General features: G+C 37.1%; 1 protein-coding gene across 2 annotated transcripts; it reads left to right on the top strand.

Annotated features, from left to right (window-relative positions):
• Positions 1-23,733: 23,733 nt before the first annotated feature.
• On the top strand, positions 23,734-55,096 carry arhgap35a (Rho GTPase activating protein 35a). 2 transcript variants are annotated; one of them, XM_042770936.1, is made up of 6 exons: positions 23,734-27,601; positions 31,144-31,285; positions 39,701-39,778; positions 47,856-47,987; positions 51,810-51,915; positions 52,004-55,096. In XM_042770936.1, the coding sequence occupies exons 1-6, from the start codon at positions 23,855-23,857 to the stop codon at positions 52,437-52,439; spliced, it is 4,641 nt and encodes a 1,546-aa protein (XP_042626870.1). In that variant the 5' UTR covers positions 23,734-23,854; the 3' UTR covers positions 52,440-55,096. The 2 variants fall into 2 exon arrangements, with proteins under 2 accessions (XP_042626870.1, XP_042626869.1); XM_042770935.1 differs by having other exon boundaries at positions 31,141-31,285.
• The last annotated feature ends 16,993 nt before the right edge of the window (positions 55,097-72,089 follow it).

The raw sequence follows: 72,089 nt of genomic DNA, 5'->3' as shown, positions 1-72,089 counted from the left end.
TCCATTACCAAAACTGAAATGGTCAGATATACATTTTTCCCTTTTTTTTGTGCTCTTGCAGCCTTAAGCTAACAGTCTATGAGCTAAGTCTACTAGATAAAGTAAGCGTTAAATGTCTGCTTCAGAAAATCTCCTTTGATTAGCTAGAAAATTACATATTACGCATCACATTATATTGTATATCACATTATATTGTCTTAATTATTTCTGTTTGTGTTTGATTAGCCTTTGGTTAGCAAGTTAACAGTACTAGTTTAGCATAATGGTAACTGGTTAAGAAAATCTTTTTTTGGATTTTCTGCAAAATTACATATCAGATTACATTACCAAAGCTATATGGTACCATTCAAAGCCTGATGGTTTAGCTTGCTGTTAGCTGCTTTAGAAAAGCTATTTTGATTAGCTAGAAAATTACACATCACTTTATATTACAAAAGCTAAATGGTCAATTTAAATATTTACCTTTGTGTTTTCATTCGTCCATTGGTTAGCTAGTTAACAGCTTTGCCTACTAGCTTAGCATAGCATTAACTGCTTTAGAAAGCCCTTTTGATTGGCTAGAAAATGACACATCACTTTAAATTACCAAAGCTAAATGGTGAATTTAAATATTTTCCCTTTGTGTTTTTAGCTGGTCTTCGAGCAACAAGCTAACAGCCGAGTCTATTGGTTTGGTGTTTCTGGTAAATTTATTTTAGTTTGTTTTAGTTAGGTTTTAGATTTTTTTTTTAAATTACATTACAAATGCAAAAATCATCAAACAGTTTACTTTTATGTTGTCTTATGGTATTTTGTTTTCGATTAATTAAACAAGTCTTTCTATTTTCTTATAGTGGTGTTAGGTTGAATTAAAGGTGATTTTTTTTGATTTTCTAGAGCAAGAGACCACAATATTGTGACATAGGATCTTGGCATGATGCATCGTGGCTACGCACTTTAATTTTTTACTTGCTAGTCAGCTGGAGGTGGAATTTGCTGGAGGAATTTTTTTTACTCTAGAGAGCATTTGATTGGACAAGAATCTGTCCAGTGCAGGATGAGTCATGAATATTTTTGGTCTGTTTTCCTGAAAGAGAAAGGCAGTAAACGTCAGCGTCTAACTTATGCTAATTTCTAAATGCAAATTTTGTCAGCCTTTAGATGTATACTTGCATATAGATGATTAAATAGCTATCAGCCAAGGACTGAAAGTCACAGAACTCCAGTTTTTAAATGCAAGTTGTGCACAACTGCGACAAGAGCTGCTGCACTTCAAGAAATGTTTGCTCTGCATTTGCTTTGGTCAGTTAGCCACAGCTTTGATATTTGTGCTGCTTAGCTTTTGTTCACGTCAGTCGCAGTCACTTTGTGCATTCTTGGTCCAAAGACACACACACACCCTTCCAATCATTGCCTACAGCGAAGTGTTCTGTGCTAGGCCTGAAACGCATCTCTCTTCTCTCATTCTGTCTCTTTCTCTGTCACTCACATACACATAGTTGAAAGAAAGAAGCCCTTATCTTCCTCACCAGAGACTGTTAGTTCATGTGCCTGCATGCAAATGAATAAAAATTCAATGTCCGCTCACTTCCTCTCACGCGCACACACTCAGCCTGATAGAAAAGCAATAATGTGTGTGAGGAGGGAGGTGCTGTCAGGCAGACATGCCATGGCTGATAAATGCCGCGGCTGTGTTGTCACTGCAGTCAGGTTTGAGTTCTTTTGTGCTCTGCGTGTAGCGCCTGCACCTCACATAATGCAGCAGCCAGACGCCCAGAACTCCATGTGTGTTAGTGTTTTCCTTGGCATGTCTTTGTTTGTTTATGCCTGGGCAAGACCGTTTAGATAGAGCAGTCATTCCGCCCTCCACCGCTAACGCCTGTAGCCACATTCGTTCGATCTGATAAGACGTAATGTTCATTTCCCTGTGAAATTCTTTCCTTCCTCCACTTCCCTCGCTTTTCTTTCTTCACACAACATTGACATGCGAGGGCTCAGTTGTTCTCAAAGCATGACCTATATATTGTTCGCTACGTGATTTTTTGGATGAGTTTATGGATCTGTAGTTAGTTTGGGTTTTGTCTCATATACAGTATCTAAGTGCATGCACACAAGTACTTGCTGAATGCTTATTTTACTTTAAGGAGAGAATAGTGGGTCAAAAATTATTTCACTTTTTTTCTGATGCAATTATAGTATTTAAGAGTTTCTGACTAGTGTTTTATGTACTGTAGCAAGATGTTGCTACTGTATAAAAGTATATTAATGTAAAAAATGATGTATTTTGCTGTGGTCAACAACAAAGCTGCAGATGGATCTATTTGGTGTTATGAGCGTTGCCATAGAAACAAATCATTTCTGAGTCTGAGGACAAGATCAGCTCAGAGTAGAATCTTATGATATAAGATAAATAAATGTATATACACAGCAAACATTCAAAGTTCAAAAGCTTGGGGCAAGATTATTTTTTTTTTAATACATTTTTTATTTCTTTAAAAATTAATTGATACTTTATTCAATTTTCAGTCATATTCAATTGATCAAAAGTGGCAGTAAAGTGACAGTGTTACAGATATATGCTGTTATTTTGAAGTATTTCTATTCATCAAAGAATCTTGCAAAAAAAATTCAGGGTTTCCACAAAAATATTAAGCAGCACAGCTGTTTTTAACACTGGTAATAATAAGAAATGTTTCTTGAGTATCAAATCAGCATATAACAACGATTTCTGAAGGATCATGTGACACTGAAGACTGGTTTAAATTGTAATATTTTAACTTGTATTTCTTATTTTATAAGTTTACTGTATTTTTGATGAAAAACTTACCTTCCCCAAACTTTTGAAATATTTTATTTTATTTTATAATTAGGCTAAGGGGTTAAAAAAAAAGCAATAGTATTACAACAGTGATGCTTTTCACAGTAAACATCGTTTAAATGTGTTATTAATGGTTATTGGTACAAATTTACATTTTGGTGTAATTCACTCGGGAAAGATTGTAATATTTAGCCAGTTGTGTTTTCACCTTAATACTGTAATTGATACAGTGCCCCAAAAAAATCTATATTGGTCGGAATTGTTTGCATGTGTAGTTTAAGATTGACGCATGCCAACAACGGCCATGATGGCGAAATAACAGCAGGTATGTACACGCACATTTGAGTTTGAGCGGTTGAACAGGATCAGCTGTATGAAATCGGAGAGGCCCCTGAGGTATTCCTTACATCTCTCAGGAACACAGCAATGCTTGTGCTTTAGCCACACAAACAGATAGACTGAGCCTCTGTCCTCACCGAATCATCTACTTCAGCTTCAATAAACCACAAGCACTGCATAACACTAATAATGATAAATGACTGGCAGACGTTTTAGAGGACTATTTCGGCGGGTGCTGTTGTCTGTCTCACACAATTAGCTGAGTAATAGGGTGTGTTCTTGGGGCACGAGAGGGTCAACTGAGTCAGTTTAGCTTGCATAGCAACAGCAGAATCTGTAATGTAAATTTACTGATTCCTAATGACAAATAACTGGCCTTCTTTTAAACAAAAGAAGAAAAAAAAAACGAACATATCAGTTCCCGTTTCTTTAGAGATGTTCTTGGTGATGGATTTATGGATTGTGAGTCATGGCATTGACTCTGGGCTACATTTCACAATTTTTCGGCCATCATCTCACTCCGTGCTGCCTACTAAATTGTCAGTACATATTTTCAGAACTGTTTAATTAGTTATCATTAGTATTATATTAGACATTTTAAAATAAAATGTATAAAACAATTTAAGGAAAAACAATAAATATACATAGCACAAAATTTGAGTTATCTTATTTTAATCAGTAATTTTGAGTATTATATGAGTTATGCATATATTTATAATCACTTCTTTTGCATCATCCATCATCTTTTTTTTCATAACTCATAATAGGGTATAGGATATGTGCTATACTATTTTGTATAAATATGGCCGAGTTATCTTAAAAGGTAGCATATAAAGGTTGCCTACTTTCTAGAATAGCACATCAAAAGCACACCAGGCCAAAATGCTGCTTGTGAAGGTGGCTTTATTTTTGGAACAGGGTTAATGTCACCTCTCTGTATCCTTTTATTTAACCTTTTATCACAGAAATGTAAAAAGTCGTATAAATCAAGACTTTAACCACAAAGCAGAAATCTAAATGACAGATAAGGGAATTATGATTGTAAAACCTGTGTAAAACTTTATGTCCTTGTACCCAATGTTACAGTAAGCTAAAGTTGATGGAAAACCCAGTGGTCAAGTCTCCTTCCTCTTTTTACTGTAACTTCATATCATGAGTCTATGCTAGTTTTTTCAGGCCACCAGAGGTTTTTTAAGTAAAGTGATGTTGAATAGAGTAATTACAGTTTGCCTGACAAGCAAAAAGAAGCTAATTAGAGTATCTGGAGGAGTAGAATTGTTAATCAAGATCGGCTGCTATATTCGTAGAGCGTTTGAGTGGATAAATTGGACAAGCTCATAGGGATATGGGCATTTAGCTCAAAGAGATGTCTAGATATCAAGTGCAGCCTATTTAGTGGTGCTTTCTAAATGCAGACATCATTCATTTCCTCAAAGCCCTTAATCTTCAGTATTAAACTTCAGAGTTTAAAACGTCCCACACAGTTTGCTCTATGGACGTGAGTGATACGGCGAATAGTCCAGCTTGTTTAGAAGAGGTGTGCTGGTATTTTTATAAGCTATGAGATGATAAAACCCATATACTTTTATTGAAGCAGAGAACCGAATCCTATCTAGGGTTCAGAATAGTAACAGTATTAAAACATGGTTTTAATTAAACGTGAAATTTTGATGTAGAAAGACCGAAATAGTATTTATCTTGTAAAACGTATTCTAATAATTCTTTTAGAAGTTCATATAGTCATTTAAAGCATAAAAACATTTAGTATGGTTGTTTCTCTCTAATCATCATTAGGGTTTTTCCACATACTTATTTTAAGGGTCTAAGAAAACGCCATTCATTCACTTCTTCTTGCAGTCATTTTCATTTCAGTTTTTTTTTTTCATTCATTGTTGCTTATTGATGCTGAAACCTTGAGCTTCAAGTATTTGCCTGACTCAAGCCTATGATTTTTCTGTATTTGAGGCAATACAGGCCTAGCAAACGCTCCAGGATCGAACCTCTGAGATCTGACTCAGCATGTAGTGAACTGTACATTATTAAGGCCTTTGTTGTTTTAAAAGATTGGATTCTGAGAAATCCCTCTCTGTGCAAGCTTATATTTTGTCCATTTCCTTTAACCTTCACATTATTGTCGTGCCGTTTCTCTAAAGTTCTTCATTTGTGCTGCTGGATGCAGTAATGGATGAAAGTGCACTTAGGGCTCTGCTGCTTTCTGCCATAGCGTTTGCTCACAAAGTGCAGTCAGAGCACTGGGTTATCTGGCCTAATTCGTTTATTCCTTTCTCTCCAGCCCTTACTTCTCCCTTGTCTGAAAGTAGATTTTTATCAAAGTCCACTCCATTCCTCTCTTGTGTACTGGGCATTATGAATTAACCCCGCTGAAGGTCGTTTGATCAGCATGCCTGCCGGAGTCTCAAGAGCTTGACCGTAATTTACGCTGTTTTTCAGGAAAATCTAGGACCTGTCAAGTCGCCCTCCCCCTTTTGCCTCTATTGTCAAAGCTTGTGTTAAATGCTTATATAACACTCAAATATATCTCCACTATGAAAAAACTCATAATCAGTCAACAGATCACATGTGGCTGGTAATCAATGGATGTCAGGTGGGCTGAGGGAGAGGAAGACGAGCCAATGCAGGTTAACAAATGAAACCAGATTGATGGGTAGAGATGAGGATTATATGGCAATGTCCAATAACAATGCTGGGCTGACACGACACTAAAATATCAATGGCTGGTACCAGTGCCCATGATATTTTTCTTAATTCTCAAAGTCTATTTTGATGCCACATGCAAAATGTGTTATTGAACATACTTTAACAAATTATTACATTAGATATATTATATTATATTTTAGATTTTATTGTATTATATTATATTATATTATATTATATTATATTATATTATATTATATTATATTATATTCATTTATTATTACATTTTAACAGTATTTTACATTTAAAACAGAAGCTTGTAGCTTTCAGGCAGTCATAAAGAACAGTGAAATATAAGGAATAAATAAAAAAGACAATATAAAAGGAAATATCTAGGTCTGGCGGTGGCGGTAGCGCTTTTAGCTTAGCTTAGCATAAATCATTCAATCTGATTAGACCGTTAGCATCTCGCTCAAAAATGACCAAAGAGTTTCTATATTTTTCCTATTCAAAACTTGACTCTTCTGTAGTTAAATCGTAAATACCTAAACCGATGAAAAATGAAAAGTTGCGATTTTCTAGGTCGATATGGCTAGGAACTATACTCTCATTCCGGCGTACTAATCAAGGAATGCAATGATATTACGCAGCGCCTGAAAATAGGCTTATTAGAAATGTTACCTAGCTGGGGCTATTTTCAGGTGCTGCATAATATCATCGTGCCTGCTTCACCCATGGTACGGCAGCAAAGTTCCTTGATTATTACGCTGGAATGAGAGTATAGTTCCTAGCCATATCGGCCTTGAAAATCACAACTTTTAATTTTCCGTCAGTCTTATTACATGATGTAACTACTGAAGAGTCAAGTTTTAAATAGGAAAAATATTGAAACTCTTTGGTCATTTTTGAGTGAGATGCTAAAGGTCTAATCAGATTCAATGATTTATGCTAAGCTAAGCTAAAAGTGCTACCACCAGTCCCGGAGATCGGCTGAATGGATTCGAATACGGTAAAATTCAACTCTAGGGGAGTTGGAAAATGAGCCTATTTTCAAAAAAGTGGAGTGTTCCTTCAAGGATATTTTTTGATGTGATTGAGATATAAAATAAACAGTGCTTAAAGTTTTAAATTTTTTAAGCAGTAATGGGGTGTTCAAGTAAACATTCAAAAAGTAAATAAATAAATAAAAAAGCAGTGCTGTTCTATATTTCCTTATAAATACTGTGATTTTTGCAGTAGACAAAGCCTAATATTTTTCTGTTGCAGCTAGCTTGACCCAGGTGACCACATTCGGGTACCAACCTAATTCAGTTCTTCCATTAATGTGATGATACACAGGGCAACTTTCAAAAAGTTGCCCCATGTATCATAGGCTTTACTTTCAGATGATTGTTATTGTGTGTCTGTCTATCTCTATGTATTTACATTTTGCATTTTATTATTGACTTTTCAACAATACTATTAAATATTTTTAAGTGAGTTCAGTATTTTTGCATAATTCATCACAAAACACTAAAATATTTTGTTATTAAAATTAGTAGTTTTGCTAGTCCTTAAATCTAATGTAGACTCTTATTCCATTTTCACAGACCACAAAGTACTCTTGGTAATGATCCTTTGCTCACTTTGTAGTGCAGTGAGTATAGTGAGTGTTTTTCTGTGCAGAGAGTGGAAAAAATGTAAGTGACATAACTGCATGTTAAATTAAGATTTGGTTGTAAGGTTGCAGGAGGTGTGTTGTCGAACTCGAGCCTGAGAGGGCCTGGGAAAAGTGGAGAAGCTGTGAGAAGCTGTGCCAGTCATGAGGTTGTGAAAACGCAGTTTGGGTGAGGGTGGAGATGAAAGCGGAAGAGATCAGGAGAATGCTAAAGCAGAATGAAACAGGAGGGCTGCTAAAAACACTCCAATTAACACAATCTAAATGTTTTCATTCGCCTTTTTCGAACACAGATGTATGCATGAATGTTTGACTTTTTCTTGTAGAACTACTCTGGCAGACGCTTCTGAGGTCCCTTCACAATCTGGCCAGCGGAGCCCATGCTAACACTTTCAGTTTCCGTAGCCCTTCAAGCTGCTGTTTATTCTTCTGCTTGGCCGCACTGTTGGCGGAGGGTACCGCTGCGCTGTGAATGTGTGAGGCCTCCTTCCATACTGCTAGCTGCCTTCAACTGCTTTCATGCTGTTTGGGACTGGAACAGAACATTGCATTGCTTCAGATGGTGATAGTCCACTACCTTTAGAAAGTTGATGAGGGATCGTGGGGTGCTTTAGATTCTGCAACACAGTGGATTTTGACACCTGATGGCCATGTACACACTTCAGCGGTTGCCACTCATTTACTGAAAATCTTGACATCCATATTAGCTTTCTTCAGCGAGATAAGTTGCAGTGAGTCGGATCTTTTAAATTAATTAGACTGTTCCGGTTCTTGACTCAAAGGTCAGGTCGCAACGAGATAGTTGACCAAAATATGAAAATCCTGTCATTATTTACTGTTATCATTCACCTCTACAGTATGCTGATCCAAACCTCTTAGACTTTTATCTTTGAAACACAAATGAAGATATTTATGAAACTGAGAGATTTCTCTTCCTCTATTGAAAGTCCATTACTACAAAACTTCAAGAAGTTCATAATAACGAAATCATAAATGACATCTATATAAAGTTTTTTTTTTTTTTTTTTTTTTCTATTGCACACAAGTGCATTTGAGCTTCCGCAAGAACCAGTCAGGTTTATTTGTGTGCCTAATAGAACTAACCCTATAAGAGCTCAGTGTAGATTTTCAGTGGAAAAGGGTGAAAAGTTTGGTCTATTCAAGTTGTTTTATGGTGCTTTTACATCCTAAACAATAATTTCCGTAGTAATAGTTAATAGTTCATTCTACAGTTCTGTGGTCTTTTACACAAAGATGATGGGTTTCAGAGGAACTGCCACTGAGATTTCTGGGAATGCAAACAAATAGCTTTCTCCAGGTGTTCTGGACATCCTTGGTTTGGTGCATCTAATGTTACACACTGAACAGAAATTACACACTGCCACTTTAAATGTGTTGGTGTAATAGTTGATTGTTTCCTTGTGTATAACTGAGAGGCGCTGTGCATTAAGAGCAATGTTGACGGCTGCTGGTCTGCTGTTCTGAGGAGTCTGAGGTTATTGCCACCCATGGCTGAGTCAGTGCAGGCTAGATGAGGCTAATGGCATTCCCCATCTGAATGCCCATTTAAAATGGACGAGCAAGCACAAAACCCTCCAACCTCTGGCTGCCTCAGGGCTGTTTTCACAACTGCCAAAGCCAGAGGCGAGTCTGATCGAGCAAGAAAAACACACACATACTCTCTCTCTCTTGTTTGTGTGACCCCTCTCTTTTTTGGTTTTCTTGGGTATCTGGTTTTGACAAAACAGAAAATGATGACATGTTGTAGAAATTGTTAACTGAAAAAGACGATCTGTGTTGGTCACACTTTTCCAGCAATTAGAATGACTGCAGACCAGAGCTTTCTTACATCTTTAAAACAACAAAAACAAAACAATAAAATCTGCTCAACTCAATAGGTCTTTCTGATTAATAGACTGAATTTTAAGTCATTATTCACTGATAATCATCCTCTACAATGAACTGAACAAGTCTGTGAGTTTAACACTCTTACTTAAATTGCATTTCAAACTGGTTTTAATAACCAGATTAACCAATACATTTTGAATGAACTTACTCGTAAGAATGATTTGATCGGGATTTGCACATCAAGGACTCCATCTAGGGCGGATATTAGAATCTGTAGTGCATGACATTGAAGTCCACCTGAAATGAAAATTATCCTATCTATTTTTTTTAAATTTGTTATTGATTTTATTTTTAATTAATCATCTATGCCTTTTTTAGCCTTGTTATATTTAATTAAAACTTGATTTTCCAGTTAAACAACTGACATATGCCAGATTCTCTATTAATTTATTCTGCTTAAACTCTACTGATCGATAGAAACAATTCCTTGGGCTACTTTTTTTTTCTTTTTCTATAATTCTTTAGACTCTGAAGCTACTGTTGCTACTTCCGTTTCATAGTGACTTTTTATTTCTGTTATATAGCTTCAGAAGACCTTGAATGTAGCACATAAGTTGTATAGACCACATTGGTGATAGTTTAATTGTGCATTTGTGTCATTTTTGGAGTTTGGAAACCTCTGTAACCTTGTAATTGTATGAAAAGAATGAACAGTACATTCTTCAATATTTTTCCTTCTGTGTTCCACAAAAGTAAGTCATATAGAATTTGAAAACAACATGACAATTTGTACAAAAAAGGGACAGAAAAGTCATTTTTGAGTGAACTAATCCTTTAAAAAGGCAGAACACATTTTATTTTTTTGGTCTTTTGAGTTGCCCGCTCTGAAGAAAACAAGTAGGAAAAATGTCCACAGCCATCTGCCAGTGCTGCAAGAGCTAGTTACTGTGGCAACAAGTAAAAAGTCATTATCTCTAATTGACACCATGGCAGGTTCAGGTGTTTTCATAGTTTTCTTTCACTCTCTAGAGAGTGAGTCAGATGTCTTGTGCTCGCTTAGCATTTGTGTTTTTTCTTACACTCTCATCCTCTGCCTTAAGTTGTTTGTTAGTTTTGAATGATTTGTTCCGTTTCTCTCTTGCACACTGAGAACTTCCGCCCCCTGTTTTTTCACAGTATAATTAACCAGAAGGGGAAAGTGCACCGTCATCTCCTGCTTCAGGTGCTAGCAGCATGTCGGGGCATATATGAGAATTTTACAACACTCTGTTAAGTGAATGTGCCCCATTAGTGAACTGCTGCTGCTACCAAGCCCTGGTAACTCCCTGTCAGATCATTGTATTCTTCTTCTGTATAGTCCTTTATCTTTCTCGCTCACTTTGTCTTGTTGGTTCACGTCAGTTGTATCAGCACTGGAATTTATAGGTTTATTACAATGCCATTAAAATGTAGATTACCATATTGAAGGCTTCTCTCTCTGGTTATCAGCAGAACTGCCAGCTGACAGGAAGTACTAAAACTGTGGCATGGAAATATGGCTCAAAGTGTGCTCTAATAGGGCCATTTAAGTCAGGGAAAGGACAAGAGAACTTGAAAAAAAAAAAAAATGAAATTCTGTCTGAATTTATGCTCCTGGTCTTTTCAAACCAATATGATAATTCATAGCCACAGTGATATCAACTGTTTCATCGAAAGGCTTTTGATCCAGTTACTGTCACCAGAGCTGCACAGTGATATCAGATGTGTTTTTTGTATGAATGGTTGAACCTTTAACATCTGAAGAACCTTCCTGTTTCACAAAAGGTTCTTTGTGGCGAAAGAAGGTTCTTAAAAGTACCTTTGACTGAATGGTTCTTTGTCGAACCAAAAATGGTTCTATGGCATCACTTGAAGAACCTTTTGAAGCAGATTTATTGTTAAGAGTGTGTGTGTGATCCCATTGCCTTAAAAAAATTGTAATTAAGGTGTTTGATATGTGTCTTGATTGGAGTTGCTTTATTAAATAACTTCATAATCAATTGTGATGAGACTACCCCCACACACCACAATTAGGTTATTTGGTCACTGTCATTATGATAACAGGCTTCATTCATGGCTATCCTAAGAGCAGAAGAGAGGCTTGACATTGGTTAATCATTCATACATATTATATTCAAGCTGCTCCTATACGCTGCTATATGAGAATCACACCTTTTATTAAATACAGTTTTAAACCCCAAACCCTGACTTTGTGAATATAGCCATTGAAATGTAGGATTTCACACTTGAAGCTCTCACACAGCGATCTTGTCATTTGTTTTAATTGGTGTCATAATCCTGAAGTGCAAGAAAATATTTCTTGCCTGCATCAAAGAAGAAAGTGTTTAATGTTATAGACTCATTTGAAGAGACCAAACTTGTTAATGAGTGTGTGCGTTTGTGTATCAGAGACTTTGACGCTCTCTCTTATTGCAAGAGCAGATGGTACATTACAAGTGTAGCATATGTGTGGAAGAACCATCTGTTTGAAAGAGAGTAACCCTTCTGTGCTGGTGTCCCATAGGTTATGGTGTTTACATATAGCACATGGCTTGCTTAACTCACATACTATATATCATTCTACATAAACCAACAGGGTTCCTACGATTATGGAAAACATTATATTGGAACATTGATATGGAGTTTCAAGGCCTCAAAAAGTCATGGATTAATTAACTTTGAGTTAGAAGTCATGAAACAGCTAAACTATAACTAAACTAAGATGTTCTTTCGAATCGGCTCTTTTCATTTAATCAATCAAACCAGTTCACAAATCGTCTGAACGATTCATTAGCAAATCACTCTCAATTGGAATGATTCCTAAAAACCTTACCCAATGTTTATAAATAACTAAAAAGGTCATGGAGAAGTCGTGAAAATGCATTAGTCAAAAAGTATGGAAACTCTGATCCATGCTCCTACATTATGAAGTCAGGTTCAGCAGAGATTGTATAGTCTTTAGTTTTTTTTTTTTTTTTTTTTTTTTTAACAAAGCTAGTTTCCCTCAAGCAAAGTGTCTGTTTTTGGTTCATGGTTTGAGATTGACCTAGGGACTTTCAAGTCTTGGATGACCCTCTTTGTACCTCCAGCCCCCAACGCCTGTGCCTTAGTACAGTTAACCAGCCAATTAGGCTGTAAATCTCTGCTGTTAGTGGAATAGATTGGCAGCTGGGAAGGGAGTGTTCGGCCCTGAAGGAAGGAGGGATTGTGTAATTATAATTGCCTCTTTGTGTGGTAGCGCTGTGTACATTTGCACCTGACAGTTTATGCGAGGGTGTGTCTGTACACATTTTATTAAATCTCTCAGTTAAATTTAGCCCCTATAAGGTCTCTTCTTCAACTGTTTGTTGACCGTAGTCCAGGGATATCCAATGCTGTTCTTAGAGGATCACCTTCCTTAACACTGGCAACCTGCTTCAACACACTGCTTCAGCTTTTTAGTAAGCCTGAAGACCTTGATTAGCTGGTTCAGGTATGCTTAATAAAACCGGAAGTCATTAATTTTCATTTGAGAGCTGGTGATTTGAGGTAACATTAGCTGTTTGCTTATGTTTACATACTTACATAATTGACAATGTATACATAAATTACATGTTTAGCAGATAATAAAGGGGTCATGAACTGAGAAATCAAAATTCTTTTGACATATAAGAGCGGTCATTGTACTATAAAAACATCCTGTAAGTTTCAGAACTCAAAACTTTCATTAGTCTAAAAAAAGCTTCTATTGAAGCCAATCTGCCAAAATGACAGGTTGTGTAATGTGCCACTTTATGACGTAATAGTGTGGTTAAACCCCACCTCCGCATATGAAGATCAAAGCCTGTTTCTACATCACTGCCTGCTTAGCCCCTCCCACTGATTCGCGCATGTAGTTTAATTAACGAGAGAGGCAAACACAGGTCTACACAGAAACCAAACGATAAAGACAGATGCTGTGCGGTGCCATGTTGTGGATAAACTGAGCCTTCCTTCTGATTCTAACATTAAGAAAGAGTGGGTGAACTTTATTTTTAATGTAGTTCAAGACCGCATCAGTAAGAACTTGGTATTTTGTTAACTTCATTTTACAGCGGATTCATTTACAAACAAATCACAAATTGACGTTGGATTTTCAGAAAGATTGAAAATAAAAGATGATGCTATGCCGACTATATTAGTTCTGACAGTAATGTCACACCACACAAGTGTAAATAACTGTTTTTATTACGTAGTCACTATTTCTTTGTCTGTTATTGCAGATTGATTGATATGTGAGTATACGCATATGAGTATTTATGCGTTTTTAACCTAAATCACAGCAGCATCCATCTATGAAAGATGTAGGCTGTCAAACATGCACAACTTTTAGCCAATCAAAGCAGTGTGCGTTTACTTCCGAGTCTACAATCCTATTCTCACACCTATTTAAACCGAGGATTTCAATGAGGGGGATCAAAACAGGACAGAAAGTAGCCTATTACTTCTAAATATTTTTTTTATTTTTTTTTATTTTTTTAATTCTTTTTTTTATTTTATATATTTTAGTGGACCTCAGAGAACAGTACAAATGATGACATTCATTGACATTCAGTGTAGGTGGAGATGAAGCTTTTGTGTACCATTGCCTGATAAAGTTGGATATATCGGTTGAGTAGCAACCAACGGTACAGTCACTTGGCAACCTTGAACAATTGAATTGTTTTAAGAGCGCTTAAACTCTGCCAATGTTGTAATGGATTTTAAATATCCAGTTTCAAATTGGTGGATCTTAAGGTAGGGCCCTATGAAATCCGTTTTATTTTTTCCTAAATTCCGATTTATTTATTTTCCAAATTCCATTTTAATTTTTTCTGGATTCTGTTTTTTTTCTTTTTTTTTTCTTTTCTCGACTCAACTCCTTTTTAATGGTTAAATTAAATTTTATTAATCAAAAAGCCTAATTAATTAAAATCATGAAACTTATACATTTTCACATCAATTCATTAAAAGTTTAACAAAAATTAAGTTTAGGGCCCTTGAAATGTTTTATTTTTTCTTACCATATTTTGTTTATTGTCACCAAATTCTGTTTTAGCATGTCTAATTATTTGAATGCATAAAACAACTTAATTTATTAGATTTTTGCTTAAAGTAGCCTTATGAATTCCCCCCCCCCTCGGAAATTCTGTGTTGTGTATTTAAATTTTTCTGGTTATCAACTGAAGGCATAACACATTAATTTCATTTATCCTTTAATTATTGAAATAAAGCATACTTATTTTTTTTTGGCAATCAAAGGGGATTAACTTAAAATCAAAACCTGCAGAAGAAATGTTGTGTGATTATTCACTAAAAATTTATTTAGTAGTAGAAGCAGGGCTTGCAAAATCGCTAGCCCGTCCTGGGGCTATTGTGTTTTTTATTTGGGATACCAAAATGTATCACCGCCCTGCTCGATGGGCCATTTTAAACAGTGATATACAATTCCTTCCTTGATTTGCGTTGTTCACTAGCTTGTCATAGCTGATCATTTGCACGTGTTTCTAAGTCTTGCCGATTTAAACATTCAAGTGTTTTAAACCATTCACGCCCATTCGGAGCTGTATGCACTAATTCAAAGCTCGCAAAGAGCCTCATTTGGTTTCATACAATGTGTGTACACAGAATTAATTCCTCTTTCGCATATCCTTGCATATGAATGATCACATACATACAAATTTATCTAAAAATAACTATCTCGGCACGTATTCTCATAAATACAGTCGGTTATGTCTTTAGTGAATGTAAACGGTGGTGAAAGAAATCACAAGTGCATCATTGTATTGGATCTGTGCATTCGGTCTTAAAGGGGCAGCAGCCTATAAATACCTGCTGCTCAATTAGTGGCATTTTTTTTGGTTGTTGTAGGTGGTGGTGGAAATTCACAAAGCTAAAATCAGACCATTCAATTTTGCTTCCAGTTTTGAAATTATACAATCTAATTGCAATCTAAATAAAATGTATTTAGCATCTTTGTTTGCATCATGGTTAAAATACAGTGGTTGGCTCTGATTTTAAATGGAAAAAGCACAGCCAAAGCCTTAGTTTGTTTATATGAAGAGTTTTTATTTTATTAGTAATATTTAATTTGATTTGGTATTTGTTTAAAAAATTCAAGTTAGTTTTATTATTTGACACATTTAAATATCACAAAGAAATGTGCAGCATTTTGTTGGAGAAATAATAAAAGGACACCTTTTTCATTTATAATTTGACTTAAATCTCATTTTGTTGAAAATAAAAATTGTGAGGAAATTGTATTGTGAAATCAGCATTGTGAATAGTATCGCATCACATCGTAAGTTGAGTGAATCATTACATCCCTATATGCTACAAGTTTTTGCTGTGGTATCAAAGAAGTATTCTGTTATTTAAATAATAAAGAACTATATATATATATATACTATATATATATATATATATATATATATATATATATATATATATATATATATATATATATATATATATATATATATATATATATATATAATTTTTATTTTTTTTATTTTTTTTTTGCTCTTTGAAAAATGATCCGATCTGTTACTCAAAATCTGATATTATAATGCAATATTAGCTGTGGGTTTTGTGATCCGTTGAACCCCTACCCTCTTGACTTGTTATTTGAAGAAAAAAAAGCAATCACTGATGTTTTTAATCATGCTGATTTCAGCCGATGTCTTTTTTTTTTTTTGTATTTTATTCGGGCTACTTAAATTCATTTTAGGCTACCAAAATCTGAAGAATGTCTGGCCGAATAGCTACCAGAAATTGTGAGGAGGAGGAGGAGGAGGAGGAGGAGGAGGAGGAGGAGGAGGAGGAGGAGGAGGAGGAGGAGGAGTAGTAGTAGTAGTAGAAGTAGCAGCAGTAGTAGCAGTAGCAGCAGCAGCAGCAGAGCAGTTCTGGAGATTTTATTCATGTGTTTACATCCTGATTTAGAGAGACAGCAGACGCTGAAAACACTGTGAGCGTCCCGCGTGCCTTAGTGTGTGTGTGTAGTACATGAAACCACGTGTCTGCGCCATTCATTAACCGAAAAATTATCTTAGTGCCTTAGTGTGTGTGTAGACACACGCAGAACATGCAGGATTCATATTTAAATCGACTTTTGCGGCTTAATATTTTATTAATTCAGTTAAAATTTGACAAATTCCGTGACATTCCACGTTAAACTGTGAATTCCGACTGGATTCCGCGATTCTGTCTGCGTTTTCCGGATTGCAGAAATCATAGGGCCCTATTAAGGTCATTGAAGATTTATTTGGTTATGTTAGTGGTTTAATTGCAATGTAGAGGGTTGTAAACCCAGTTGTAGCCAGAAGCTCAAAACCTTCACTCATACCTACAAAACAGAGCAGGAAAAACTGAAATATGCATAACAGAGCAGGAAAAACTGAAATATGCATATTTAAAACATGTATGCCTCCTTTATCCAACAAATTTAGAGAAAGGTTTCTTGTTCCTGTCAATGCTCTCAAGTGAGGGAAGCCACAGAAATATAGTCAACACGAGAACCAATCCCCAAACACACCTGCCTTTTCTCAAACCTTCACTCATACCTACAAAACAGAGCAGGAAAAACTGAAATATGCATACACACACTGTTAGGAAGAGTAGGCATATGTTGAAAAGAGTAACTCCTGAAGAGTAGAGTCGAATGAAGGTCATCTATCTTTGCAAAGTCTGTTCGGTAGGTTGGATTGTGAAGTTTGGTGTGGGCCGCTGTGTTGGTGTGTGGCTGAAAAGAGGGAGCCCCTATCGCTGTCAAACCTTCCACCATGCCTGCTGGTGTGAGGAATTAATAGCTGTCATCACACACAGCTCCCTGATGAGAAATGTTTAGAGTCTTTAATGTAAGAGAGCCATGGTGTTAGAAATGAGTAACAAGAGCAAACCTCAACTACTTCTCGTCGCTCTTCACTTTTTCCTCTAAGCAGATAATGTTTTTCTGTTTTGTTGTTTTCATTTTCTCTTCAGCCTTCCCTTTCTGACACACACACTCTCTTTTCCTTCTCCCTACTTATTAATCAAGATCTCCGTTCCAAGTTTCAGGATGAGAAAAGTGTGTGCGTATGTGTCGAGAGCAAGAGAGGAAGCCATCCTGCAGATTGGTCATGATCACAATCTGGCTTCAATGAGAACCCCTGCTCACCCTGCCACTACAAGCTTCTAACACAAGGAAGCAAACCTCTGCAACGAAAGGTTGTTTTTAAAATGAGGCAGAGGAGGATGATATTTGCAGTGGTTAAACAAGTCAATAATGGATTCTGACAGCGAAATCGGGCAGCGTTAAGATCTAGGTCAGGGGCTTTATGGTCGCAATGCTTTCTTTTTTTGTGCGTATGCATGTGTGTGGTTAACTGCATTATATCATGCCTGAAGAGCCAGCCATCCTGGAAATATGAAGATTCAGAGAGTGCTGTGTTAATCCAGCATAATCTGGTGTGCTTTGCATGCAAACCATTGCTGGTCTCGTTGAGATTATAATTATGATGTATGAGCTTTGAGTCATGGGTTTGTCAGCATTTATGCTGCTACAGTAGTGGTCAACATGACAAGTACAGATGCAAGGCTGAACAGCCCCCTTTGTTAATCAACCAAGCTGGTACAGTTCAGCCAGGGGGTTTTCAAACCAGGTGTGTCTACTGCAGGAAACATCCAAAATGTGCAGTGCTGGGAAGCCACTAGGTTTGGAATTCCTTGGTTTAGACCAGAAGTAGCCAACCCTGCTCCTTGGAGGACCACCTTCCTGCAGACTTCATTTACATCCCTTCTCCAACACACTTGGCTGTTCTTTTAAAGTAATCATGAAGACCTTGATTAGTTGGTTCAGGTGTGTTTTGGTTAGGGTTGTAGCTAAAAGCCCTGGTTTAGACGTTCTTACAGTGGTCAAAGATTAAATTGTCCAGTGGGTGTATTGGTGTAATTAATGCACTGTGGATGCATGTGGTTGAAGCTAGTACATTTACTTTTGAGGTGAATTATATGTATGATATGTCTTTGTTTTTTGACATCCCGGTCGGTGTGCATTATGCCTATTGGATCACCCATTTTACAGCAGCAGAACAACACATTTACTTCAACCTCTCAGTTCTGGATATAGAGAATATGGTCTCTCCCCTCCCTGGCCATTCTAGCTGAATATTTTATACATCTTTATTCCCCTTTGTTCATCTTCCCATCCCTGTACAACTCTCTCTTGCTCTCTCCACTGCAGCATTAGACTCTCTCTCCAAGCAGGAAGTGTTGTCTGTGCAAAGGCTCTGTTCCTCAGTGCCTCAGGCAGTGCCCTAATGGAGTCCAGGTCTCGAGAGAGACTGAGAGAGGGATTAGGGGTGGAGGAAATGGATGAGTAGACTATCTGCTCTTATGACCGTATTAGTGCTGATTCGGTTGGAGGAACGGGTTTGCGAGTAGCATCAGTCAAACTAAACTGTGTTTGCGCTACTCTTGTCTTGCTTTGTCATCATCGCCATCTCTGTCAGCTATAATTCTTTTATGAAATGTAGCATTGATGAGGACAGACCGGAAATGGAAAGGGCCTAGGCACCAGCCCTGTGGGACACCATATGAATGGCCTCTCATTTTCTATGCCGCATGGACTTCGGCTCCAGTAAAGATAACACACTAGAGGAGTGGAATTCTTTCTTTATATAAATGCTGATGGCTGGACAAATATCTCTTCTCATAATTTGTGCACCAGCACATTATTGTCACATGATAATACTCTCTCAACAATAACAATGTTTTTAGTTCCCAAACAATACACATCTGTTATTTACTGATGTTCAGCGACGTTTTCAATCTTTGCTTCTTTTGAAGAGAATATAAAAGACTGATTGATCTGCGAGAGTGTGTGTAAGTGGATGTTTACAGCTTGTCAGCCTGATTATGTGTGTGAATATCTGTTTAGACAGTCTTCACAGTAGTTTGACAGGAAACAAATTGTAGTTTTCATTTCTGTTGGTATTAATTATAGTCTTTGAAATTGCTTTTGTCTGCTGCGTTTTACTCTTAAGACTCTTTCAGAGGGGGTTGTATTGTTCTCTAGTTTGATTGTGTCGGCTATGGAGTTGTTCAATACTGGAGGCTGATGGAACTTAAACAGTCAGCCAACAATGGGAATTTTTCAGATCATCTTGTATATGATGTCTTAGAAAAGTAAACATCAACTTTTTTAACTCTTGATGAGAAATTCAGTGTGTACCTTGAGAGTTTCTGGTTTCATCCAACACATCTGTATTTTCATTGTCTTTCTAGTCTTGCCTACATATCAAAGTTCAGGTCAGGGGGACTTGGTAGCACTCAAAAAACAAAAAGGCATTCTGTACAAATGCCTTCTCCTTATGTGTCCTTATGTGATACAGCCATAACCTTTGAGAAAAAAATGCACATCAATAAATATCAAAGAGTGTATCTTAGATTTCCAAGGACGAGGGAATTTGACCCTCTGATCTAAAGGCTTGGCTCCTACCATTTTCGTGACTAAACAGTATGTTCACGCGTAAAAGCGTCATTTTTTAGCCTATGTGCAGGTCATGGTCTTTTGCAAGGACGAGTTACAGGAATTTGACACAACTGTCTTTTAAGAGTAGCGCCTCGAAAGCAAGGCAGAATGGCTTGTGGAGAACTATTTAAACCTTGACAGCGATTACCCTTAAAAAAAGTATTTCTGTTTTACATAAGCGCCATCTAAACATCGTGAGACTAAACTGCCCTTTGATGAAGCTTTGGAATGCTCTGTTCCCTAATGATTGCCCCCCTCTCACTGAGTTAAATGCAACCCGCTGTTACAAGCAAGTGCAAACTTCACACCACACCACACACTTTCGGCCACTACTTGCTGTTTTTGGTTTAGCTGGCGTCCATCTCCCAGATTGTCTTTCTTACACCCACCAGCCAAGACCCCCTGTGCCCTCTTTCACTCTTCCTTTTTTATGTAGGCAAGTGGGCCATGTATGAGGGCAAGTCCAGGCATATCCTCATCTATTAGTGACTGTGTCCTGACACGAAGGGTAGGATGAAGTTCTTAAGTCTGCAGGCTACATGCTAGCTTAGCTTTGGCTTGATGGACTGTATCACATATTATCTAAACATGGTCATGGGTGTGATTGTATCTTACTTCTGATTGGTGGATGCTGGAACATCTGCTTTTGCCATGTTTTGGGTTGCCATACATAGTGTTCCCAATTATTTTGCAGATGTGCAAAATTGTAAGTTGTCTCATTTAATATTTTTTGTTTCGGAAAGCCCCCTCATCTACTATGCACCCTAAATGCACACTTTTTTTTTAAATTCATGCAAATACAGACTTTATAGCAGACAAATGAGTATCGCAAGGTTTTAAGTTGCCATTAGAGATAGGGCCTTGTCTAACCTAAACATGCAAGTACCCATTAGTGTAATCACGTTTTTATTTCCTTGATGGACAAATGCAACTTGCATGTGAACATTTTCACTTTGTTTACCAGAAAATGGTTCAATTTCTATTATAAATTATGGTTGTTGTCAAATTTGAATCTTAGAGCATATGTTGGACAAGAAGTGTTTAGAATTCCAGAAAGACACAAACAGTTATTTGTGACTTGAACGTGTGCTTGAAGTGCTTGAATTTTATTAGTTGATTTTATATTTTAACTATACTAGCCATCTGTTTGCATGTTTGTGATATCTATCATTTGTTTGCTGCTGCATTAGCTCATCAGGGGAAAAATCACAGGCTGATTTGGCTCTCATCTTTATAGCTTTTGTAAGTTTAATTTTGTTCATAGCACTAATAGGATGTTAAACATGGAAAGACAAAGCAATACAGGGAATTACACAGCTGGGACAGATCAAGCAGATGTGGCTCTTGCGCTCAATGTGTGAGGTTCAGAGATCCAGGTCATGAAGAGCTAAAGAATAAGGAGGAGCACTACCTTAATTAGGCTAATGACCTTCACAGTTGGTCATGAACCAGCAAGCATGGCATCGGTTGTCATGTTGGTGACCCAACAAAACAGACACACTGATTATTTTTTTTTGGTCCCAGAAGCTGGAGTCACCACCTGGTTGTGTGTGTATCTGCGTGACACGTGGGTCATTGCTGATCTGTAGCCAGGCAGCTGTCATGGTTGTTTGTTAAAGATTTCTTTTTCCTTGAGGGCTCTCAAGTGTTTCTCTGCTAAAATTAATTTTCAAGCCACAAAATGCATCTCACATCTTTTCTTTCTCATTGTAACATCTTGGAATTTAATATGGAAAGCGTTACCTTGGGTGGCACTTACAGCAACCAGTTCTTGAACATAATTACATAATTACCTGCCCTCTATCAGTATGAATGATATAATTACTCCCTCATAGCTTACTAACTGATAACCACATCTGATGGGCTTAAAGATGTCCTCATGATTCTAACAGGCAACCAGAGAAAAAAAAAAAGTTAATTTGAAGTAGGGCCCGGCAAAAAAATCGAATGTGATTTTCATGCGCATCTCTTCAGTAAAGCCGCTCCTGTGATTAGTAGTTAATCTCCAGCACATGCATTCAGATCAGAGTAGGTGAGCGGAGTGGAGCAGCAACAATTCCCCTCTGCGCTCTGAGCATTTAATAATCACTCCGCTCCCAGTAAATGTAAATGCTGGTCCGGGCATACCTCACTTTTGTGTTTGCTATATATCAAGTCTCCAGTGATTAGTGGCTAATCATTCTGTAGCAAAAGCTGTTTTTGAGAGTTATGCATGCATGATTCCATTGTTCTTATCACTGATCCAACATTGACCGGCATGCCAAGGCTCAAACTTTGATACCTTTTTCCACTCAGATATTAAGTGTCATAAATTCAAATGAAATGTTAAAACTCTTACATGTTTTGTGATTTCAAGAATGTTGGCTGAACATAGAATTTATTTCACAAAGCAAAATTGCCACATCAGAATCATTACATTTAATCATTGACATCTGCAACTGCAAACATGTGTCACTTGTGATTGCTAGATGTAGTGCCTTGAGAGCTGTTGTCAGCACATTTACCTGGTCTTGCCTCCAAGGTGCTGCTGACTGTAGTTTCTGTAGTGCTTTTCCTTGAATCCTTGGCATAGGCCCAAATCATTATTTCTGTTTAGATGACTCCCATTATGACAGTCTGGGTTTGTCCCAACTTCAGTGCCTATGTATAAAAAGACAACAAATAGCCTATAAAGTAGAAATGTATAAATAATGATTGTAATGCATTTAAAAATAGCAGAATAGATATCAAAAGGGTAAGGATACTCTTTACACTTTTCACTCTATTCTGTAATTATACCTACATCTTTTTTGGTTTGTCTCTGCATTTGGGAGGCTATTGGAGCTCAGGATTTCAAGAACAGTGTAAGGGCTCCTGTGAGCTCTTGTCATATATTGTCTAGAGGGTTCTGTTCTTTTTGTAGATTTCCAAAGGCCTTGACTTAATTTGTTTTGGTATCCACATGCTATCACCACTCAATTTTTACATCATACATTTCCTGTTTTGAATCCGTCTTTGAATTTGATTCACTGTATCACTCTGTTTGAAATGTTAATGGAGTTGTTAATTTTTTTTATAGCACAAACCTTTTGAAAATAATTTTTGAGACTGGAAAGCAGCCAATGTGCATTGCTTCCTATTAAGGGCCATTTTGGGTTTCCCTGGTTGCCTAATTAAAACTGTATCTCTGAAGCACTTATCACAGCTTTCATCTGTGTGTATATGTTTGTCTGAGTTTGGGGATTAGAATGTGATGCCTTGTAGGGTTGAATCAATTTAAAATTTTTGTCTTTGGTATTATACCAGCCTCTTATACCTTGGTATTGATACCTTTAGGTTATGCATAAACAACCCTAGGCAATTGATTAAATGAATCAGAGACTGGTGGTGGTGCTAAAATAATCGAATTCCTTGTGACTTTGCACTTGCATAGCCCGTACTGTACTGTAGTAAATTTTAACAGCCATATAAAGTCATTAATCTTGATGTGAAAGCGTATAGCTCTATAGTCATATTTGATCAAATTTGAACAAAATTATTTGTCCTCTAGGTAGTCCTGGATGTTTAATAGATAAAATGTGATGGATAAGTTATTTAAAATTGTTCTTTGTGTCTTTTTGTAGTTTATTTTCTAATTGTAATGTCTGTTTTATTTCTTGCAGGGTCAGATCCAGGTTGGGCGAACCTGAAACCTACAGTATTTCTGTGTCAGAGCACCCCTGAAGACAGGAGATGGGCTGGAATAATAGCACCTGCAGCACACCTGCCTAAGTCCACAAGGACTCCTCTCCCCCACCCTCAAACCCATTCCCCTCTTCCCCTTCTAAACCTCAAACCTTCAAAATTGTGTATAGCCAAATGACTTGCAGATTTAAAATTTGATCATTAAAGGCACTGGACATTTGTGTATAGCCAAATGACTGCAGACTAAAGTAACTTTCAGGATCTTTATAAATAAATTATTTGTCAATCCTGAAAGCATTTGAATGGAACATCAGCCCAGCAGCTTTCAAACTAGAGCTTCTGGGAATGGCAAAATGAGTGCTGTCATACGATGATGATGGCAAAAAAACAAGATTCCCGGGCACCAACCTACAACCTTGTTGTGGTAGGTTTGTCCGGGACTGAAAAGGAAAAGGGGCAATGTGGAGTAGGCAAGTCCTGCCTTTGTAATCGCTTTGTTCGCCCCAGTGCTGATGATTTTTATTTGGACCATACATCTGTTTTAAGCACAAGTGACTTTGGTGGTAGAGTGGTAAACAATGACCACTTCCTGTTTTGGGGTGAGGCGGTACGAATGTTGGAGGAGGGTGCTGAGTGCCGAATGCATGTGGTGGAACAGACAGAGTTTATTGATGACCAAACGTTTCAGCCACATCGAAGTACTGCCTTACAGCCCTATATCAAGCGGGCAGCTTCCAATAAACTGGCCTCTGCTGAGAAGCTTATGTATTTCTGCACAGATCAACTAGGACTAGAGCAAGACTTCGAGCAGAAGCAAATGCCTGAAGGCAAGCTTTTAGTGGATGGATTTTTACTCTGTGTAGACGTGAGCAGGGGAATGAACCGAAATTTTGATGACCAGATGAAGTTTGTCACCAATCTCTATAATCAGCTAGCTAAGACCAAGAAGCCAGTTGTACTTGTGTTGACCAAGTGTGATGAAGGAGTTGAGCGGTACATTAAAGACTCTCACACCTTTGCCTTGGCCAAGAAGAATCTGCAAGTTGTTGAAACCTCAGCACGATCTAATGTTAATGTTGACCTTGCCTTTCTTACCTTGGTGCAGTTGATAGATAAGAGTAGAGGGAAGCCCAAGATCATTCCATACTTTGAAGCCCTCAAGCAGCAGAGTCAGCAGATAGCATCCGCTAAGGACCGCTATGAGTGGCTGGTAAATCGCATTGTGAAGAACCATAATGAAACATGGCCCAACATCAACCGCAGAATGCAGACATCCCCTGAATACAAAGAGTATGTCTTCCTTGAGGGTACTTCCAAGGCCAAGAAACTATTCCAGCAACATGTGCACAGGCTCAAGCAAGAGCATATAGAAAAGCGGCGTAAAATCTATCTCAGCACACTCCCACAGGCTCTCAATTCCTTGGTTCCAGGCCTGGATGAGATTGATCACCTGAGCTGGTCAGGAGTGCAGAAAGTTCTCGAGACTAAGCGGGAATTCTCCCACTGGTTTGTTGTGCTGGACGACACACCTTGGGAAACTACACCACACATTGACAACATGGAGGATGAACGCATTCCACAGGACCTTTTGGAAACCCCTGCAGCAGAGCAAATCTATGAGTTTCACTTAGAACACCTGCGCAATGAGCGAAAGCGGGCAGAAATGCGATGGGAATTCAAAGAGAAACTTCAATCTTCGCCATTTGTTACACCTGGCAAACCCTGGGAGGAAGCTCGTAGCTTCATTATGAATGAGGAGTTTTATCAGTGGCTAGAGGAGCCTGAGTACCTTGATATCTATAACAAATACCAGAAGATTATTATTGACCAAGCCAAAGAGGACTTCCAAGAACTTTTACTGGAGTACTCAGAGTTGTTCTATGAGCTTGAAGTTGATGCTAAGCCCAGTAAAGAAAAAATGGGTGCCATCCAAGAGGTTCTTGGAGAGGAGCAGAGGTTCAAGGCCCTGCAAAAGCTTCAAGCTGAGAGGGATGCCCTAGTGCTCAAGCATATCCATTTTGTCTACCACCCTACTAAGGAAACCTGTCCAAGCAGTCCTCATTGTGTGGATGGCAAAATTGAGCAACTCTTAGCCCTTCGTTTTCCCACTCGATATTCCTTTGATGGGAGCTCAAAATCACAGTTTGGTGAAGGAAAGGTAGACAGAATTAATCTTGTGATCCTTGGCAAAGATGGACTTGCAAGAGAGTTAGCTAATGAGATCAGAGCACTGTGCACCAATGATGAACGGTACATTCTAGATGGAAGGACTTATGAACTGGCTCTTCGACCTATAGAGGGAAATGTACGCCTTCCAGTGAATTCCTTTCATACCCCCACTTTTGCCCCACATGGTTGCCTCTGCCTCTACAACTCAAAGGAATCCTTATCCTATGTTGCTGATAGTATTGAGAAATTACGAGAATCAACCATAGGTCGAAGGGATACTAATCTAGTTCAGCTTCCCTTGTCTCTTCTGTTGGTCACCAAAAGAGGTGTTGGTTCAATTTCTGACATTGGAGGTGAAACGGCACAAAGCCTGATCCAACAAGGTCAACAAGTGGCTGGCAAATTTCAGTGCCATTATTTAGAGCCTGCTTCTCCAGGTGTGGGCTATGGTCGCAATATAAATGAAAAACATTTAAACCAGATACTCAAAGGTCTATTAGACATACGAAGACCCTCAATTAGTCTTGGCAGTAGCTCCCCACCTTTGCTACCTGCACTTGCAAGTTTCAGAGACTCCCAGCAGAGCACAGAGGGTGACTTACGAATTGTAATGTGTCTGATGTGTGGGGATACATATGATGTTGACCAGCTTCTTTCACCATTCTTGCTGCCCCAGCACTGTCGGCCCTCTTCCAGTCTATCCAGTGGAACATCAGTTTTCTTGGATTTATCTATTGGTGGCCAAAGGCAAAGCATTGATCTGTCTGTTCTATCCTACCACTCATCCTTTTCCTTACGTAAAAGCAGATTAGTGCATGGTTACATAGCAGTGTACTCCGCCAAACGGAAGGCTTCCATGGAAACCCTTTGTGCCTTCCTTTGTGAAGTCCAGGACATTATTCCAGTGCAGTTGCTTGCTGTTGCAGAGACTCAGTCAGAACTTGCAGACTCCGAGGCAGTCCGAGAGCAGCTTGCCCAAGGGGAGGAACTGGCCCATGAAATTGATGCCCGTTTCAGCTCTGTAATCTGTGGACCTGGTGGGGTGGTGGGAGGCTTGCATCGGATAGACCACTTCCAGCCATTCTTTAAGGAGGTAGTGGAGAAGAAAACCATTGTAGAGGCAACATACATGTATGACAATGTTGCCGACAATGTCACCAATGAGAATATTTCTTCACCTCGATGTGGCTCCCCAAGCATCACATTGCTGGACTCGGAGGATGACATCGAGCCCTCCCCACCTTATCCCACCCTAAAAGAAGATGGCACTTTGGCCCATGGTGGAGGTTTCAAGCTCCCAGATATGGAGGGTGATGCTTTCTCACTCATCTCTGACATCACCTCTTTTGAAAACAAACTTAACAACAAAGTCCCACCTCAGGTGCGACCAAAGCCCAATGTCACCTTTGACATTCCCAAACCCTCAAACATCAGTTCATACATGGACCTGGGCCTACACGGATCTAACAGACGCTCATTACCGTCAGTCACCTGGCCACCAGCAACTGAAGGTGGTTATGATCCATCTGACTATGCTGAGCCCATGGATGCTGTTGCAAAGCCCCGTCCAACAGAGGAGGAAAATATTTATTCTGTACCACATGACAGCACACAGGGCAAGATCATTACTATTCGCAATGCAAACAAAAGTCATCCTAATGGCGCAAGAAATGGATCAGACAGTGAGGCTGATAGCAGTTCATTAGAACGTAGACGGAAATTCTCTGCTCTCGGAGTTAAACCTGGGCTGTATCGTGATCGCTCCAAACGCCTTGGAAAGTTTAGCAGCTTCCGCACAAGCTTCATTGGCAGTGATGATGAGCTTGGAGGTCTCCCCAAGATGAAAGAAGATGAGCTTGGTGTGCAGAAAGGGGACAGTTCCTTGAATGAAGAAGGCGAGGACCCAAAGAGGAGGAATATCTTGAGAAGTCTGCGAAGAAATACCAAGGTAAATTTTGTGGTATTCTTTTGTTAAATACATTCATTATACTTCAGAGCACATTTATACAGGCTAACTTTCTTTATTAAGGTGGCCATAATTGATTTATATGATATATGACTGAATTTTGCCATCAGTGGTGTTTTTTTTAAATAATAGACTACACTTGTGTAAGTGTATTTGTTTTAAACGCATTTATATTCACATCTGTGTATTGTCAGTGTTGTCCCAGTGTTATGATAGGCCTTGCTGTGTGCATGTTTAAGTGCATCTTTATACATTAAATATTTTAAATATATTAAAATAAAATAATATACATTATAATATACATTAATGTAAAATGATATAGACTGTTGACATATGTAAATCTTAAAATATGAAATATGTAAATCTAATATCTGTCACATTTATGAATTTAAAAACCCAGAGGAAAACCAACCAAAAATATGCAGAAATTTATTTTGCAATGCACACAAATACTAAACTACTATGAAATACTAAATGAGCACATATTTTAACTGTTAAAATCTTGAGAAATGCATTTCCGTATTCACAACCCTTTAAAACGATTGTTCAGGTATAAAATAGTCAGTTTGACAGATTATTTTAAAGAAAATGTGTCTAGGGATATGTCGGTATCAAATTTTTATGTTTATGTTGGTTTCTAATTTTTTTTTTTGAGGTTATTTGATATTGTTATTTTTTTGAAGTTTTATGATATTTTAATGGTCATAATAGAGTATTACAGGTTAAATAACTTTTTTCTTATAACAACAATAACTGAACATTTAAATACATTATATATTGTTTTCTGTATTCCTTTAAAGTTAAAAGTTTTACACAGATTATAGTGCAAAAGAGCTATAAAGACCCAAATCACTTTACAATAAGACCTCATTAGTTAACCATTAACATTAACAATGAGCAATAGCTACATTTGCTACAGAAGTTATTAATCTTTTTTTCTTTTTTTTTCTTTTTCTTAAGTCTTAGTTCATGTTAGCTCAATTGCAACTTTAGATTTTAACAACGTTATTAAATACTGGAATACCTAAGATTAATGAATGTTCAGAAAAAATTTTCATTGGCAGTTTATGTTAACTAATGAATTAACTAATTTTAACTAATGAAGCCCTAATGTAAAGTGTGAATTAACAAAGAATCTAAACACTTTCAAACAATATCTTGGGCATGTTGTAGTCCGGATTAAAATGAAAAAAAAAAAGTTAGAAAATAAATAGCCTATTAAGTCTAAATACTTAGGTATTTGCACTGTGATAATCATCATAGTGAATACACAAATCTGAATGGCTATTTAAAATTATTTAAATATGTTTTAGAAAGTAGTGCAGCTGCTTTATTTATGGGGGTTCCAGGGTAAGGGCTGCATTTTCTGCAGTTTAGCGACATCTGCTGTCAGAGAGTGAATTTGCTTTCATTCAGCGTGTCTCTCATGCGTTCCCCCATGTGCTTCTCATGCGTGCTTGTTTACATCAGAGCGCACATGAGTCTTTCAAGCAGCATACAGTGGTGTTGTGCATTTTGACGAGTTGATGGGAATAGTATTCTTTACGCATTCGAAATTCTGAATAATTTGTAATATATAATTATTCACGGTATTTAGAAGTGCCCATGATACCAATATTGTGCATATTCATTACCGTGATATATTGCATTACCGAAAACCAGCACATGTCTACTTCTGTCTAACAAATGCATGGGAATGGTGGTATGCCTTGTTTCTTTTCTTGCACTTAGCTTCATCCAGGATTAGGGAAAGTATTTGACCCATGCTCAAAACTTAAATTACAGCTTTGGAGCAGTAGCCCGATAGGCTGTGTTTTACTTAATTTCCAGAAAGTAGATCCACAGAGAAAATACGTCATTAAAAGAAGTGTTTAAATGAGACAAAACCGATTAATATATAAGTCTTACTTTTTTGCAAGGTGGTTGGGTGCTGTTCACTTGAAGTTGTCTGCTCTTTGCTTAATAGCTCCTGTACTTGAACTTCTACATCATGTTGCTAACAATGCCTAGTAGGGTTGGTCTGGATAAAAGTGTCTGACAAATGATTTTTTGCTGGGAATACTATTATAGCCGTCACTCCCATATGCTGTATTCACATGAGCAGAAATTTCAGTGACTACTGTTCTCATAGAGCATGTGACAGCCTAAGGGTATATGAAAGAATTGAGCCACCAGTCCTTCTCATTGCACAGCAGTGTCTTTATTACTTCAGTGGGGTTAGAATGAGACCATCGGGTTAAATCACCTTGCTTGCATCAATTGCCTTATGGGACTGATCCATAAAGCAACACATAAAAAAAGCACACCAGCCCAGTAGCCTCAGGGGTCTGTACTGGTTTAGGTTCTGTTCAACAAATACTGTCCCTTTCTGATGTTAAAGGAGTTTGAAAAGGCCTTTCCTGTTTCTGTATACTATCCCATCTGCACTCTCCCTCTTTCTCAGTATGTTGGACGGCAAGTCCGGAAATGTTCACTCAGCCTTTTAAAATCTCCTCACACAACAAGTGGAATGTTTTAAATTCCACCGTCACCTAGTTCCTTTCTAATGCCCCTTTAACTTTGCACCAACAACTGGCAAGTGAAGAGTTGCATGGTGGTGATACCAGGGGACTGGTTGTAATGTAAAGTTTTCCAATGCTTACAAATACTTTGTGCATAGATTGTGAGGTTACTGAAGCATAACATAACCAGGCATCGAATTCATTCACACTGTAACACTATCAGTATCCTGTCGTGTCTGAAGTTGTAAATGGGTGGAGTAGCAGTTATAAACATGATGTAGCTGGTTTTCTTTGTGTGCCTTAGTCTGGGTTGCTGTGTGTCCTGCATTGCTGGGTGAAAGCATTACTTTTTGCATAACATTGGATTCCCTGTGAACTGTAATTGGAGCACAGATTCTTTACCGAGAGGTTGGAGAGGGGAGGGTGGTAATTATGTAAACGTCTATTGAGAGGAGCCAGTGGAAATAATAAAAGGAGTAGAGCAGTGGGAAATGTAAGGAGAAGAAGAGAGATAGTAAAGGGGAGGTAAATGTGGCATTTTTCTGATTGTGTGAAGAGCAGAACTTTGACCTGCAGATGTACCAGGAAGCTAGGTCACCTTCTAGCTATAGAGCAGACAGACTCTGGCTTAATAAGCGTCTTAGCTTTTTCTCTTGTTTGACAGTACTGCAGACACACTAGCCAATGAGCCGTGCTGCCCTGCTGCAGAGCATTATGGGAAAGCAGGAGGTGGAGAGGGAGGTCTGAGCAGTGTGTCCTTCTGCAGAACTCTAAACTCAAAAGTCAAACCCAATATACCTCAGTAAAAGCTGTCAAATTGCTGGAATAACATGAATGATTTACATTTAACTATAGTCCACTTACATTTGACAACATTGACAAGATATTAAAATACATTTAATCTTAACATTATAATTGTTTTTTCAAAACCTATTGATATATTTGTGTATGTGCTTAATTGTGGCTCAAGCTTAGCTATTGTAATTGTACCAGCAAATAATATGTTTGTCTCCTGTCTAGCAGAAACGGCCAAAGGCTCGTCATTCATCATTGTCCAAACCTCTTGAGAGTAACTACTTCGGTGTTCCCTTGGCCAACGTTGTCACGCCGGAGCGACCAATTCCACTGTTCATCGAAAAGTGTATCCGCTACATTGAGGCTACAGGTAAGCAGCACATAGCCAAAATTCTGACACTAAATTTTTCCTTCAGAATGATGTACTGAAATTAGCTAAATGCTAACACTTGCATACAAATTCAAACAGTATGTGACCAGAAGTCTTTTTATGAAATGGCAGTCTTTTCCAAAGCTGGTGAACTGTCTTCAAACTCAAAAGAATGTAGAGTACATATATTTTGTGTACAGTATATGGTGGATAGATGAGATTAATTTAAATGGATACAGTTCAATATTAAAATATTGGCTACCTGCTAGTAGTAATGGTTACAGCTTGTCCTTGTTAGTGCGCCCACCTCACATGCCAGTTGATGCTGGTTTGAATCCCGCAGTGTATCCAGGTCACGGTTCGTGTCCTACTAGCACAGCTGAAGTGATGCCATGAACCCGGATACGAGTGAGGTTTAGGAGAGTTAGTGTAATAGAGTTCAGCTAGTAAGACCTGTGCTGCTAAACCTCACTCCTCTCCTCTGGTCTCAAGAGGTGTGCTGGCGACTGACTAAAGCCTGTAGTACGAATCCTGCTCAGAGCGGTGCAAGCAGAACCAGTTACATTGGTGCCATGACCCTAAACTCCTTCACTCATCTGCCCTTAAAGGAGTAGTTCACCCGAAAATGAAAATGTGCTGAAAATTTACTAACCCTCAGGACATCCAAAATGTAGTTGGCTTCTTCATCAGAACAGATTTGGAGCATTGCAGAAATGTAGCATTACATCACTTGCTCACCAATGGATCCTCTGCAGTGAATCCAAGTGAGTCCAAACAGCTGATAAAACATCACAATAATCCACAAGTAATCCACACCACTCCAGTCCATTAATTAATGTCTTGTGAATTGAAAAGCTGCGTGTTTATGACAGATTCATCATTAAGATATTTTTGATTCATTCACAATAAGATTCCTCTATCCATATTATTGCTTTCCCAAGTTAAATCTGAATGAGAAGAGAAATATGCAAAGATCAAACACAGCTGACAAGCAAAACAGTCCGAGACAATTCTAAACAAATGTGTTGGTGGATTTGGATGTGAATGGACAACAGGGATGGATTTTTACCGGAAGAAGTCTCTGTTTGGATTCTGACAGCACCCATTCACGGCAGAGGATTCATTGGTGGGCAAGTGATTTAATGGCAAATTTATCAAAGTCTGTTCTGATGAAGAAACAAACGCATCTACATCTTGGATGGCCTGAGGGTGAAACTGAGGGTAAATTGTAAGCAGATTCTCCTTTTTGGGTAAACTGTTCCTTATAAGAGGCACACCAGCAACTGAAACTTGAGGCTGAAGTCTAACCTAAGGTGGTTTGGTTTTTGTATCTGATTTAAGTTAGTCTGAAACCTCAAAATCTAGCAAACCAAACCAGCCTGGTCAGGCTGGGAGATCAGCTAGCTACCTTAGGCTGGTTGAAGATGTTTTTGTCAACAGGGTATATACTGTACGTAACCTATATGATCATTTTAACATTTCAAATGATCCCACAGAGCCCAGCATCTCATTTTTAGAAGTATGATAATGCATTGCATGTATGCAAGTATATGCACTTGTTAAGTGTGTATCTGTGTAGCTGTGATTTGATTTGGCTTGGTAGCATTAGCTCCATTAGCTTCCAGGGATTAAACTCATCAACTGAGAGCAAGTGCATTTGCTCTGGCTGGGGTTTTCTGTAATGCTGAGTTTTGGAGGACACACCAGTATTCCCTCTGGGATGCATCTGTCCATCTGTAGTTCAGATACAGTTCAGATGCAGTCAAGCTTGCACAACCTACTGTGTAATGAGCCCCTGTTGATCAAATGCTGGCGTGTTCACGGATGCAGATCTCATAATTATGTTGCTTCGTGCGTTTCTGGATTATCACTCAAGTGATTTGACTGAATCCTCACTACAGGATTATGATTACACACATATAAGAATAAAAGAACGCATGAAAATGTTACAATACATAGATAAAGAATCAACTACATGCTTGTGAATTCATTTCAAATCTCTGCAGAGAGCATTCACCCCACCTTTAGGATTATGTGTGTGAACCACTAGGGGACAGAGTGGAGTCAATGGCGGTGTCATTAATAGTTTTCTTAATTCAGCTCCTGATCTTTGTCCCTCATTTCCATTTCCTCTTCACTCCGCCCTTCTCCCTCCTTTTTCATGTTTCGTTGTGTATGTGTGTAAGCTGCCAAGCCCCTTGCGATAATTTTCTGCCTGAAAACTCTCTCATTGAGATCAATATCACATAGCAGAAATCGTAAACAATCTTTTGGGCTCAGCTCTTTTTTTGTGCTTTGTGGGTGGAACTGGATTCTACAACAGCCTACAGCATGATTTGCTGATAGCACCCTCAGCGTGAACACTGGAGAATGCTCGCGCGTTCGCTCGCTCACTCACTCAAAGTGCCTTACCCATCAAAACAATACAACCTTATCAGAATTACACCGAATTATTTTTACAAAGGCTTTTGTAGAAAAATGGCAGTTTGACAAGCAAGTCCTGCTAACAGCTATATTTAAGATGTGCTTAGTCATGGCATCTTAGTATTTTACATATTTCAACACTTTCTACCTCACTACCCCATAAAAGGTAAATTTACCTCTAGCTGTATAAATTAGGTACTGGTCAGTGTGCTCATATGGAAACCAACTAGTGGGTTTAAGAGGTCAGCTATTTAGACTTTTATAAATGAAAGCAAAATCACATAAGTAAAATATTAATTAAGTAAGTGGCGAGGTATATGTGGTTTGTGTCTGCAAGTGCAGATTCCTTGTGAGTCTGGACTTGTCTAATACAACAAGCCTAATTATACAAGGTTTACTGAAGACCAACTAGTTGTTCAAACCAATTTTGACTAACCGATTTTTTAAAGTACTCAACCGTTCTAAAGTTTCGGGTCAGTTTGCTTTTTTTCATGTTTTTGAAAGAAGTGTCTTATGCTCAGCAAGGCTGCACTTATTTTTTTGTTTACAAATAAAGTAAAAACAATATTATTGTGAATTATTATTACAATTTGAAATAACTGTTTTTTATTTTAATATATCTAACTATGTAATTTATACCTGTGAATGCAAAGTTGAATTTTCAGAGTCTTCAGTGTCAAATGATCCTTCTGAAATTATTCTAATATGTTTCTTGAACAACAAATAAGCAATTCTTTTTATTATCCATGATTGAAATAGAACCTTTTTTTGATAACATTAAAAATGTCTTTACTGCCACTTCCTTTCAATTTAATGTGTCCGTGCTGAATAGAAAATGTATTGGTCCAAAACATTTGAACAATAGAATATGCATGCCTACTCTAAACCACTTCAAATTTATTTACATTGTTCATCCAAAAACCATCCAACAATTCTTCATTTACCTAGATATCCTAGATTTGTACTAGTATGAAACTTTTGTGGTATTTTGTGAACGTTTTGGGCCCAATTCATTGTTGAGTGACCATCACATTAATCAAAATTAATTTATGTTGCTGCTGGGTGAAAAAAATCATTTTATGAGCAAACTAGTCAAGTTCAGTTTATTTATATAGTTCCGTAGAAGGGTTCATATAATCTTCTCCTATTTCTTTGTGTTTGATGGGGCAGAAATGAAAACACATTCACCGCCTGTTAACGTAACCTCAGTTTTATATAGTTTCTCTAGGGATGCCCTCTGTACCAAAAATACATGGGCTCCCCTATTGTTCCTCTCATTTCCTGTTTATTCTTCTAGGTAAACATGTCTCCCATTTAACTTCTCTTTCCTTTTTATGCCTTCTCTCACTCTCTTACTGTATCTGTCAGTTCTTTTTTCACTGTAGCAATGGGATGGTATGATAAATGAGTGTTGGGAGTTTTAGGGCCATTGGGGTCACCATCTTCATATTATTCACTACTTCACCTGAGCAGTGGCAGGACATCTTCCAGAATCAGTCCATGCTACACAGTATGGGAACAGGAAATACAGTATATAGTCTCAGCCCACAGGCCACTAACTGTAACCAGTCACTCAGACCCTATTTTTTAATATAAATCAGATTTTGAAATAGCTCTAGTTATAGAGACGAGGACGCAGGGAATGTGACAGCCGTTGGAGGAGGAGAAATGCTGAATTGGCTGATACTGGCCCCGGAGGATATGCTGAAGATGATGGCAGGAAGCGGCAGGGGTTTGTTTGGACATGTTGCAGGGTTAGCTGTGCATTAGGAGGGCTTTAAGCAAAAAGGTCATGGTGAGAGAAGCCCATGAGGCTCGAAGTGCTCTGTTTTTTTTTTTTTTTAAATGTCTTAACATGAAATTATCTTGACGTTGCCAATGGACTTGACGTTTAGTATAAAGGCCGAAATATTGAGTGTGATTGATGTGAGAGAAATTATATAATGATCTGGAAATATGGCAGCTTCCTTGTATTGTCCTTGACTGTCCTTTTCTCTCTGATGCATTCCTGTGGCTTCTGTTATGCTTGAACTTTTTCTTTAGAAGTCTTTAGTTTATGATTAAATTTGGTTTAAGCTATGGATGGATAGTCTTGAATCCTTTTAAACTTTTTGTCAGTGGGAAAGCTCATCTGAATTAAGTTCATCAAGGTTCATTTGAACGACTTGCTTGCAAAATGGGCATCAAAACTGTTGTGAAGTACATAGTAGGCTAGTGTGTTCTTGTAATTATAGTGTATAGTGTATTTATGGTATTTACTTATTTAGTAGTTTACTTAATTTGCTTTTGTGTTTAGTTAGTTACTCGTTTATGTAGTTATGTGCTTGTTTATCTATTTAATTATGTACATAATTATTGATTGATTCGTTTTGAGAAACATTACAAATCTGTAATACATTTTTATTACCATATTACTTTTCCGTGTTTCCCACAGGTTTGAAATATACTTGCGTTGATAGCTGGGTGGAAATCCTATTACCCACGGCACAAAAATGGTCTACTTCATGTGACGAACAACAAATAATGTGTGACTTTTAACAGTATTTTTATTTATTGAAATGTATTTTGATACAGATTGTAACACAGTTCTTTTGTTCGGGAAGGAGGAGGCGGGAACCGGCGAACATTTATTTAAATAATTTATTTATTAATTAAATAAAAAATAGATAGAGGAGGGCGGATGACTGGCACAAACAGAACCAAAACACAAAATATAATTGCAGGGCTGGTCCTCTCTCGTCCTTCACTGTCCTTACTCTTCCTCTTATCCTTCCGGAGCTCCTCCGTGGGACTCGAGACCGGTGAGTGGTGCAGGTGTTGCTCATTTTCGATTACTCCACCGGCCTCGCTCCGTTCCCACGGCTCTCGGCCCCGCCCCACTCGTCACATAGATTATGCTGTTTAGGGGGATATGAAGTACTTTTTATCCATTTACCACAAAATTCCTCAACTACACCGTTAGCATGTATTTGACATATTACATTAAAAAAAAAATAATAATAACACTTTAATGACGAACTAAATTAAATATTGAAGTGGTTTCTGGATATTGATGTAGGTGTTGGGGTGAATTCTGACGTATCGTGGTCCGCACCCCCACAGCCCTGACCCAGTAGAGGTTGACCCCACTTGCAACATGGCGATCTCAAATCTGATGATGCATGTGAGATCACTCACTTCTCAATTGAATAGCTTTTGTAACTTTAACGAGGATTGGTCTTTAATTTATACGGTGAAAAATGCACTGTTATTTTACATTTGTTTACGTTTAGATTTCTGTGTCTGTAAAGTACTGTTAAACACCTGAAAAAAACGTTTATTTTATTTGTATCTTGGCTCTGTTGTATTCATTTGTGCTGTTGCATTTAGTTTGATTATTTGTTATTATTTTCTTTATTTTTATTTGACCAAAGTCCTTTTTTCCCTGAACATAACACATACTGTACCGAACCATACCAAATCGTGAACCTAAAAACCATGAACCGATGGTATGTCAATCACGTTTACACACTGCATCCGAAATATTCGTACGTCATTAAAAAAATTTGGATCGGGTTCAATTTTTTGCATTTTCCGCATCAGTTTGTAGTTTTTTGAAGTGTGTTTTGTGGGTTGAGTTTTGAAATGTGAGAGTTGTGACGAATTCATGAAAGCGGATTAAGTTCATCCACTTCGTCTCACAGTACAAAGCACTGTATATAGATCCTTGCACACTGAGTTCACAGAAATTAGTGGTCTTTTAATATGTGGCTCTAGTATTGCTAGCAAAGCATCAAACTAAGCCACTGACACCCTGAAGTAAACTTTGAATCGCCCGGTATAATCCCGCTGTTCCTGCGGGGGAACTCGTCTTCTGTATATCTCAGGATTGGATGGACCCAATATTTTCTTTTTTTAATAATAAGCAAGAGGACAACAAAATCATCCTCAATGCTTGAAGACTCCATTTAGTATGCCCACTGTTCTGCAAATTCTTTCGAAAAGGACTAATTAATACGCATCGGACTCAGTGTGCAAGATTTCTGTGCGTGACGAATTTGTAGGATTTCGGATACGAAAAAATGCACACGAAAGTTTCAGACTCAGTGTGCAGAGACCTTTACTGTTTCTTTGTGTGGAGAGTTTGTTTGTTTTTGCTTACATACACCACTGTAGCGCGAGCTCCAGAAAAAATTATTATTACAAAATGTTTGAAGTGCAAATAAAAAACAAACAGTCCAATGTGTTTATATATATATATATATATATATATATATATATATATATATATATATATATATATATATATAGAAAGAAGTTTCTTCTGCTCATCAAGCCTGCATTTATTTGATCAAAAATACAGAAAAAAATGTAATATTGTGATATATTATTACAATTTACAATAATTGTTTTTTAAATTTATTATACTTTAAATTATCATTTATTTCTGTGATGCAAAGCTGAATTTTTAGGATCATTATCACATTGATCCTTTAGAAATCATTCTAATATGATGACTCATTATCAAAGTTGGAAACAGTTCTGCTGCTTAATATTTTTTCAGAACATGTGATACTTTTTTAGGATACTTTGATGAATAAAAAGTAAAAAGAAAAAAAGAAGCTATGTTTTTAAAATATAAATATTTTGTAATAACATACACTACTGGTCAGTAATTTGGGGTCAGTAATTTTTTTTTTTCTTTCTTTTTTTTTAAAAATAAAATCAATACTTTTATTCAGCAAGGATGTGTTTTATGTTCATAAAAAGTGATAGTAAAGAAAATATATTATTAGAATATATATTATTAGAATTTTTTTTTTAATTTTGAATAAATGCAGTTCTTTTTAACCTTTTATTCATCAAATATATTAGACAGCAGAACTGTTTCCAACACTCATAATAAATCAGAATATTAGAATGATTTCTAAATGATCATGTGATAGACTGGATGTTACATGTGACACTGAAGGCTGGAGTAATGATGCTGAAAATTCAGCTTTGCATCACAGGAATAAAATATTTTTTTTAAAGTATATTCAAATAGAAAACTATTATTTTAAGTTGTAATAATATTTCACAATATTACTGTTTTTTCTGTATTTTTAATCAAATAAATGCAGGCTTGATGAGCAGAAGAAACTTCTTTCAAAAACATTAAAAATAGTAATGTTTCCAAACTTTTGACCTGTACTGTATATATATATATATAATTATTGTTGAGGTCTGCCATTAAAATCTATGGCATTCACGTTTTTGTGGTTAATATTATGATGTTAATTTTATATCACAAAAAAAAATTACCTTGAATTAGCAGTTCATATTCATATAATTTTTCAGCCTATTTTTAATAGAAACATTGAAATGATTGGCAGACCAGGTGCCTTGTGGATTTCTCAGACATCAAAAATAGAGTTCTATGATGTGCAAATCTATAACGCAATATGAAACATGATCTTTCTGAAGTGTTACAGTCCTTTTTACCCTCATGTTCTTACACTCTGCCATAAACACACCCTTCCTCTCTACACACATTTCCCTTCCTGCAGCTCCACAGAAAAGCTTTTATGGATAATTGATCAGGAGAGGTGAGGCAATCAATGCGGTCTGCCTCGGCAACACGCCGACCCGTTTCCAAGAGTGTCTCTCTGCTTCTCGATCTGTCTTCCTCTTTATCGATGTACTTGTTTTCTCTCTGTTTGGGTGAGATGGGCCAAGGCGAGCCGTTCTCTGACTCTTGTCTCCATCTGCATCCGTGGGGCACATGCACAAGCTGCTGTCTCCCTGTGGCAGCACTCATTCTTCATGTACGACTGATAAGTCAAACAGTGAAGATCTGATAGTCGGAGTGTGGTCGCACGATTAGCAAGCTCAGATATAATTTAAATATGTGTAATGCGTTGTACATTCTGAGCTGGAGATAACACCATTGTTGGCTCTTATCAAGCTCTGAGACTGTAAAATGAATGGAGTGCAAAACTCATTAATTAATGTCAACTCTCTCTCTCACAGGGTTGAGCACAGAAGGGATCTACAGGGTGAGTGGAAATAAGGCCGAGATGGAAAGCATGCAGCGGCAGTTTGACCAGGGTGAGTCACAAGACCTGTCTGCCTTTCAATTTCTTTTTCTTTCTTATCTCTCTCTTTTCAGTTTCTGTTTAGTGTGCTTCATTGGCACGACAAATACATATAAATAGAGCAAAATGTAGTGCAGCTAAGTAAGATGGACTAATATTCGATTTAAAAAGGAACAGTGAAGTAGAACTAAAGTTGAAATACTGTAGCAAGGAGGGAAATTAGATGATTTAAACGATTTGGTATTTGGGAATGATTCATTCAGGCAGACACAAATGAAGCATTTAAATGCTAATCGGCCTCAGCGAAAGAAATCATATTTTCCTGTGTTGCATCTTGCAGTGTTGAATTGAATGTTATGAGAAGTCTATGCTATACACACCCAAAAAATCAGATTATCTTTGTTAGATGCACACAAAAACAAACTTGACTTGCATGCAAACATGCTAATATAGTCCAGTTTGTGAACAAATGAGCCAATTCTTTTAATGAATCACATAAAAATGTCATTGGTTTGAATCAGTCTAAGGTCTGAGGCCAAAGCTACCATGGCAGTTTTGAAACGAGTATGAATTATGTGATGATGATCATGATATTGAATGAAAAATTAAATCTTGATGTTGTGTTGACACTACACATAATACACAGTAATATTGTAAATAATCCAGTGGCAGACACCATGGTTGATTCTGGTTGACACTTCGACATAGTAGGTTGTAACTAAGTATAGTAACACTGTTTGCCATCCATCAGAATATGGAAAAATGAAAACAATGACTTAGTGTGTAGCTAGTACTGCTGCACTAAATCATGTCAGACGAAATGAGACAAAAACGAGACACTCTACCTTCACCCAAAAAAGTTTATTCGCCAGTTTGGGTTTTTTTTTTGATCCTGTAAAAAACACGAGGTGTTAGTTATCCTGATCGACAGTTCTTTCCAAAAGCTCTTTTTACTCTTTTTGTACACTATTGTATAGTTATGTTATAAACTCTCTCTCTGCTTCCCTACACTTGTGTTTAAATGTGACAACATTTCTATAGATATCATGATAATATTGTCATAATATTCTGAATTATGATAACCATGTAGTGAAAATCAGATATCATGATAACAGCCCTAGTATGAATCTGTCAAATCCGATTTGAATCCGTTCCCCTGTCTCACTCTCACTTTACACTATACTAATCTATTAAAGGCAAGAAAAATCCAAAATAAATAAATCTTTAGAAATGTATGAATCTAAAAGTAAAGGCTAGACGCTGACGTTTCTGATATCAAAATGAAAATGTAATGTTATAGTCTCAGTACTAGCATAGTGTCTCACTCAAGTATGTACTTTTGCTGTCACCACAGAAAGTAGACACTTTTAGTCTATAGTACTTATATGCTGTATATGCATTTGATTAGACTTCAGAAATCAGATAGGTATTTTGTTTTATTCTTGTCAAATTTGTGGTGTTGATGTGGGGTTTTTGTCATAAAACATTATGGGATATATTTTATGTGTTAAGTTTAAAAGTTTACTACACATAAGACAATCACTGCGTACGAATATGCACACTTCTCTGCTATATAGTAGGGGAAAAATAGTATGTAAAATGAGTAGTAAGAATTCATACAGTAGTGTTCATAAAACAGTAGGCGAAAAGGACTCAGATGCAACACTTCTGTTGATATTCCAAAGTGTGCATCTTATGGACATTTTACAATCATGAGGCCATGGGTATAGAGTTGACTAACAGAAAAATGATACAACTGCCACTAGTGGATTACGTGACGACGACAACATAGGGGATGTAGTACTGTACATTGTATTATTGGATTACGTGAAGATGATGTAATTTGTACTGTATATGAATATTTTTAATTTTACTAAAAGTTCATACTATGCAGTTATTTTTAATGGCTGCTATCTTGTCAAGAAACAATGATGTCAAAAAAGCCAAGGAGGTCTATAATATCTGGAGGAAACTGTGTGTCAGTGTTTCCATTCGTCTCAGTCATAATTGTTTAGTGCTGTCTTTACCCATGGGCACTGAATTCTACATAAAAATCTATTTGAGTTTTATAACACGACTAATTGTGTAATACTAGATGTGATAGTTACTTTGATGTATAACATAATACCATAAAATGTGTCAAAGAGCATCAAAACAATAAAAGTTTAATATAGCTTTTAGTTTTTTCCCTGTACATTTAAAATGTGTCCTATGTATTTTTTTTTCTTTTTCTCCTGAGCAAAAAATAAAGACTATCATACATTTTTACAGTGATTTACAGAAGAACCCACTAAAATGTCATTTAATGTAACAATAGTTCAAATACCAAACAATCTTGTCAGGCATATTTAGTACAAGAATCATTAGATAAGATTAAAGGTAGTGTAGGAGACTTCAGAGACGCTAGCAGTAGCAAGCTAGCTTTGAAAGCATAAGATCTCACCCTCCCTGCATATCACTCTCCAAAGCCACGCCTCCTCCAAAACACATGAACATGCACAGCAGACCAGAGGCTAACCAGCGACACGATAAACCAAATCACCTAACCTGCCCTATATATATATATATATATATATATTTAAGTACAGGTCATAAGTATATTGTTTCATTTATACATAAATATTTCACTTATGCTGAATGACAGTGATAAATTATTTCTCCCACATTTTAACATTTTTTCACATACGTTATTTGAAACATTAAAGTAGACACGAGCATTTAATATGCGTTCAATGTATATAAAATCACCTTTATAAATTTAATTTGATGAGGAGGTCTTGTCTTTGACCCATGTACAGTTTATATCCCTGTACTTTGAAGAAAACATTATAATACAATGGTATGGTTTCAAAAGTACCACTTAAAAAAGCTTGTGAAGCTAAGAACATTATACTGAAGTATAATAAGAGCAATGACTCCCACCGCCTGCCTTCTCTCTCTGTTCTCTCTCTCACTGCTTGTCTGGCCTCCATGAACTTCCATGCTCTCACATTTACCCTGCTGTTGTAGCAGCATAATCTGAAGACCTCTCATGGATATCATAGTACATACAGAACTCTGTTACTCATATTTGCCTTGGGGAAAAGTTTGAGTGGGCCATTCTCAGCAGACCCGGCTGACCCCGCTGCTTTCAAAGAAATGGCTGCTATTCCTCGGTGCATGGATCACATTTCCATCAATGAGCACATTGTAGAGCAGATAAGCTCAATTAACCGGGACTGATCCACAGCTATTGATCCAGCCCACTGTGGGCCATTATGAAGCATAATGCCAGAGTGCATAGATTATGCTTGTATTATGTGCATAATTGAGAAGAGGCAGCCCAGCGTCTGTTTTCGATTGCTTATTTTAAAGGTGGTATAATGTGTATATACAGCTAGTATGTGTTTATTTGTGTTATGTGTGTTTATATGTGTATAATATAATAGGGCATAATATAAAGGAATATATATTCTATGATTTAAAAGTTTTATATTAGATTTTAATATATATATTTAAAAAATGAATAATTTTATTTAGCAAGGACGCATTACATTGATCAAATTGAAGGATTTCTATTTCAAATAAATTCTATTCTTTCAAACTTTATATTCATCAAAGAAACCAGAAAAAAAATGTATCACAGTTTCTGCAAAAATATTAAGCAGCACACCTGTATTTCACATTAAAGGTGCACTAAGCGATTTTTGCCAAACGATGCTGATATTTGAAAGTGCCTAAACAAACACGGCCATACCCCAACAGGACCTCGGCCCTATTTTGATAACTCCACCCCACACGTATGTACACACAACCCTGGCAGCGACGATGGCGGAATCTGCTATATCTGCTGGCCAAAGCATATTCAAGCAAAAGCCAACACAGAAAAGTTGTGTGAAAAGGCAAAATCAACATAACTCACCTATCAAAAAGAAATAAACCAACCTTGGCGTCCGATTCCAGGCCTTCCCACTCCTTGAGTTCTCTCCACTGCTGGGAAGCTGCTCCAATATTTATGTGGGTCCTACCTCTTGCATGATCATAACCCTTCTTTTAAATGGTTTGTTCTTCCAAAATGTTCCTCTTTTTTTTTTTTTTAATCTGCCATCTCTTGCAATCTATGGTCGATCTGCTAATATCCTAATATCTTAATATCCTAATACCCCTTGCTAATATCTTCGTTCAAAAACATAAATTTACTGTTGCTCAACTTTTGAACTGTAGTGTATTACAAATTTTATTAATATGTCACTTTTTTTATCCAGAACAGAATATAACATTTATTAAAAAAAAAATTAAAAAAAATGTATATACATGTTATAAATATTGTATAATATACGTATAGCTAATAAAATATATGGTTTATATGAATATGTAATTAATTTTTTTAAAACTTATTCTTAAAAAGAAATAAAATATTTATTTAAACATTATTTTCTTTTTTTATTATTTAATAGACATGGACCAAAATCATGGCCCCAAATCTCTCATTTTCATTTCATTAAGCTCTTTAAAGAAACTCCTGTGTGCTATGTGTGTACCTACAGTACTTAACCATATTTTGGGGACAAATTTGTACCCAAAAGTGAGTTAAACCTGCAGAATCACCAAAAACCTTTTGTAAAACTGGTATAAAAATCAAGTGAACAATGTTTTGTTGAAATTGTAAAAATGCTGAAAGTTTTCTGTGAGGGGTAGGGCTAAGTAAACGTGTGTGTGTGTGTGTGTGTGTGTGTGTGTGTGAGAATGCGTGCGTCACTGTAGGCCGTCCTGTTTGTGTGTTTGCGCTGGAAGAGAAGGTCAGTTAATTACCAACAGATTGGTTTGGGAAATGAACCACGATCTGGTCGGGCCCGGTTTGGATGGGCATGAGCTAATAGAAGGCGAAGGCTCGTGTCTGATCGATCAAAACTCTGCACAGCCAGGTGATGATACAATTACGGCGGAAATTACTGCGCAGGTATGTGCTCAGCAGCACCCCGGCCAGCTCCGGCGAAATGTCAGACGATTCACAATCAGGTGCTACACAGCCTTTATCGATTTCTGATAAAATAGAATCAGGACGGCTAGAGTAACTGATCTGGGGTCAACTGGATTTAACATGCTGGACTGAAAGATTACAATTGTAATACGAATGTGGAGAGCGTGTCTGTGTTTGTAGCTTTTGCTCAATCATATTGGCTGAACCGAAGATCAAAATTGTTTTGTGTTTTTAATCGGCGTTTGTTGTTTGCGTCTCGTAACCTCTCACCCTCTCCTTTGCACTAATTTCACGCCTGCACGCTAAGCATACATTCTCCAATTAGATGCACATTTCGCTGCATCAGCTGAGAGATTAGAGATGCATCCAGACAGCTAGAGTGGACAGGTTTGATTATAAGGGGCTTGTGCTTTCAGAAGGACTTCTTTTGTGTGATCAAAGATATTCATTTTGGAAGATGCTGGCTGTCAGTGATGTTCACATGATCCTGTGTCTGATTATAAGAAACGGATTGTTCATTGTTAATTCAGATCAAGTACCTCCTAAAAAATGTGTCCATTAGCCTTCCCATTCATCTCGATGCCAGTTCCTTGGTACAAAATGTATTTCAGGGTCAGAGTGACTCAAACTTATGGTGCAGGTTACGGTGTTTCTTCAGTTATTGCCACTTTTTTTTTTTTTTTTTTTTTTTAGGAGTTTTCTCAGTTTCATAAGTTTTAGTCATTTGTTTTCTGTTATTGGTAACGTACAAATTAATGTATTGTTCAATAGCATTTTGTGATGGAAATGCCATTCATGAACATTTTTGAGACTTTGATACATTGCAGTTTTAAGGAGAAAATGCTCAGCAATGGTGTTGAGTGATGGATTCACACCTGGTTTGTCCATAAGCATATTAAAAACACAAGATAGACATGTAAACCACATTAAAAACATTACTTTCACTACACGGGGTCTTTAATATTACTTTTATTTAACAAGGACACATTAAATTGACAGTAAAGACATTTTAATTGTTATAAAAATGTATATTTTCTGTTCTGTGAACTTTCTAATTTGTTGCTATTCACTAATGTTTCTAAAATGTTTCTAAAAATGTTTTCATCACTGGACCCTTACTGGACCCCCTGCAGTTTGCTTACCGAGCAAACATGATGCAATCAACATGGGATTGCACTTCATCCTGCAGCATCTGGACAAAACAGGGACTTATGTGAGGATCCTGTTTGTGGACTTCAGTTCGGCTTTCAACACCATCATCCCAAACAGTCCTCCAACCAAACTGACCCAGCTCTCTGTTCCTAGTTCTATCTGTCAGTGGATCACCAGCTTTCTGACAGATAGGCAACAGCTAGTGAGACTTTCATGTCCAACAGCTTGCTCCACCAACACTGGTGCCCCTCAGGGATGTGTTTCTCCCCCCTGCTCTTATCGCTGTACACCAACGACTGCACCTCAAAAGACCCCCTTTGTCAAGCTCCTGAAGTTTGCAGACGACACCACACTCATCGGTCTCATCCAGGACGGTGACGAGTCTGCTTACAGACAAGAGGTTGAGCAGCTGGCTGTCTGGTGCAGTCTTAACAACCTGGAGCTGAACACGCTCAAAACAGTGGAGATGATCGTGGACTTCAGGAGAAAGCCCCCTGCACTCCCCCCACTCACCATCATGAACAGCACTGTGGCTGCAGTGGAGTCATTCAGATTCCTGGGAACCACCATCTTCAGGACCTGAAGTGGGGACAATCACATTGACTCCATTGTTAAAAAGGCCCAACAAAGGCTGTACTTCCTTCGCCAGCTGAGGAAGTTTAACCTGCCACAGGAGCTGCTGAAACAGTTCTACTCAGCCGTCATTGAGTCTGTCCTGTGCACTTCAATAACTGTGTGGTTTTGGTTCAGCTACAAAATCAGACATCAGAAGACTACAGAGAACGGTTCGGACTGCTGAAAGGATTATTGGTACTCCCCTGCCCACCCTTCAAGAACTGTATACATCCAGAGTGAGGAAAAGGGCTCAGAAAATCACTCTGGATCCCTCACACCAAGTTACCCATCTTTGAACTCTTGCCATCTGGCCGGCGCTTCAGAGCCGCAAATACCAGGACAGTCAGGCACAAGAACAGTTTCTTCCCCCAGGCAATCTACCTCATGAACAGTTAAATGTTCCCCACTTATACAATAAAAATGTGCAATATCCTTATATTTATTTGTTACCCTTCATACTAGTACATCCCTGCATCTTACTCAATCCAATTCCATTATCATTTATAGCACAATTGTTTATACACTTATTTATCTGCAAAGGGTTTTTATTTTTTATTTTTTTAACTGTTTGTTGTTGTCTCTGTGTACTGGAAGCTTGTCACTAAAACAAAATTCCTTGTATGCCCAAGCATACTTGGCAATAAATCTCTTTCTGATTCTGATTCTGATTCTGATTGTTATAAATATTTGTATTTCAAGCTCTTTATCTTTATATTTTGTTTATTTTTGATGGTTTATTTTAAAAGTGATGATTTTAGTAATGATGCTGAAAATTCAGCTTTGCATCACAGAAATAAATAACATTTTAAAATATAATAAAATAGTAAACAGTTACACTGAATTTTAAAAATATTTCTTGGTTAGCTTCTTTCAAAAACATTAAGAATCTAAAACCTAAACTTTTGAATAATAGTGTAAAACGCACAGTGAATATTGAAATGATTTGTTTACTTCACTTTTTGTTTAAATTATTAAACTTAATCCATCTTACAAATATGAAATATTTTCATAGTTTTAGTTTGAAGGTCTGGGACCAAGGGTAAAACAAAATTTTGTTATTTTGTGTTTATTATAAGATGTGTTTGTTTTGTATTGAATTTTATTTTTAGTTAGATTTTTTTTTATTTTGTAAATTTGGTTTTATTATAAAAATCAACCGCCAGCGCATAAAATTGCCTGAATTTAAGGAAACACCCATTAAAAGGATAATGCACACTTAACCATTTGAGTATATATATATTTTTTTTACTTTTTAGACTAATTTAACAACTTTAATTTGTGAATGGCTTGAGAAGCTGCAGTCATTCACAAACTTCCATTTGAAAGTCTAACTGAATTCTCTCTCACTTTCTGTACATTATAGACCCTAACATTGACCTGATCGAGAAGGACATGTCTGTGAACACGGTGGCTGGAGCGATGAAGAGCTTCTTCTCAGAGCTGCCTGATCCTCTGGTGCCCTACAGCATGCAGACGGAGCTGGTGGAGGCCTTCAGTGAGTATCAACACCACAGTGAGCAGACGAATGGACCTATGTAGACTCTCACAAACAATAAAAACACTGATCCGGGGAAGGACAGATGTTTTCCATGGCCAGATGTTTACTGTCAGGAAGCAGTGTGCTTGGTTGTAGTCCTCTGAGGTTAGTGTGCTCTGGAGATCTCCTCTGCTGGACATCCTGTGTGTGGAGAGCTCTTGAAGAGGCAGACAAAGAAAAACAAGGGAGAAGCCAGCGAGCAGAAATGGATTGGGTTTCCGCAGTGCATTTTCCTGTTGCAGTATTATAGACTTCACTCTCCATTCTTCAATACACACACTCTCTCTCAGTGTGAAGTTCAGCATTGTCTACTCTAGGCATCGCTCCAAGCCAGCAACACACAAGCGATGAGACTAAAGCCTAAAATTGCCGTTAGTCCTTCACTCCAGACTGTTTCTCAATAAACAAGCCCTTTCAAGTCGTGCCATGCTTTAAATAGTTTCACAAACAGCAAGCCTGATTCAGCAGAAAATAAAGCGTAACACCCAAACCTGCACAAAAGAGCAGTTTTGATTGGTTGCATTTTTCAGTATGATCCAATCATGATGTTCAAATTTTGGCATACAAGAAAATATTGGTATATAAATTTGTTTTACAAGAAAAAAAATCTTTGTACTGAGTCGGCTGCATATTTTTTAGTGAATTTAATCTGCCAAATACCAACACAATCAGATACTAATTCAAGCTGTTCATAGTTATCTTTGTGTATGTCAGACCAAAAATAGATTTGTATGTTTTCTGATGATAATGTGAGGGGATCTTGCCTGTGCAAATCTTGACAACATAATGCTGTGGGTGTTGTGGGTGGTTGCCAGGGCGTCGCCGTTCGGTTGCTAATGTGTTCTGAGCGGTGTTTGATGTGCGGGAAGTTAAGATTAAAGGGATAGTTCACCTAGAAATTAAACTTGTCATTATTTACTCACCCTCATGTCATTGCAAACGTGTCTGAGTTTGTTTCTTCTGTGAAACACAAAAGATGATATTTTGAAAGAAAAAACTGGTTTGGTTACCAACGTTCGTCACAATATCTTCTTTCATGTTCTGCAGAAGAAATAGAATGGCATGAGGGCAAGTAAATGATTCTATGCCTTTAATGCTTACAGTTGTGGAAACTCCTTGCCCTAAATATAAGCAATAATAATAGTGATGCTTGTCTTGGCAAAGCCACTTATTAATAACTACACTTATAACCAAACACTACCTAATACAAGAACATTACAAAAGCCCACTGAGAGTAAGAAGGAAGGGATAATAGAGGGAGAGGACAGACGGCAGGTCACCTGACTGCCGTGTCGCTCTCTGCAGGTGGTGGGCGGGGCTTTGCTCCGGTCCGTCTGTGACTGGACGCCATGGCAGCAGCCCAGCAGGCTTGTTCTGTTTCAGTCTCTGGAAACACAGGAAGCACCTGCACTGCTTTAAGACTTTCTGAATATTTCTTCTGTTAGATGTTTCAATGGTTTCAAGGTCACGGTTTCATTCATGTACCTAATTTTGAAAATTAAGCCTAAAATATACATCAGATTTGACCTGAACGCTTGGATATGCGTACAGCAGAGCCTTTCAAAAAAACTCAAATGTCTTTGCGTGCACTGAATATGTGCTTTCCTGTGTGCGGACAGTTTGTGTGTACTATTTGGAAAAATTTAAAGCACATGTGTGAGATGAGTGTGCTGAATATGTGCAGTTATATAAAAATCGGCCTGTGCCTGTATAGTATTGATGACGAAATGTACATCACATGTGCTTATGAATACCCAAGCATACACATAAAAAACGTAGTATAGTTTGGGCTTTAAAACTTAGGCCTAAAGAATCAGTTTCAGTTTTGATGTAAAGTTGCAAAGTGTACTCTGTTTGAACACAGGTGCTCATCATTTGTGCACTATAAAGTTTCATCCTTGTCTAGTGTCTGCGCTATTTCTCTCTTATAAAAACATGTTGTATTCTGGAACTTGCTAGTGGGTCAGTAAGCAATGGCCCAGAACACACTAAAAAACAGACTACATCCAAGCTAGCAACCATACAGAAATGACCTGGCGTTATGGTGGTTCTGCACATTTTCTTTCTTGTTACTGTAGTAACTCTGCATCTGGGGCCACAATGCATAATGCTGATGTCATTGTGTTAGTGTGTGTAACGCTGACATCAGAGTGTGTGTGAGACTAGGGAGGAACACATCTGCCGTAGAGGTCACATGTTCTGACACAGGGCTCACAGCGTTGAGGGCTGATGTAAGCCGTTCTGACTCACCGCAACCATCAACTCGCTGCACCCAGGGCGTGTGTGTGTGTGTGTGACTGCAGTGTACACTACACATTTATTTCTGTACATGTACTGTTTGTGTGTGTGAGACACTGTGCTTCATTGAACAATCCCTCGGTCAGTCCAGATGAGACTGATGGGAAGTCTAATATGCTCGCCCGCACACACACACACACACACACACACACACACACACACCTTTTTACTGTTACTCCTCCCTACAGCCATCTATCTATCTATCGATCTATCGATCTATCTATCTTTGGTTAAAGGTTCTATTATATATAATAAAATGGTAAATATAAGAGAACAGGTAACAGTTGCAGATTAAGTTTTAATTAAGTTGTCACTCGACATTGACTAGCTAATTTGCAAATATTTACATTTTTGGTACATTTTTCCCTCTTATATTATTTGCAACATTCAACCCTGTTGTTTGGACTTTGGAAACAGGGTTGAAGGTTATAAGGATACTCCACCCATTAATCACTTGCCCCCATATCATTCCAAACCCGTAAAAGCTTCGTTCATCTTCGGAACACAATTTAAGATATTTTGGATGAAAACCGGGAGGCCTGTGACTGTCCCATAGACTGCCAAGTAAATAACAGTGTCAAGGTCCATGAAAGGTATGAAAGTCATCAACAGAATACTCCATCTGCCATCAGATGTACAATCTGGGTTATATGAAGCGACGAGAACACTTTTTATAAGTGAAGAAAACAAAAATAACGACTTTATTCAACAATTCCTTTGTCAGCAGTCTCCTCTGTGTCTCTCCATATCACTGTATGCTTTTCTGTATCATCCGTGCCACAAGGATTGCACGTCTGATGGCAGATGAAGTATTCTGACGACGACTTTCACACCATTTATGGATCTTGACACTGTTATTTACTTGGCAGTCTATGGGACAGTCACAGGCCTCCCGGTTTTCATCCAAAATATCTTAAATTGTGTTCTGAAGACGAACAGAGCTTTTACGGGTTTGGAACGACATGTGGGTAAGTGATTAATGACAAAATTTTCATTTTGGGGTGGAGTATCCTTTTAAGCTTGACAAATGCAATGTATGTGTATAGAAAATTAAAGTAAATGAAATGTAATCGTTTACTTATATTTCTTGCAAAATGTTTACTTCCAAAACTTGATGAAACTTAAAGAGTGCATCATCATGGTAACAGGGTTGAATACATTGTATATGTGGGGACACAGCTTAATATTATGTTTATGGTTCATACAGTTGTTAATAATTCAAAACATGTCTATTTTCTCTAAATAACATGGGGTTTGTGCCTTTTTTACTTTACTGAACCTAATAGAACACAATGTTTGAGATTGAGAGACCTTGACATTACAGAAACACATTGGTCTTGAAGGTCCTCAAGCGTTGTCTCCTGTGTGTGTCTTGTCGCTCTCTATCTCTTTGTGTGTTGTGGGACAAGTGAACACCTGTGAAGCATAAAGAGAATAAATGTGTTTGGGTCTCATTCTGTGTTCCCTCTCGGCCTCCTGCAGAAATCAGTGATCGAGAGCAGCGTTTCCACACCATGAAGGACGCGCTCCGCAGGTTCCCTCGAGAAAACTACGACGTCTTCAAATACGTCATCACTCACCTGAACAGGTGAGAATCAGAGCCATCCCTAGGGCAACACACGACCAAACCCGCTCACACATGTTTTCCATTCTCACTGTTTCTCTCTTCCTATCAGGGTGAGTCTAAACAGCCGCCTGAACCTGATGACCAGCGAGAACTTGTCCATCTGTTTCTGGCCGACACTAATGCGGCCTGATTTCACCACCATGGACGCGCTGACGGCCACACGCACCTACCAGACAATCATCGAGACCTTTATCCACCAGTGTGCTTTCTTCTTCTACAATCAGCCTTTGGCCGACACACCCAGCGGCCTGCATGGACAGCCCACCTCACCTACCACCACCTTGTCTTCTGCCTCCTCTATACCAGGCTCCGCCTACTCTGCCTGTTACGCCCCATTACAACCCATAGCCCCGCCCTTCAGCCCAGCTCGGCAATCCCCGCCCCATTCTCCACCCCCAACCCCTCAATCCCCAATCCAGAGCCTGCTGCCTTCGCTCCACCCCCATCACACCCCTACGGAACAACACACACTTTGGGAGCACTGAAAGAGATTCATTGAATGGAAGAAACTTCCGAGGAGATTGCACGGATGTGCCTGACTTATCACAAGCTAAAGCAGTAGAGGAACGAAAACAAAAGAGGTCAAGAGTACATGAGCTACATCAGCCACACTTCATTGCCAACTTTCTGCATCACGCTACTCCATAAATCCCAGCGCTGCTCTGTTCTTGGCCCTTTATGCTCCTCACACACACACACACACACATAGATAACTGCACAGGAAGTGTGGTAACCCCAAACCCAAATCTCTAAAGGGTCCATGTGACGTAGATGTTGCACTCTTCTCTTGCTGGTTCAGCATTGTCTTCGTCAGTTTGTGACCAGTGGGTGTTGGGGTATATGAACAAACGGGCTGAACCCCACCTCATATTAGAAATAAGGTTAAGCGGGCCAACAGGGTGGCCTTTATATTCACCAGATTTTTGTTGTAACTTCCGACCACTGTTATTATCTTATTACAAAAAAAAGAAATGCTTTTTCCGATGCAGCAACATGACCATATTCCTTCTCCTTATTTAATCTGTTTCACTTGTGACAGCCTTTTAAAGAGAGACAAAAATCAAAAGACCAAACTAGAACTCGACAAACTGGATCTAGTTTTGCCGGGAAGGTTGTCTGTGGAATGCTTTTGCACAGCATTCTGGGATTTGAAGTCTTTTCATCACCGTTATCCCCTGTCACATGAGCCTCCAGAACCTTGCTGGAAGACTGATGCTTCTTTTATTGCAGAATGTCCTCACAACCAGACAACCCTCAGTTTCCTGCTCCACGAGGATCTTCGACTTTGTTCAGTGTCTGTTCATTTGGGAGCTGTATTATTGTTCTTTTTTACACGTTTGCAGGAAGTCCCTCCCTTCTGGCTCATGTTTGACCTGTGGACTGCTTTTTGCGCAAATGGTTGGTGAACCAAGGAGTAATGAGTTCTAAGGGATGGGTCAGGTTGTGGTCCACCTGCATTTGGAGGAGAGGTATGCACTAAATCAAGAGTTACCTCACAGTTCCGGAAGGTAAAGGAAGTCTGCACTAGAGGAGACCTGTACTTATTCAGATGGCATTGAATGACTGAGCTGTGGAAGCCTAGAGGAGGATGAGAGTGAAGATAATGGCATAACTGGATGAAATAATGGAATTCAGAAAAGATAAAGTCTTCGATGTGTTTGGAAACAGCATGTGGTGCGTTATCAGAGTGAGAATATGAGCTTGCAGTTAATGGCTTTTTGTCAAGACTGACTAAATATCTGTACTTCAGAGCTGACATCAGAAGGATGACATTGTTTATAAAATGCCAGAAGTTACTTTAAAGAAAGATTAGGGGAAGAAACTCTGAGCACAGAAACGGGAAAGTTAACTTGGTAGCTTGTGAGTAGGCCTTTCCTTTTGTGGAGCGCAACACTACCACCCAGTGGACAAAGCAGGTATTGCATTATGAAATTAAATCACGCTAATGATACATTTTTGTTTTTCTAGAACATGCTGGATACATTCACAATCACCTGATTCACTTTATAGCAAAATAGGGTTGAAGCAGAAATCAGCTGCGATTCAGCATTCAAGTATATACTAATATTCCCCAGCACTTATACTTTGTAAGTGTACTTTCTCCAGATTAGATGACTTTTGTTTATTTGAACTCAAAAGAGTCTCTTTTTTTTTTTTGAGCCATGGTTCTCAAGCAGGGAGACACTGTGAAACTGTGAATCAATCATGTTTATGGAAATAAATGAATGTATCCCACAGTAGATTTCACTTTCACATTTTTGTGCATATCTCTCCCTGTAATACATGTTAACCAGTAAGTGAACCACACCTGCCCTGCCCCATTATAACATGCTAATCAACATCTACTCTGACTTCTGACTGGCTGTGATGAGCTGCATCTCTTTACCCATTTTTGCCCTCAGAGAGCAGGAGTAATGGTATATTTTGGGAAATCGGGAGCTGTGTGGCCTATACGCCCCTGGTACTTTGTGTATGAATTCTGCATTCGCTGTGTATTTTCAATGTATTCTTTCAGAGCCGCTTGTCCTTCGCTGCAACTGCAACAAAACAAAAGTAATTAAAAAGGGCAGGGGAAGACGAAGATAAGCGACATGACAAACGTGTTTTAAAAATGTGACATTGGTTCAGCAATTCTATTTGGCTGCATCACTTTATTTTTTGTTTTTTGCTTCATTTTCTTTTTTTCAACAATGGTGACAGATTGTCTGTTAAGTTAAAGGAGAAAGGAGCAAAACTATATTCAGAATTGTTGTTTATTTGTACGTTAGGGGGTCTGACACTTTGCCCTGTAGTCAATGGTGATAGAAAAGGTGTTCTTTTTATGTTTTATTTTAAAAATTAAAAATGAGACAAAGCATTTTTAACAGTCTTTTTTTGTGAATGGTGTAAAGGCCACAATGATGTAGTGCATGATTCAAGACCAGGTCAGGGAGAGGGGTCTGCCGCTCTCAGTATTAGAAAAGGAAGAAGAAAAAAAAAGAACAAACAAAAATAGAATGAAAAAAAAATACAGAAATAAATGAAGTTACATCAACAAAAATACATGTCATTACAAGTTGGTAATTAGTTTCAGTGGGAATGGTGTATAAACAGTAAGGCCTTCTGTGACCTGTATTATAGTTAATAAATCAATCTTGTAAAATTGGTCTCATGTCCTTATTTTATAGTTGCAGGATGTGCATTAATTCCATTATATTTGTGATTTTGCTTTTTGTTTGTTAACCTGTTTGATAACACAATGGGCACTTTTAATAAATCAGGGCCATAGGGCCCGAGGCTCTTAAAATGGAGTATTTTTTTCTTCTTTTAAATAAAAACTGCTCAGTGAAATTAATGTTTAAAAATGACAGCGGTTGTTATAATTATTGGATGGATTTTAGTCAAAACCAATAGGCCACATCGTTTTATGAAGGATAGAAATATTTGGGTTAAATATAGCTACTTTTCATAGGATACTTTTATGTCAGATAATAGTTTATTTGTAGACGATAAGGCCTCATAAAAAAAGCCATTTTTACCCCTAATACTGTAAGTATAAAAATATAAAAACCGTATTGTATTTGTGGAATATTCCAGCAGTTGGCAAAGTGCCTGCAAAATACACCAAAGTGTTTTCTTCAATGGATTGTGTCCCGATATTTTTCATTACTATAATTACAGGCGACTTTTAATAATTATTTTTATTTATTACATAATTTGAGCTGTTAAGTTTATGCGTGTGTGTGTATTGGAGTTTCGCATGCAATGACAAAAACGGACCACTAGGTGTCTCGATTGTTGAACTTTAAGAACTGCATCTTTGACATTATATTCTCTCCATATGAACGTCCTCTAACACCTGTTATCGCTGGTGAATTATTTGCATTAGAGACGCATGCTCATAATTTAAAGTTCCAGCTCATTTTTAAGTTTTTTGAAGAATGAATGATATAAACGCGCTATATGTAGAATTTAATCTCAACGCCCTCATATGACTCACATTAATGTGTGTATTTAGAGTCATTATTGTTTCGTGAATCTTATGTCTCGGTGGATCAGAAGTCTCGTCTGCAACTTTCCAGAAAGTTTCAGAGTCTGGAAGTAAATCTGTATGTCCGGTTCGTCTTATGATCAGTCGAGGCACGTTCCGCTGCTCATCCGTGTCTTTCCGAGCCTTGAATTCAGATGCGTTCGACTCCATCCGATTCACACCGCCACAGGTGCAGCAGCTCTTATTAATATCAATACACCAGCATCCGAAATCCACCTGCAGCATTCATTCTAATCTTACATTATCTGTAGGCTACTACAGAAAGGGATTCTTTTTAGGGGAAACAATAAGGTTTTATTTTCAGTCTTAAATTTGATCATTGTGATTTCATCGTCCAAACTGCAGTTCCAGTATCATCATATTTTTGTAATATTTATTAAATAACTAGGGAATACAATACTGACATTCAGACATAAGTCAACTAAATAGTGATTTTATCTGAAAAGCATGTTGTTCATTTGAAACACAACAATACATTCACAACATTGTTTGTTTTGACCAACAATAATTAATCAACTGTATTTAATAAATTGTATTAACCTGAACCAGAGAAATATTCAGTGTTGTAAAATTTGTCACAATTTACGCTCTTATGCCAGAACAGGATAAGACCGATTCCTTTGGCCCATGTTTGTCCTTCTTCTACACATCGATTGTCCGGGTCACTGTGGGTGTTTTGATTCTGATACCTCGATTGATGGCAGTGCTGGGAGAAGGATGCTGTTATTGATCATTTGATGGTCAAACTGATGAATGTTGTTGTAAATGGTGCTGGTACTATCAGCTGAAAACACTCAAACACAGCTAAGCAACACCCAAGCCCCGGATAACTTTTTCCTATTTGCTTTCCAAGGAATGTAAATATATATTGTATATTCAAGTTTTCCTTTCTCTTTGGAGTGTTACAAGATGTTCATACATAGATAAGATAAGTCTTACCCAGAGAGATATTCTTTATAAAAGTTAAGACTCGTCCACGCCCTCCTAAAACGCCTCGTTCTAACACGCCCCCACATCAACGTTACTCAATGGGAAGATTTGCATAACGCCGCCCAAATGTTCATGCAAGAAAGAAGGTGTAACTTTGATTCTCGCTGTAGTATTGTTTGCCGCCGCCACCATGTCTTGGAGATGCTGTGTTTCGTTGTAAAAGCAAAACTACTTTGTTTGGCCTTCCAAAAGAGGACAGAACTAGAAATCAGTGGTTATGTTGTATTTACAACACTATTCCAGAACAGTTCAACCCAAATATTCAGATTTGTGCAGCGCATTTTATGGAGGACTGTTTCCTGAACTTGCAGAGTAGCCTACAATGCATCTACACACAAAGGCTGTTTCTATAAAGTTGGGCAATCCCAGCTTTGCAAGGACAGTCTGGCTCTTCTGATTCACAGCCTGTAAGTACGTTTTCATATTTAAAGAATTTGCCAATGATGATTCAAACGCGATTTTTGAGCAGTGTAGAGTAGTGCTTGTTGTTTGTCCTTTCTCTGATCACAAATGCAGACATGGTTTTATGTTTACGCGGAGCGATATACAACGCAACATGTAAAAAGACAGTATAAGTCATTATAATCCGTGATTATGTCCCCCACTGGATGCAACAAATGCCTCATTTGTAATGGGTTTTATTGGTTTTGTCTCATCGCGCCGGGACACGGCATCACAGTATGTTAAGGGGTGTAACTTTTCCGTCACACGCTTGAGGTATTCAACCAATCACGATGCACTGGATAACTGGCCAATCAGATCACACCTCGCTTTTCAAAACGATGAGCTTTTGTAAACATCGTATCGCTTTAAGAAAGGCCGGGCATAGAGGAGCAACAATAATGTACAATATGTGGAAAATGTTTTTTAACCTTAAACCACATAAACACATTGCACCAAATACACAAAATAATGTTGTTGTTATTGTTTTTAGCAACGTCATATTACCCCTTTAAGCCAAAAAGTCACAAAAAGAAGATTATGAACTTTAAAATCATAAAACCACATATAGCCTACGGTTTGGACATTTTGAGGTTGTCAAACTCATAAAAGTGACATTAATCTTGAGAAAAGCTTTGCACCCTTTGTACAGATGCCTCTTGATTTTATGTTTTATCATGTAATGCAACAACACATTACTGTTCAAAAGTCTTAAGGTTGTAAGATTTTACAAAATATTTGTAAAAAAAAAATTGTTTACCAAGGCTACATTTATTTGATAAAAAAAACAGTAAAAAAAAAAAAAAACATTGAGAAATGTTATTACAATTTTAAAGAAATTTTCTATTTTAATACATTTGAAAATGTTATTTATTCCGCTAATTTTTCAGCATCATTACTCTAGTCTTCAGTGTCACATGATCCTAAACAAATCATTCTAAAATGCTGATTTGCTGCTCAAGAAACATTTCTGGTTATTATCAATGTTGAAACAGTTGTCCTGCTTAATATCTTTCAGTCTATAATTTTGATTCTGATTTGGTGAAAATGAGACATGATATCTTTATTTTCTCTTTCAATAGTCATTTTAATCAAAACTTGCCAGATGAAATCAATTTTCTCCGATAGATTTAGTGCAGATGTGTTCAGGTCACTGGTTTTTGGCACTGAAGGCCAGGCAGACAGCTGATGCAGATTAGTTAGTCAGTTCATGGTTGAACTGATAAGAAATGCAATTATTATTAAGTTTATTAGCAATGTGGTTGTTTTTTCCCCTTCCCTCAGTCTTTTTTTCTGCTATGATTAATTATGCTGTTTAATTCTGACGTTCACCATAGCTCTCCTGTAATTTCCCCATGGTCTTCTTGTGCACGTGTGTTTTTTTCACTCTGATTTTGTAATGAGTCATGAATTCAAGCGTCGAGTTCGGTTTCACCCCGGGGAGCGCCGAGTGAAGATGATTGCATTGACCATTCAGAATCAATATGGATGCCTGGCATGATTCTATAGCAAGTAGTGAGAAGTGAGTTAAGCACATCCAGTCTTTTCACAAGCTTCTTTTTTTCCCCCATGTTCAAAGTTTGAGTAGCTCCGTCTTCCATAGAATATTGAATAAGGTTACCATGGCATGGTGAGTACGCGTGAGCGGCTCCGCGCATTGAAGCGGCCCCTGCGAATCTTCCTGCATGGCTTTCAGAAGCCCTTCATGCACACTTGACAGTTCCAGGTTAGCTCCTCGCCTCTTCACTTGCGCTCCCAACGTTCCCCTAGAGGATAACGCTGAGATCCAGGCCTTTGAGCCCAAAACCCAGCCTTAATCCCCAGCATCGATTGCCCTGAGAATTTCCTCCAGAGCACAGCGGGCATCCCAGCGCTCCAGTCCCACTGCAGCCCAGTCAGCCTCCTCTCACACTCAGTCCATCCGCACCGCAGGAGCCTTACTTCATGTGACTGCCGAGCTAATTTCCTCTCCGTTTAGAGTTTAAAGAGGAAACAGGGTTAACAGACAACGCTGTGATCACTGCAGATACAGACACACAGTCAGTATGTCATGGGTCTCCTTGAGCTGATGGCAAATAAGAGCGTTCATGAACATTTGGAAATGTACTATATATGTACACAAGAAATAGGTGTAAAAAATTGGATAACACTTTTTGTTAGTCCACTTTAGATAATAACTTTGCTACTACATGTCAACTAGTAATCATTAGGGTATTAGTAGACTGTCTGCTAAATATCTGCCAACACTTTTGGTCCCCAACACACATTCTACTGATTAGTATCGTTTCAAGTACATGTTAGTTTATTCTGCTAACTCTAACCGTAGCCTTACAGTCTAATACTCTAATGAGAGTTTATTGACGATAGTTGCAGAGTTATTTATTTTTTGCTAGTAAATTGTTAGTAAACTTCACAAACAATTACTAAGAAACAGCATGTGACACGCTGAATTAAACATGGAATTTTGAAGTAGAAAAAGTGTACTCCAATAATCTTTGTTTTATTTACAACTTTGATTTTTTATTTGATTTTCTATTTGACTTTTTAATTTTGTGTTTATGTTGGTTTCAAAAAACCTTTATACAATTTTCATCAAAACTTTAAAGTAATTATTATTAATAATAACACATTTTCCTTACATATACACTAGCTTTTAAAGGTTTTGGTTTAGTAAGTTTTGTTGTTGTTGCATTAAATTGGTCAAAAGTGACAGTAAAGATATTTATAATGTTACAAAAGAAAATGTAAAATAAATGACATTCTTTTGAACTTTGTATTCATCAAAGAGTCCTGGAAAAAAATAAAAAATACAGTAAAATAAAATGTTTCTTGAGCAGAAAATCAGCATATTAGAATTATTTCTGAAGGATCATGTGACACTGAAGACTGTAATGATGCTGAAAATTCAGATTTAGCATCACAGTAATAAATTACATTTTAAAACATATCAAAACAGTTTTTTTAAATTATAATAATATTTCATAATATTACTGTTTTTACTTTATTTATTTTTTTTATCAAATAAATGCATGGCTTTTAAAAACATTAAAATATATTACAAACCCCAAACTTTTGACTTTTGAAGTGCATGTGAGTGTTCACTTTTTATATATATATATATATATATATATAATTTTCCAATATATTTTTCAAGGCAAAACGTATTTTTACAAATATCATAAATTGGTAATTTACAAATATCTCTACATTTTTAGTTGCGCCACACAACATTGTATCACCTGAGCTTACATGCCCATTGCCTAGTCATAAAAAGAGCAAATTATTAAAATATTTGAAGAGACTTATTGTCTTGAGGGTCCCTGCATGTTTCTGAATGTTGGTTGCACCACATGACTTTACTTTATTATACAATATTTTCCCGAATGTTTGTAATATTTTAACAAGTCTTGCCTGCATATTATTTTCCATAAGATCCATGAAGATAGAACAGTTCACAAATGTCTAAATGTCTAAGTAGACTGTTTCTCTGCTGTTTCTCTTCTTTCTTCTTTAAATCATAAAACCATCTGTATGTTGTATAATAAACAAACACATTCAAATAATAGCGTGCACAGAAAAACTGATCTACAATATTTTTATACACTTGAATATGGCCACTGCAACTGTACCTTGCCCTAATTAAATTCTACTGCAAACTCTCCTATAGCTGCCTTATTAATTTATGGTGCTGTTATGCAGGCTGTGTGGTGCTACTAATGAAGGCTTGTATGCAGATGAGGGGCTGAGGTCGTCTCTAGAGCAACGCTGCTCTGTCTGACCTGGTGACCTCTACCATGGCTTTCTGACTGCTACAGGTCAGTGGCAGCTGTCAATCACAAATACAGCGGTGAGGTCATGCAACAAACACTCTTACATTCAAACTCTGCAGGCAATACACAAACCTGCAGGTGAAAATGACAAGCACACACCTAATGATCTGATGAATAACAATAATAATGTATATATAATAATTGAATGGAAAACAAAATATATATTACCTGTGTTAACTGATGAGTAGATAAACTTCAGTTTTTCAATGTAGTTATTATTACTGTTAATTATTAATATCATGTTAATGGTGAGTCACATTAAAAAGGTCAAATTATCTGATTTATTATCATTTATTATTATTTATTAATTGACCTTGACACATAGTCAAGAGGGTCTGCAGGAATCCTCTCCGTAACATCACTTCCTGTGTTTTTCACTTGAATGTTGGTTGCACCACTTTACTTTGATTTAGCAGACACATTTTTTCACCACTTTACTTTGTTTTAGAGGAGAAGTTTTTTTTTTTTATTTATTTTATATTTTTTATATTGCATTTTTTTAGAAATGTTTTTTCAATATTTTGTGGGGCTTTATTCATATCACATCACAACAGTTGTATCACCTTTTATTCTCTCAAAAATACCATAATGAATTCTTATTCAGAAATTTTAAAACATGCTCACAGAAGAGGTGTATTCAAGTCATAATATGTATAAATGCCCCCCCCCCAATAAAAAATAAAACAAAAAAATAAAATAAAAATAAATAAAAATAAAAATAAAAACTTTGCATCACATCAATGACCAAATTGTAATAAGGTATGTGCCATGTATATGGCAGTAAACAGATGTGTTTATTTAATAATACATTAATAATTTCTTAGCAATTAAATTTGTATATATTTTGTTTTGCATTGTAGCTGCATTTCCACCTCGGGGCAATTAATTTATTAATGACATTAATTTTCAATTATTCAGTGATTTCCTGATGATTATTAATTACTGGTATATTATTATTATTATTATTATTGTTATTTTTATTATTATTATTATATATGAATGTATGTATTAAAATATATTATGCATATTATGCCTTGGAAAGGGTTTTATTAGGCCTCTTAATATTTGTTCACATGTGTAATGCTCACAGTCCCAATCTAGCAGAAATGTTTTACACACATCATTGATATTGTGAGATTTGTGCAGGCATGCAGGTGGCATCCAGGGTTATTATTGTCAACTAAACCTGTTAAAAACATTTTATTAATTGAAATAAGCTGAAATAAAATCAAATATTTGATGAAAAAGGAAATTCTGCCTTGGCAACTAACTGATATGTTAGCTGAAGCAAAAAAAATAAAAAATTACTAACTGAAAATAAAAACTGAAATAAAAAAAGTATACCTAAGTAGTATTATTTTTAAAAATAACAAATAATAATCATAATAATAATAAAAATGCATAAAGTTCATAACAAAATTACTAAAAATTAAAACTGAAAATATAAAAATAAGTGTCAAATAATAATTTTAATATTAATATTATATAAATAATACAAAAATAACACTGGTGACATCCTCAATAGAAACTCTTTGACACTTCTAATCTAACTCGCCCTTTACCTCTAAAGAGTGGCCAAAAATCAAACCCTCATTAACTTTAAATTATGATCAATCATAGTTCATTGTGGATTTGACAATGTGTACAGGTATATGTGGTCTGTAAACTCTCACAGTAAATGTGCATTTGTGTTTATAAGTGTGTGTGTGTGTGTGTGTGTGTGTGTGTGTGTGTGTGTGTGTGTGTGTTCATATCAGTCTCCATATCTCTTTTAGCAGTGGGGCAGTACCGCACCCTTCATCTGCGGCTCATATCTATGCAAAGCCGGGGTCCTGCCAATCAGTTGCCCCGGTGACACAGGGCTCCACCTCTCCAATTAGACCTGACAGGGCAGGATTAGGTGCTGGGCGGGCGCGCGGCGACCTGCTGGCGTGTCAATCACGCGCAAGGCATCCGCTCGGCTGTTTACTGTCAGATCCCATCTATGTCTGTCAGGCTGAGAGAGAGACGCCAGGGGAAGTGGAGGGAGAGAGAGATCTGATCAGAATTAACTATGCTTCCCCCTGCAGACTGTTCTTTTAATTCATAAAAGGGGGTGAGGAGAGCGAGAGGGAGGAGAGCGTTTAAATCCTAGAGTTGCCCGCCTTCTGTATGTTAAGAGCTACGCCGGGTTGTTCTGTATGATTGTGCAGTCTGTTCTGTTTCGTTTTGACATTCAACACACAAGAAACACACAGTTTTGATGTGATGCAAGCACTGTGGCCAAAATATTAATTATATGTGTAGAAAAAAGTTTTTGACAGAAGAATGTGCAAAATCAATGTTGTCTTCTGGTCTTTAATTGTTTGATAATAAAATATAGTTTTTATACAGTAATGAGATGATTAATGGGAACATTTTCATTATGCAAAAATGCAGGTTATATCGCAGTTTTTTTTTCTCGGGGTATATTCTTAGCACCATAATACAGAGCCTCTAAAAGGACCTTTGCAAAAAAAATTCAAAAAAAAAAAAAAATAAATATATATATATATATATATATATATATATATATATATATATATATATAAAAAAAAAAAAACATAAAATATATAGACTTTCATGTGTGCACAAGAAACCATTAAACAGCATATTGGACAATGCACACTGATCCATCTATTGTGCCATCAGCCCATTTCTTGGTGTGGTTTCTTCAAATACATCTCTTTTAATTCATGTGCATCCGTGCTCTCGTTTTCTTCATAAGATGGCAGTGACACACAAAGGAAATGTGTTATAGTATATAAAACTAGAAAATGTAACGCACAAGCATGCAAAATATTACCGTGGTTTCTTGAGCACACAAAAAAGTTTCTAGTGTGCATGCAAAAGTCTGTATGTATGTATGTAAGAAAATCAATGAAAAACCCCTGAGAAAATACAAATGTTTACAGATGACTGTACTGTATACCAAATATGAAGCTGAAAATAATGCTGTACGAACCATTTATGTTAAATATGGTCTGAAAATCTACTGCAAGGTTTGGAATTTGGAGTCTGGAAAAATATGGAAATCTGAAATGGAAAATGTGTAGGAACCCTGAATTTATAGTTAAAAGTATATATATATATATATATATATATATATATATATATATATATATATATATATATATATATATATATATATACATATATATATATATGTGTGTGTGTGTGTGTGTGTATTAAATCTTTAAAAGTATATAGATATATATACTCCTCAAGAAACATTTCTTATCATCAATGTTGAAAAAGAGTTCCTTGATGAATAGAAAACAAATGGAATTTATTTGAAATTGAAATCTTTCGAGCATTATGAGTGTATTTACAGTAATTCCTTATCAGTTCTATGTATCATTGATGATTAAAAGTACTTATTTTGTTAAAAAAGAAAAAAAAAGATCATAATACAATACATTTGAATGACCATCAAAGGAAAAATACATTTTTGCTAGCATAATGCAAAATCCAACAGGGGCTACCGAACATAACCTTGCTAAACCTTGCACCTCTTCTCACCAAAAAGCTACATTTAAGATTCAGGATCTTAAAGATTTTGATTTAAGATTTAAGTTTTTTTTTTCAGTAATAAAGTTTGAACATGGTGAATAATAAAGGATATCTTTGCCTTAGCGAGCACCAGTAATATTGTCTTGTCTCTGTATCATTTCAGTCAGCTTCTGAGTTCCCATCTCAGCATATATTTCTGAGCTTCCTCTCTCCAGGGGGGACAACCAGCTGCCCCAGAGATGTGGTCCCGTGCCCCCCTAATCCCAGTGCAGACCCCCATCAGTGAGGATTAGAGACTGATCAGTGAGAGGGCAAAGCCAGGGCCAAACGACACCAGCACAGCAGCCAGCCAGAGCCACTAGGGAGCGGTGACACTGTAACCTTAAACGCACATGAAGAGAAAGACCTGCAAATACACACACAGGATAGGAGAGAGAGGAAAAAAATGAACTGGCCATTGACAAAAAAAAAGGGAAAAATGTACTCTGCACAAGTTATGTAAATGTATAAACTATAATCCACATAAGCTCGATTCTACACATTATTGTGTGCTGAAATGTCAATTCATAACGCAATTCAAGTATGTTTTGCAATCTCAGTGCTGCCACAAGTGCCTCTATAGTGGAAATTAGCATAAACCCAGGACGTTCTCCGAGCTGACCTGGAATTGTGTTTTTGTGGCAACACTATTAACATGGACATGAATCCATGCATCCATGAATTTGAGTCATCAATAGACAAAACCACAGTATAACAAGTAACAGTTGTGATGCAGATACATTATTATTATTAATCTTACAGTTTATTTAGTGGGACATTAGCTACAATAAGCAGTATTTAATGGATTTTGTTTATTTTTCCTGCATTATTAAGTTATTAACAATAGTCATTTGTAGGAATTATTAAACAGCTGCTTAACTGCATTTTACTGCTAAATCTGCTGCAAGTATTTGTGTATTGACGCATGACGTTGCAGTGGTCAGATGGTCAGAGCCTGAGTTTTTTTTTGTTTTTTGATATCGTTCTCCATATCTCTTTTAGCAGTGGGGCAGTACCGCACCCTTCATCTGCGGCTTTCTTCTGTCTGTAAAGAAATGCATTGTGAATGCTGTATTAAGTCAGTCTGGTAATTTGCAAATCAAATGACTTTATTATCATCTAAACATTTTTTTTTTTTTTTTTTTACTAAAACTCATCAAATGTCTGCCTTTTATGCGCAATCAAATACTTATGAAATAATTTTTTTTTCTCAGATTTTCAGTCATGGCATGTTAACTATCTGGAGTCATGAGTTTGGCAGTGAGTCAGAGAGCATGCGGCAGGTTATATCCCTCAGGATTCATATGTTCTGTTTGTTCACCGTTTGTTTGTCGGCCCCTTCTCTGTCTGGCAATGTGTTATGCATATACAGTGGGTCGAGAAAAGAATCACTGAGTTGGAAAAAGGATCACCCCCTCCTAAAAATGACTTGTAAACTCAATCAGGTTTAGCTAATCACCTTCTCAATGACACACAAAGCCATTTGACTTTCAGCTGTGATCATCTATGGTCATTTTGATCAGCTCAGCATGAAAAGAGCAAACAATTATGTGGGTTGGGTGCAGGACTATCTTTTAATGGAATAATGAAAGACAATGGGGTAGGGCAGAAGGAATTATGGAGTTTTGGAAGTAAATCTTAAAACCCAAACTCAGCAACCACAATTTTGACTAAGCAAACAAACAGTGGAGCATTTCCCATACAACAAAAAAACTTGCTGCTGAACCACCATAGTACAATGCATTGTTTGAGAAATGAACTAGCTAGACTGTAATACCTTTGTGACACAAGTGTCATTTAAAACATGTTCATTCAAGAAAATATAACAGTCATGATTGATATCACGCAGGTTATTAAAAACAATTATTATTGAGACTGAATAAATGCCAGATTATTGCTGTGAATCACAAACATGGCATTTGAGGACTACTTTATTTACCGTTGGTTCAGTCGTGGGTTTTCTCTTGCGTCATGGGGTTCAAGAGCACATTTGCACAAGTATACTCTTCAGAAACTGTGCTTTCATTGTGATATTGACAATTGAAGTATAATATTAAGAACTGTGATTTTATCGATATTTTGCTGAGTGTGTTTTTGTGCTGGTACTTATGGACAGCTGACTCTCAAAGCTCATATTCTTCATATTCTGTGTGATGGTGAGTTCACAGCAGTGACCAAAATGAACTTTCCCAATTTCGGCTCCCTTAAACTTTTTTTTTTTTTTTTTTTTTTTTTTTTTTTTTTTTTTTTTACTTAAATGATACTTTAAATATGACAGTAAAACTGGCAGTAGGTTGATGATTCATTTGGTCATTAAATCATTCATCAAACTGATTTATTCGAACAGCTGATTCATTCGGACAGTGAATCATCGAATTGAATCAAATCAACTGAATTGTTCAAAATGTGGATTTTATTCAGTAAGGAGTTACAGCTATGTGTTGCTCAGACACGCAAACATTTCTGCTGTGGTTTCATTTGGAAATTTTCATTGAAGAAACAAAGCAAAAACAGTATACTGATAATATTGTGTCTAAAATGTAACTTAAAATGTTAATTTGTTTGTTGAACTGTTTTTTAAAAAAATAATATGGCATTCACAATCATGCAGATATTCAGGAAAACAGCAATCTTGCACATGATATTGCTTAACTATATATAATTTGATGAAAGTATAAGACAAATCTGAATGTTTACTGGAACTGTATTTTTGGGAAACACAGAATCGTTAAACGATTGTTAGTAATGACGAAATGTGCGACCATAGTTTGGAAAAAACAACCACCTAGGAATGCAACACTGTAACAAGCACCAAAACCAACAGCATCATGAAGATAGGTTTCAAACAGGAAATATTATATTTTCTCAGAAATCCAGTCATTTTTGTACTTTGGTTCTGTAAATGCTAACGTAACATAACACAATTTAATAGTCCACACATATATTTTGATGCTCAAAACTGCCCGTGTATTTCAAGTCTTACAGATATACAAAGCATAGCAAAATGAACTGGCCAGCTTTTGTCTTCTGCTAACTGTTCTTTCCAGCCCTCATAGCTTTAGTGCTAGCAGACGGTCTGATGCCGTATTTTTTTGTATCTTCATTCTCTTACTCAGGCTGGTAGTGTTAGTCTCAGATAGGGCAGTCAAGTTAATTGCCTTGTATATTGCCGAGCAGTCAGCCATGTCAATGCACATTCACAGCATATTACACATAACTAGCAATCACAGCTCATTCCCAACACAATACGGAGTGCACCGCTAATAATGACTCGTGCTGCGTCCTGTGCCACATGCCGTTTGGACTGATAGTCTGTTTATGGCAGAATATATGAGAGGCTGGAAGGATGGAGAATGTTTTGTTTGCTTTGGAGTGGATGTGTGTGTCTACAGTATGTGCCCAATGTGCTGTGTGAATTTAAAAGAAACAATGCATCCCATTGTAAATCTATAATTAATATTTACTCACCCTCATCTTCCAAACCCATATTACTTATGTTCTTCTGTGGAATAATATTGGGTATATAATGAAGGTGAATGAAGACTGGGTTGTCATAGAGAAAATAACCAGGAAATAAATAAAATTAAACTTTTTATAAAATGAATGGAATTTCTAGAAAGGAATTTTTTGAGGGAGGTTCAACCCAAAATTTAACATTTGTTGTTGTTTAAGCAGATTGTATGGAAAGGTACAAATGAGATTGTACAAATTTATATGAATTAGCCACCATTTACTTTTGGTGTGAGTAATTTTTTGTTGTTGTGTTTTTTTTTTTTTTTTTTTACTTCTTGCTCAAGACACATTAGAGAACATATTTTGAAAAAATCTATTAAATAATTTATATTCATATTCGTCAAATCTAATAAAATTGTATTATGATTCAAAGTGAGTCATTCTAAATTTGCAATAAAAAAAATGCTTTTGGAATAAATCAAAACCTATGGTTCATGACTGCTGGAATTCACAAACTGGTCTGAATGATTCAATCAATAAAGGCTTTCGACTTTATGAATCAGACATTAGAACCTGATTTCATGAGAAAACAAACTGATTGCGAGATTGTATGAATTTGTATAATTTGATTCGTACGAAAATGTATGCTTTTTAGAAAAAAAGTAAGATATGTGAAAATGTACAAATTAGTTATGCAAATTCATACGATTTTATACAAATTTGCCACCAATTCACCAAAACTTGCCATTAGACAACACTACTTTTCCATTAAATCAAGATTTTTTCAGTGTATAACAACTGAAATTTCTGATTTCTGTTTCTCATACTAAACTGTTTTATAGCTTCAGAAGATTTGGAATATCATATGAATAAAACAGGCCAGTTTGAGAATAATATGATGATTTTTTTGTCATTAAGAATTTAGACAGACCCAGTCCCCAATGACTTTCATTAAATGGATAAGAGCAACTTTATGGAAAAGGGTCTTGAATGTTGTTAATGAATTCAACATTTTTGTTCCACAGAAGAAAGTAATACATGTTTGGAATGACAAGAGGTTGAAAAAAAAAAAAAATCTCTGGATACAGTAATCCTTTAAAGGGAATATCACATTATGATTGTGAGAGCTCACACACACAGTCAAACTATGAAAGCGTTTTTGGTGCGTCACGGCAGGATGGACAGGAGAGTGAAGAGATTCTTATTCACCCAAACGTTTTGATGCCTTTAGTTTAATGGCTTTGGCACAGGAGGAAAAATCTGGAGGAAGTTGTCATCCATCATGATTTCAGATGTACTCTTTCTGATGATGCTGTGGCGCTGTGATTGATGTGCATGAGGATAGAGAGAGAGAGAGAGAAAAAAAAGAGTTCTTAGAAATGTTTGTATTGGTTTCATTTTTTTTTTTTTTTTTTTCTTTTTACATGGTATAGTCTAAAAGTTTCAATATATAACTGTCTATATATAATGTCATTCACACAAAACTAATTATTAATTAAAAAGGGGTTTGTGCGACATTACAAATAAAAGTAAAAATAATGTGCTTGAATTTCCTTGAATATACTGTATATATGTATATATAATGTAAAATATCTTCATAATAATTTTCAAAGTAAAAAGTATTTTTTTAAATATAATGAATTATTTTATAAATATTGGTTTGCCTTGTCAACCTTGAAAATTTCTAATTCTGATAATTTTACAAATAATTAATTAAATGTATAAATAAATTGAACTTGTGATGTTTTGCGAAAACACCATGGATGATAAAACATGCAACAAAAAAAAAAACCGCTATACAATTTGAAAATATACTGCAAATGTTGAAAATATTGAAAATATACAGCAAATTCCCCCAACAACAGTCTCTTGTCATTTTAAATCATCTGAAGAAGATGAAGGTTTTACACTCCCTAAAATTACGTGTGTGTTCCTCCTTTTAGTTTTTGTGTGAGGGTTTTTTAAACAGAAGGATGAAGTCGTGATGAAGTCGCTGTGAGCTCATGTTTATGCTGTGGCGTGTAAGTTTGCTCACGGGTGAGCTCTTGTAATTGTGTCTGTGAGAGTACATTCATTTGTCTATGTCAGTCTCCTCCCCTTGAGCATGAAGATACACCTTATACCGTTCTTCACTTAACATGCTCTAGATATTCAACGGAGATTGGAGGGCTTTGACAATCAATGTCCAATTAGAAAGAGCCTTTCTGTGAGTGTGGGTTTAGGATAGTGTCATTAATTCATAGCAAATCACTGCTCGTAGATGTCTTTGCACACATGTGAGCGCCTGACCAGAGATCTGTGTGTGTTTCTTTGCATGCATGCTTTTGTGTGTGTTTCTAGAGCTTCTTTTGAGATCAGTTGATCACTTTGTGTGTTTTTTTGTGTTTTTTTGTGGTGATTTTTTTGATGTTGGTTTATCTCTGGTGACATATAGTTTCAAGCAGACACAGTTACAGTAATTTGTTTTAAAAAATGTTTTCTAAAAATGGCTTCGTTGGCTTCGTTATGTCTTCAGTGTTCTTAAACACATGATCCTTTTAATATGTGGATTTGCTGCTCAAGAAGCATTTGATTTATTATTAGCAATGTTAATAACTGTTTATAACAGTAGTTTTTATTGTTTATTTATTCGCTCCTTTTCTTGGTGGCTTTAATTTGTCATTGACTCTGATAATATAATTTGTAATTAAAAAAAGGAGAAATATGTTTAGTTAGAATAAGATACAAAACAGAAGGATCTTCCAAGTGTTCTCAGACTTTTGGACCCCATTATAGATGAACACTGAACGCTGCACACTTGTGTATGCATTGCCTGTGACTGACAGCAGTCTTAGGCTTACTAATAATTTTCCTATTCACCGTCATCATCCTGAAAAACGCCACCTCATTCACCCAGAGCTGCTTTGCTGGAATGACACAGGCTGAGACACAGAGCAAGAAAGGGAGAAACAGGAAGAGAAAAGAGAGAGAAAGACAGAAAGCCCCTCTCACTGCTGCCAGGGGCACACAGACAGTCCCTGCGTTACGGGAATGCTAATTCTTCTGATTCAACTTCCTTTTTTTATGGCTGTCTGGGAAGTTGAAGTGATCATTTGGACATGGCATAGGCGTTGATGGTTCGGTCACAGGAAAATACAGCATAGTGTGTGTGTGTGTGTGTGTGTTGGTGTGACCGAAACCCACCCACCCCCACCAGCAACCCCCTTCATCCTCTTACAATAGGTGACATCACATATGTTTGTGGGCCAGTTGCCATGGTTATAGCCTTGTTGCCCAGAGAAGGCCAGCAAGGGGCAGACGTGGGTAACCTTTGTGACCTTTGCCGTCTGTGTTCCTGCCATTCACCTCTAACGTTGCGCATCAACCCCTCCCTTCCCACTGGAGTCACAGATTATTATATATCACACCTCTCATGTGATCGCACAAAAGAAATTAATGTGATATTGTCAATCATCTTCAGTATATGCTGTATTAAAACTGATCCAGGCCTTACGGGTGCGACGTCTCTGGCTCTTTGCTCATGCTGTATGGACAGAAATGACTGCAGGACCAAAAGGGTTGAAGTGTGAGCTGTTTAGATAACTTGCCCTTTCCTTTTCTTCGTCTGACAGTCAGGGCTGATAAGCTTGAATGACAGTAAGTAAATATTTTATGTTTACAGTGGCCTTGGCTAAAAACCACTTGATTACCATTTAAATGTTCAGATGTACAATAATTTTTTTTCCAAAGGCATTATTTCAAAGCACGGCAGATCCACTTCACACAGCTTCACGTATCTTTCATGGAGAAAAAAAGAAAAAGAAAAAAGAAATTGGAGGACA

The sequence above is a fragment of the Cyprinus carpio genome, chromosome A15 (genome assembly GCF_018340385.1).
Source record: "Cyprinus carpio isolate SPL01 chromosome A15, ASM1834038v1, whole genome shotgun sequence".
NCBI lineage: Eukaryota > Metazoa > Chordata > Actinopteri > Cypriniformes > Cyprinidae > Cyprinus > Cyprinus carpio.
This window is presented reverse-complemented; position numbering and strand designations above follow the sequence as displayed.

What these genes read in the sequence shown, in the direction of transcription:
- arhgap35a (XM_042770935.1), top strand. Translation starts at nt 23,855, where the DNA reads ATGATGATGGCAAAAAAACAAGATTCCCGGGCACCAACCTACAACCTT. An exon ending in CCGCTACATTGAGGCTACAG is followed by an intron (nt 31,286 to 39,700) that starts GTAAGCAGCACA and finishes TCTCTCTCACAG; the next exon opens with GGTTGAGCACAGAAGGGATC. An exon ending in GCAGCGGCAGTTTGACCAGG is followed by an intron (nt 39,779 to 47,855) that starts GTGAGTCACAAG and finishes TGTACATTATAG; the next exon opens with ACCCTAACATTGACCTGATC.